We start from the raw sequence: 72,089 nt of genomic DNA on the forward strand, positions 1-72,089 counted from the left end.
GAAATTCCTCACAGGAGCTCAAGTCTGCACTGTGCACTAAGTGCTGGGCTGGCCTCTTCACCCAGATGATGCGCCCGGGGATGTGGGATAACACATGGCTCTGCTGCTTCCCGCAGCCTCCCCAGGGCTTGCCGTCGACTGCTGGAAATTGTTCTAAGTGGTGCTGCGGTTTGGGTTCTTAGACAAGCATCAACTTCATACAAACAAACCAAGGGTGATTTCCCCAGTGAATGTGAATGGTGTGGCAGCCTGTCCACAGGTCTTCTCTGCGACAGTGTGCCCAAACCACACAAAGTGGCTCATCAAATTCATGGGGACAGTGGCCGCTAGTTCCCGTGGTGAAGTCTCATAGCAAACTTCAGAGGAGCGGAGCAAGAGGCTTCCCACTGAGGACTTTCTCCCACAATGAAAATCACAGCACCTGGGAACAGGGGGGTGGCATCCAAGGATGGCAGTGTTTCTCGCTGTCATCACAGCAATTGCTTCTGTGGCTTGGAGAATAGTAATGATGCCCTGTGCTGCTCCCTGGTGACCTCTGACAAACAGTGGCCAAGAGCAAGCGCTCCATGTGACAGCATCCACCTTGACAAAGGAAAATCACTTTAAAAAGGCAAATACCATTCTCAGTTCCCCAAAGAATTAGGTGTTATGCCCAAGTACCCTGATGTCCACACCAAAGCATCTGCAAGAGAAATATGTTAGACTCAGCATGGTCATACAAAAAATATATTCTCCCCACAAGGAAATAGCTGGTAAGCCAATGGGGATATGTTTTCAACAACAAAAGTTGTGGCCACATTTCTACTTTCTCTTTCTCTCTATCTCAGTTCTGAAACCCTTTTCATCCCTGCCCACATTCTCTCCACCCCTTCTCTTTCTGTGCACGTGTGCCATTTGCTCCCTATGCTAAGGTTCTGCAGCCTTACCTCCGGAGTAACCTGGGCCTTTGAAATGAAGCTAAGAGGGCTTGGAAGCTGGTCAAAGCTCTGAGACCTGCAAACTTCTATGAGAGACAGGTATTATTTGAGGATGAGGGTGTCCTCGTACTTCCAAGTCTGGTTTTGTCTGCTTTGTCTCTGACTCCAGTGGCAGGCAATGGGAAAAAGAGAGAGTGAGAAGCAATAGATAAAAGATGGCAGCAAGCCCTGGCCGGTTGGCTCAGCGGTAGAGCGTCAGCCAAGCGTGAGGAGGACCCGGGTTCGATTCCCAGCCAGGGCACACAGAAGAAGCGCCCATTTGCTTCTCCACCCCTCTGCCACACTTTCCTCTCTGTCTCTCTCTTCCCCTCCCACAGCCAAGGCTCCATTGGAGCAAAGATGGCCCGGGAGCTGGGGATGGCTCTGTGGCCTCTGCCTCAGGCGCTAGAGTGGCTCTGGTCGCAATATGGCGACACCCAGGATGGGCAGAGCATCGCCCCCTGGTGGGCAGAGCGTCACCCCATGGTGGGCGTGCCGGGTGGATCCCGGTCGGGCGCATGCGGGAGTCTGTCTGACTGTCTCTCCCTGTTTCCAGCTTCAGAAAAATGCAAAAAAAAAAAAAAAAAAGATGGCAGCACACTGGAGGGCCAGAATGGTTTCATCTTGACTAAGGTAAGAGAGCAAAGAGAGAAGACCACTCCCTGCTCCCCCAGTATACCTCATCCCCAATCCCACACAAATACTAAAAAAGCTACCACAATGAGCACCAACATTAGGCAAAAAATTTGATCATAAAGAAATGTAACTATATTTTTCTTTAACTCAGTCTATATTCCGAGTCTTCACTCTACTGAGGGATGAAAACTAAATTTTAATCAGTTTAGTCCCCTCTCTATTCTGAGGTTACACAGATTCTGGAGGGTTTGCATAGCGCCTGGTTTAGATGTACAGTACAGGCTGGGAGAGCAGGCATCTGGCATGAAGTGAGAATTCATTCCCATCAGACGATGGCCAACAGTTCACCAGGTAGATGTCACCCATGCTTACTGACGGCAGGTGCCCATAGGTCCAGCTCATCCTCAGCTGTCTCTGAGTTCTCTGAATAATATTCCATTGTGAGATATATATCTCACATTTTCTTTATCCATTCACCTGTCAATGGACACTTGGGTTGCTTTCATATCTTGGCTGTCACGAATAATGCTACAATAAATATGAGAATGCAAACAATTCTTCAAACTCCTGATTTTGGTTCTTTCAAACATATACCCAGAAGTAGGATTGCTGGATCCTATGGTAGTTCTCTTTTTTAATTTTTCAAGGGACCTCCACACTGTTTTCCATAGCTGTCATACCATTTTTCTTGGATATGACACCAGAAGCACAGGTAACAACAGCACAGCTAAACAAGTGCGACTACATCAAAACACAGAGCTTCTACACTGAAAAGAGAGTGGTCAACAGAATGAAAAGAATCCACCTACTGAATGAGAGAAATATTTGTAGATCACATATCGAATAAGGGGATTAATTTCCAAAATATATCTTTAAAAACCCCAACAACTCAATAACCAAAAACATAACCAGATAAAAATATTCCATAATTTTTAAAAAGACTAAGACCTTTACTATTCTGTAAGGAAAGCCTTAGGGGCCTTTTTTATTTTTCTTACTAAACGTCCTGGGTAAAGTGAGAAACAAGGGAAGGAAGAGGTCACAGGAAAACAGTAAAGTTATGAGCAAAAGAAATTCAATTTGTTCTCATATTTTTACATTTGCATTCAATACTTTGAGGGGGAAAATGATGCCACACATTTTAGATTTTCTGTTCCAGAACCTAAATGTCCTCCACTCCAGAATGAAAGGAAAAAAGTGGCCCCTTTCCCAAAGGGCCTTCACCTGACCATGCTTCCAAAGAGAAAGAATACTGAGCCCAAGAGAGAAAGGTGTCCCCTCGCAAACACCAAATTTAGAGCCCATTCTTACTGCAAAGCTCTAATTAGGTTGTCATTGTCTTACCCTTGGTACTTTGGGGAGAACTTATCTAATTCTATGAACCTCCCTAAAGCTCACTACCACTGACTCACCTTTTAAAATTCCTCCTGAATGTGTCTCTTTCTTTTTATTGGCTATCCCTATATTTAGAAAACCCTGTTTTACCCATTTTAAAGACACTAGGGATCAAAATCCATTCTAGAATAATTGTTCCAAAAACAGGACATCTAGAAGTCACACGATATAATCTTGCCCTGTACCAGGAGATACACAGATAGAAGGGGACCAGAATAGCTCCTATAAATAGGCAATGAGTCACTTATGCAGCTTTTATTAAAAAGTAGGAATACTTTTCTTTAGAATAGCTGCTACTTTTGCAGTCATGCACGCACAGAGTTTACGTAGCAGAGTTACAGATGGGGAACACATGGAGAATCTTTCTGCTAACCCCACATCACGTCACTTCATTGTCTCCACATCTCCCTCTTACTCAAAACTTTTAATTCACATCTTCAACTATTAGGAAGCCTATTACATCTCAGTTTAAACTTTGTGAAATTGTCACCTTGAAATTTTGTAACTGGAAATGGTCTGAAGAGTCAAAGAGATGGTGAGAGAGTGAGATCAGGACCTATTAAACCATATATACTGATATATATATAACAGAGAGAGAGAGAGAGAGAGAGAGAGAGAGGAACAGACAGGGACAGACAGACAGAAATGGAGAGATATGAGAAGCATCAACTCAGAGTTGTGGCACTTTAGTTGTTCATTGATTGCTTTCTCGTACATGGCCTGACTTGGGGGGCTCCAGCTGAACCAGTGACCCCTTACTCAAGGCAGCGACCTTGGGCTTCAAGCCAGCTGCCTGACCCCATGCTCAAGCCGGCAATCCCATGCTTAAACTGGTGAGCCCATACTCAAGCCGGATGAGCCAGAGCTCAAGCTGGCAGCCTTGGGGTTTCGATTCTGGGTACTCAGCGTCCCAAGCCGATGCTCTACCTACTGTGCCACTGCCTACTGCACCACAGCCTGGTCAGGCCATAAATAAGTATTTTAATGCAAAAACAATTATAATAATCACTTCTGAAAATTAAATTAAATGTTTTCTTTCCATTTAATCCCAAACTCCCAGGAATTAAATGGACCCTTTGGGTCCCGTTTTTTGTTCACCTAGCAGCACCAGCTTGCTTTGTTTCTCAAGGAGTTTATTATTCATATCCATCCTTTTCTTCCTATCTACTCATTTATCTGTGAAGAAAACATGTTGACATAAAAATATTTTATTGCAAAAAAAAAAAAGAAAGAAAAATCTGCAGGATTCATTGTTCTCCGACAGCTGTAAGTGTTCCTTTGTTGTATTACCTTCCTTTATTTTCACTCATTGCCTAGGAAACCCACAAATGATATTTCTTAATTCTAAAGTATCAGAGTCTCTATCAACATGAAAAATTCATAAAGGCAGACTGAATTATAGCATTAATATAAAATAGACTTGAGGAAATTAATAAATTAGACCATGGAGTTATAAATTGCCAAAAAACCAAAACGCTGGAATTTGCGACTTCCTCTCCTTCCCACTGGTTTTGGAACCTACTGAAACCCTTCTCGTTCGTGTGGCCTTGTTTCAGCTGTGGCCACACTCTGGCCGGACCTCCGGAGCCTGAATTCCTTTCCCAATAGGAGAAACAGCTCTGGGCTCTCAAGGTCTGTCACTGTTTTCTACGTGACCCCAAATCACTTTCTTTATACCCTGTTCATTGCTCAATAAAATCTACGATCCCCCCCCCATAATCTTGGCCCCGGAATGCTATATTTCTAAAAATAATGTCAGGTATCAGGCATCCAGAGCCAGAAAATGGAACTGCTGCTGCAGCCTTCAAGGCACGTGCAGTGCACGCTTCTCTTCAAGGTGTTGGCTCTTCTAGAAGGGGAGAGGGTGGTATGGGATGAGAGCATGGCTCACTAGGAGGTGCTGGGTTCAAATCCAGCCTCCTCTTAGTGTGTGACCTTGAGCACGTCACCTACCTTTCTGCAACCTATCTGTGTACTGAAGATGATTAAATGAGATGGGAGAGGAAAACCACCCAGCATGTACCAGATACATAAGCCACATGCTAACATTTGGCTGCCTTCACAGTGTGTTTTATAAAAATGTTTATATAGCATGTATGTCCTTTTTTCTCATTACCTACAATGCTTGTTTGCTCAGTCACCTGTGTCCCTGAAGGCCCTATCCTCACTGTGCGAGCAAGATTTCAAAGCCTCTGGAAGACCTTCTCACCGAATTCTAAATTCACATCTGGTAACGACACGTGTCCAAAATAACTGAAGTATAAAGTACATGAGAGAGAAGCAGACATACATCTCTTTTGGACTCTTAAGATTTTAATTTATGGAGGTGACTGATGACAACATGCAGAGGCCAGCGCTATTGAAAGAACTGATGACTCACCTCTCTCCAGAGAAGAGGGCACTCTGCTCAGGGCAGCATGGGCGGCCCCAGGACAAGTGTACTATTGGTCAGAGGAAAACAGGCCAGAGCTTTTATCTGGGTTTCCACTGGAAGCAAGGCAGGCCAGGGGAAACAAGTTCAGACTGGCCGGTGCGAATAGAAGAGGCAGATACAGAGCTAGAGGAGCAGTCTCTGGCTTCCTGGGACCTGATGCTGGGATGACTTAGGCAGGCTAAATACTGGCTTGGTGTGTAAACTACCAAAGGGGATTGCTGGGAGTGTAACTTCAGGGTTGGCTGTCTGCACATGAAAGGCACACTCCCTGCTGAGCCCTTTGCCTAACCCTGGGAGGGTTAGCCTCTCCCAGCCAGCATGATTTTTAGGATGTCAAAACATCAACAACAAAAAAAAGTAAAAAAACATGAATAACACAATAGAAAGAAAAAGAAGGAAAATTAGTTGCATGATGTTAAAGGAAAGCATTTCAAAAAACAGAAAAGGATTAGCATGACTTTTTACAGAAACATTTCAGCCATGAGGCTCTTTGCTAATGTAATGGATATGCTGAGTATTTTTAATGAATCTCTCTTCAGTGGCCTCACACAACTTGGTCCACAGCAATTCCTTGTCTGTGAGCACCTGACATAAATATGGCGATGAAACGAACACCCCTTCCTCTGCTCAGTCAGTTGGTCGGAGGCAGTGGGGAAATGCAGGTTCCTAAGTCAGAACTGAGTTCTTCTGTGAGAAACCACTGCCTTGCGGAGCTGGAAAGCAGTAATACCCGGCCACCCTTCTGGGAGCTCAGCATCACTGAAACCAATTAACACCACACAATGAGATTAGTAAAGTCCAGCTAAGGATCTGGTAGATTTACAAAAGTAGATTAGCATTAAGTAGATAAGTAAAAATGTATTAAGTTGGTGGGGTCCAGGGGGATACATTTTTACTTATCTACTGCTAGTCCCTGGTGAGTGACAGCCTGGCTGTGCTGAGAACCAAGTCAGGAAAAAAAGGATGAAAACATCTGGTGAAGGATGAAGAAAGACAATACAAAGAATTGTTACAATGATTACATGGTGAAATCAATGTCTTTGATGTTTGAGTGTAAAAAGTTATCAAAATTAAATTTACATGTTTCTTTTTTTTTTTTTCCTTTTCCAGTGTGGTTATTAAAGTATTTTTATTCCATACATAGTTTGCATTTGTGACTTTAATTATATTTTTATTGAGTAGTGATGCTCTAACCTCCTGTAAGGGCCCTTTTAGATGCCAAGTATATATAAAAAAAAGAAGGAGAAGAACCACACCAGCTGAGGATGCTGGTCAGCCCCCACAACCCACAAAGCTGCCTCCCCTTCCTGCTGCCACAACTGCTGTCCTGAAGAAAGGTCCTGTTCCCTCCAACAAGAAGGAGACAGCACATCCCATAGAGCTCAACCTCTGCCCATACCTTTCATGTCCTTCCCAGCTTCCTGAGTGGGTTTCCTTAAACAACAAACTTAGGACCATGTCCCCTGTGTAAGAACACTCAGTTGGCCACACAATAATGTCTAAATTCCTTACATCTAACAGTAACTCTAATATAAATGCACAGTGTCCTTCTTCAGCCACTCCAATCCAGCTAGTTCAGACTACTACTCATCATCTTACAGAAACTTAGCTCCTACATCTGTGCTTTTATCTCTACTCTCTTTGCTTGGAAAACCCACCCCACAAAATGTACCTGTGACCCTGCTCCTCAGACTATATAACACAACACTGCACTTCTTCCACCTCTTCCAGAATCTCCAGGTCAAAATGAGCCTTCTCACCCCTAGGTCCCTCCAGGTCTTCGCTGTCAAATGCTCTCTGATGGCCTTTCCCACAGCATACCTTGTGACACAGCTGTGGCTGTGCTCTGTGCCTTCCCAAAACTATGAGGACCTTAAAGGCATGATTCATTATATACCCCCCAGGACAAAAATCAGTCAATGTTTGACAACAGAAGGTAATTTGGAGTTTGAAGAGAGAGAGGGTCAGTTCCGTGAAACCCACAGTTTGACCCAGAGCTCAGAACAATATGAAATGATTCATCAGCTCCAGGCAGGCTCTCAAAGACTAAGGCGCCTGGCCAGATCCTGCAAATCCAGCGCCCAAGGACCCAGAAAGGGATCTACCCCAGGGGTTCCCAACATCTGCCCAACCCTGGATCCAGCCTGATCACACAGATCATTTTGATTTCCAGTAAAAGTTCCACCTAACAATTTATTGCTATATTGATTTTCAAATATTTCTTTTATGAGGACCTTATGTGAAAGCATTGCTGTGACCTGGGACCAAATTCAAATATCTGGGGGCTTCCTTGGTCATCAAATGGCATTATAATCTTATTTCAATTCTAACACAATCATGTGTCTCGTTTAAAGAAACCTACGTTGAATTGTTCAAAAGGACAATTGTTAGGTGGAACTATTATTGCCCTATATTTGAGAAAAAGAAACTGTGGCAAATCGGGCTGGGTCCCAGGGAGCAGCCGGTGGTCTGAAACCACTTGGGTTTTATTCAGGGACTCCACTCCTCAGGGGAATTCAGTTTCCTGGACTATGACTATCAAATCAGTATTTCTACTCCTTGAAAGGAGCAAAGAAGAGACTAGAATGAGTAATTTGATAGATCTCTTCACTAAAGAATCTACAGAACTTTCTATTTCAGATTTTACTTTAAAAAGAAAAGCAAGTAATTGTTGACCGAGGACGCACCAACAGAATTTTAGACTCAGGGTAAAACAAAAAAAAAAATTTATTACACTCATGAGCGGGCCCAAGGCAAGGAAATGGCCAAGAGCCCCGAGCCACTTCAGCAGGCAAGTTTTATACCTATTTTACCCGGCGAGTGCAACAATTGATTGCCTCAGATGCTTGCAGCCTTGCCTTTCCGATAAGCCCCTAATCAAACACCGGATGCCTGCGGCTTCTTCAAGGAGCCTGGGCAAACATCTAGGGGCCGGGTGGGCCAGTTATTGTTTTACAAGCCAAGATGAGTTAAGCAAAAATCAGACGAAACAGACCAGACAGAATCCACTGTTACACAGACGGAATCCACTGTTACAGTAATGACTTGAGGAGAATTTAACCTGCAGACTGTCTTCGCTGACTCTCTGTTCATCAGCTGTAACCCGTATCCATCACCACTAAGTCTGAGCCTCGCTGTGGTCTCGTTCCTGCTCATCACTCTTGTTCTGAGTCATTGTTCTTATTTGCTTTCCAGTCTTGTGCTGATCTATATCCCAAGCTGACCCACGCTGGTCCATTTAATTGAATCAGACCTGTTGTGTTTATCGCAAATCATTTTTGTTTCTCCTTCTCTAATTGCTCAACATGCAATCCTTAAGCTAACACATCTTGGTCTTCATTGTTCTAGTTACGCTCGTTATGACCTACACAATGCTGAAGTACAGAGGCAAACAGATATATCGCTGTATGTCCTCCACCCGTAATATCTACTATGCGTTCTGCTGGAGGGGATATTGGGGCCTGCGCGTGAGTCCCTACAAGAGAAGAAAACTAACCAAGACAACTAATACCCGTTTCTTTTCTTTTTTTTTTTTTTTTTTTTTTTTTGTATTTTTCTGAAGCTGGAAACGGGAGAGACAGTCAGACAGACTCCCGCATGCGCCCGACCGGGATCCACCCGGCCCGCCCACCAGGGGCGACGCTCTGCCCCTCCGGGGCGTCGCTCTGTCGAGACCAGAGCCACTCTAGTGCCTGGGGCAGAGGCCAAGGAGCCATCCCCAGCGCCCCGGCCATCTTTGCTCCAATGGAGCCTCTCTGCGGGAGGGGAAGAGAGAGACAGAGAGGAAAGAGAGGGGGAGGGGTGGAGAAGCAGATGGGCGCTTCTCCTGTGTGCCCTGGCCGGGAATCAAACCCGGGACTTCTGCACGCCAAGCTGACGCTCTACCACTGAGCCAACTGGCCAGGGCTAATACCCATTTCTTAACTTGGGACTTTCTTATTTCTGTGCACTCCTTACATTTTTAAAAACTAACTTTATCTTTTCTTGTTCCCACTCCTGAAACTAAAGAGATATGTGCCACTCCTAGGACATCAGGTAACTGACCATGTCCTCTGTCTTCTCAGGCCCTGGCGGTTGGCTTATGGCTGATATTTACAAGTAAAGGAAAGATATTATTAGCGATAGTGAGAAAAAAGATGAGATTCTGAATCTAACAGGGATAGATAGAGGTCAAATGAAAGGTAAACCCACACTACATATATAAGCCAGGGGTGAACACCTCCTATGGTCTTAACCAGGGTTTCAGAAAAGGTGTTGCACAGCTCCTGACTCAGACAGTCAAGGGAAAGCAACTTACATTTCATAGCTGGGACAGAACAATCCATCCCCTAGAAATACGCGGGTCAGTAATATGAACTAAGGAGAAAGTCATGGTGAGAATGTGAGTGCTCGTAAATAAACTCGATAGCCAGAGAGATTCATGTGGCAGACACCTTTTCTCCTTTTTCCTTCAAAGTATATAAATGTCCTACTGGGACAAGATTTACAAATTCTATCTGGATGAGAAAATAATTGGTTCTCTGCATTTTAACATTATGATGGGTTTTACTTTCAAATGTTTAAAACTGTTAGCAGAAACCAAAAAAAAAAGTGGTCTTTTAAGAAATATTCAATAGTATGGAAAAAAAAGATGATGTGGGCATATACAAGCATGAAGAAAAAGAATAAATTAAAATATTTTACTTTTCAAACAAAATGAGTAAAGACGTGGGTCCCAAGCAATTTTTTATTTAAATTTATCTGTTTTAGTTGAATTCATGGAATTTATGGAGGCTCACAAAGCCATGTTTTCAAGTGTACAGCTCGACAAAACACCATCTGCAGACTGCATCGCATGCTCATCACCACAGCAAAGTGTCCTTCCAACCCCATTCCGCCCCCTCTGCCCCCCTCCACCTCCCCCCACCCGCTTTCTCTCTGGCTAGCGCCACACTTTTGTCTGTGTCTATGTATTATGTATATGTGTTTCTGGCTAATCCTTCACCCTCTCTCACCCAGTCCCCCCTCTCCTCTGACAGCTGTCAGTCTATTCCATGTGTCCATGCACCTGTTTCTATTTTGATCATCAGTTTATTGTGTTCTTTAGATTCCACATATAAGTGAGATCATACAGTATTTGTCTTTCTCTGACTGGTTTATTTCACTTAGCATTATAATCTCCAGGTCTGTCTACGCTGTCACAAAAGGTAAGATATCTTTCTTTTACAGGGCTGAGTAGTATTCCACTGTGTAAATGTATCACAGATTTCTTATCTACTGATCTACTTATGGGCCCTTGGGTTGTTTCCAGATCTTGGTTATTGAAAATAACATTGCAATGAACATAAGGATGCATAGATTCTTTGAATTAGTTCTTTGGACTCAAAAAGAATGGTTGTTACTGTATATAAAGATTTTGTCACAAAAAAAAATTCAAATCACATATGTGTAAACATTTAAGGCTAAAGCTGTTTGTGGCAGAGATATCTGTAGTTATCATAAATCTCAGACTCAAATTCTTCCAGACACATGTTCTAAAAAGGATGTCCCACTTTGGGTTATGGTATAATCAGGGGGAGGCTAACAGATTTTTGTGCGTTCTCACACCGTGACTGCACCATTCAGGTGATGCTGGTCTGTAGCCTACAGCGTCCCTGCTGCAGAAAAGACTGGCTGCCCTGGTCTGGCTTCTCTGGACACGGCTCAGCTGCCCTGCAGTCTCCTACCTGCTCTCTGCAGCCAGGGCGGTTGCTAAGTAGCAAGCAGTGCTTCTCTGCCTGGAGACAGGCAATGTTTCAAGTGCTTCTTGCTCTGGACTCTCTGCCTAATGATAAAGAGTTCTGATTAAGCAATATGGTCATGCTTTTATATTAAATCTAGCTAATGTCCTTGATATCGTCAGCATTTTAGTAACAACACATCATTGGTATCAGGACCATGACATATGCTAGGTTTGCCATATTATTCCCTGATCACCCTGTCCAACACCCCCAGTTTATAAATGAAGAAACAGGCTCAGAGAACTGAAAGAAAATGTCTAATTTCTGGAAAAATTAATTTCTTATACTCCTCCAAACTCAAACTCCAAAGACAAACCTTACTGCAAAAAAAAATCACCCCAGAGTGCGGGTCACTGAGAGCGAGTGGCCATTGGCTGAAGGGCCCTCTCGAGTTCACAACCCTTCAGAAGCCTGTCCTCTTTTTCTGGAATTATAGCAAGGAATGGATATATGTCAGGAATCCAGAAAAATGTGCATAACACAAATGCACGTAAATGCAGAGTACACAGGTTCTCTGAAGTTCATCTATAAATACTCTAGGTTAAGAATCCCTGTTCTAAATGGTTTGACATCAAAATGATTCCATTATATCCAGAACTAATCACTGTTTAGTTTTTATGGTTATTCACTGAGTACTTATTATGTTCTAGGTGTTTCTCTAAAGGACTTTGCATGTATTTGAATATTCAGTCCGCTCAAAAATCTTATATACCATTACTTTTATAATCCTTCTTATACAGATGAAGAAAATGAAACACAGAGACATTTAGTTAGTTGCCTAAGGTCACAGACCAGCAAGGGGAAGAGTCAGGACAGCAAGATTCTAATTTGAATGGTCTGGCCCCAGACCTGGGGCACATACTACATGGTACTGAGCATCTATAATATGGCAATCACTTTTGTTATCTGGACAGTTTCTTTCAGAATAGTGCTAAGTCTTTGCTTGGTGCCCTTCCAGGAGCCTGTTTACTTTGAGTCTAGACTCCTGCCTGGTATCCACAACAGCATTAGGCTTTAGCCCAGGATTAGACTCGTCTCATCATCTCTGACTTACAGAGTTTTGGTCAGACCAAAGTTCATCACCTTGACAGGCCCCCATGTTCTCTGCCTCCCATCCCAACTCTTCTACAACCAGCTTCGGACCCTTCAGCACAACCTGCCACACCCTGTCGCCTTTCTCTAAGCTCTGAGACTCTACTGATTTTAGATTGATTCACCTGGTCACACCACCATTACCCAGAGTCCTCACGGAATGATCTCACCGGTCACTACACACTCTCCCAAGAATAAGTCTTGTCAATTGGAAGGGCTGTTAAAAAGCAATGAAAAACCATCAACAAAATGAAAAAACAATCCACAGAATGGGAAGACATATTTGCCCATGAAACATCTGATAAGGGGTTAATTTCCAAAATTTATAAAGAACTCATACAATTCATCACCAAGAAAAGAAACAACCCAATTTAAAAATGAGCAAAGGACCTGAATAGACACCTCTCTAAAGAGGACATACAAATGGCCAATAGAAATATGAAAAGATGCTCAACATCACTAATCATCAAAGAAATGCAAATTAAAATCACAGTGAGGCATCACCCCACACCTGTCAGAATGGCCATCCTCAATAAATCAACGAACAACAAGTGATGGCAAGGATATGGGGAAAAAGGGAATGCTCGTGAAGACTGGTGCAGCCACAGTGGAAAACAGTACGGAGTGACCTCAAAAAAGTTAGAGATGGAACTGCCTTATGACCCAGTGATTCCACCTCTGGAAATATATCTAAAGAAAACCAAAACACTAATTTAAAAAAATCTATGTGTTCCTATGTTCACTGCAGCCTCATTCTCACTAGACATGATTTGGAAGCAGCCCAAGTGTCTATCAGTAGATTAGTGAATAAAAAAAAAATGTAATACATTTATACAATGGAGTACTACTCAGTTGTAAAAAAAAAAAAAAAGGAAATCTTACCTTTTGCAACAACGTGGATGGACCTGGAGGGCATTATGCTAAAGGAAGTAGCCAGTGAGAGAAAGACAAGGACCAGAAGAACTTCTATGTGGACTCTAGTGAACAAAATAAACTAACAGACAAAACAGAAACACACTCATAGGTTCAGAGAACAGACTGACAGCTGTCAGAGAGGAGGTCAGTTAGGGGGTTTGGTAAAAAACATAAAGAGATTAAGCAAAAAAAATACACAAACAATATGATTGTCAGGGGAAAGGAGAGTCAGGGGAGGTAGAAGAGAGCAAAGGGGGATAAATGGTGGCAGAGGGAGACTTGAATTTGGGAAAGTTAGCACACAATGCAGTATGTGGATGATGTGTTATAGAAGAGTTGTACACTTGAAACCTGTACAGTTTTATTAGCCAATGTTGCCACAATAGATTTAATTAAAAACATTTAAAATAAAGAAATCAATTTAAATAATAATTGGTAAATCAGAAAGTTGATTTAAAAAATGTTTTATCCTAGCTAGTGAAGTGGAGCATCTTTTCATGGATCTGTTGGACAACTGCATGTCTTCTTGGGAGAAGTATGATTTCACTCATATGTGGGGTATAAAACTGGAACTCATAGACACAAACAGTGTGGTGGTTACCAGAGGGAAGGAAGTGGGAAGGGGGATAATAAAAGATAAAGGGAGTCAAATATGTGGGGATGAAAGATTTGTCTTTGGCTGGTGGGCACACAATGTAGTATACAGATCATGTGTCATAAAAATCTATACTTGATCTATATAATCTTATTAACCAATGTCACCCCAATAAATTTATTTTGAAAAACAAATTACATAGTAAAAAATGTTTTTCGAAGGTAGAATGCCTAAATAAATGTGAGAACAAACAAGATTAAATTTTAAATGTATTCAGCTACTAAATGTTTGCTGAAGGCCCCTGCCTCCTCACCCTTGAGCTTCACGCCCACGGTGGTGATTGGTGATTCAGAGGTCACTAGGGAATATCCTTGTGATGTCAAAAAGATTCACAAGTGTCATTTTCAGATAAGGTACTTGGTGGGAAAGGTAGAAAGTTCCAGAATCATTGAATGCCCTTTTCCTCCAAGAAATTTGGTCTAAACTGTCTTAATTTCTGGGCTACTGTTGTCAGCACTTCTTGCTCCTTTAATCCTTTATTTTCACTATATTGGGTTTCTGAAAACTGATGTTTTCCTACACTGCAGCAAGCTCCCTACCTATTGCACATTTGAGCTTAATCCTTGAATTATAAATTGATTCTGAATGTAGGTCACTCTTCTAGTGCATGTGCTGCCAAAGCCGGAAGGAGCGGCAGCAGAGCCTTGGTCAGACGCTGAGTCATTCCAGGCTGGAGGGTCTTCCAACAAGACTGTCCAACACTCCTGGACCAAGAATTCAGAGGGCCTCCCTCTTCTAACCCCAGACTAAGGAGCCAGCAAGAAGCATCATGTATTCATTAATTCCAAAAAATGCTGAGCACCGCCTTAGCATCAGGCACTCACAGGCCAGGGCAGGAATCCTGCCCTAATGCTACCTAAAGCCCCTTCAAAGAGACAGGAAAGCCATGACTGATGCCAGAGGTCTGAACACAGCTGTGGATGTGGGCTGTGGGAACACCCAGGAGCCACCAATCACATAGCTAAGGATGGCTGGGGATAGCTCAGTAAGTGCTCTCAATAAAAGAACAAACCTAAGACTATACTTTCAGGGATCATTTCTATAGTTTCTTACTAGGGAAGTTTCTCTGATCGTGTAGAACAGTAGTCCCCAACCTTTTTTGGGCCACAGACCGGTTTAATGTTAGAAAATATTTTCACAGACCGGCCTTTAGGGTGGGATGGATAAATGTATCACGTGACCGAGACAAGCATCAAGAGTGAGTCTTAGACAGATGTAACAGAGGGAATCTGGTCATTTTAAAAAAATAAAATATTGTTCAGACTTAAATATAAATATAACAGAAATAATGTAAGTTATTTATTCTTTCTCTGCGGACCGGTACCAAATGGCCCACAGACCAGTACCGGTCCGCGGTCCAGGGGGTTGGGGACCACTGGTGTAGAGTACCCAAAACCACAAGGAGGAGTTGCAGTGTTCTCTCCTGAGCGTGAAGCTGGCTCTTGGTGTTGCTTGTGCAACTGCCTTTTGCCATTGATGATCGTTTTTCTCTTTCTTTGGGAGAGTAAGAGGGAGAGGACACAGTCTGAGTGGTAAAAAAAATAAATAAATAAATAAAATAAATAAAAATAAAAAAAGAACAAATCTGTCAAAGATGTCCAGGAGTTAGCCAGGCTGCAGGGCCAAGGATGGAGACCAGGACACCACAGGAGGACTGCCCCATCTAGGAAAAGGAATCAGTCTGGGGGTGTGGCAGGAAATGGAAGGCAAAGGATTAACGTAAAAGAAAGAGCAAAGAGGTACTGGTGCACTTTCTGTTGAGTTTGAATTTTATCATGAAGATTATTGGAAGCAGAGTGACATGAAGAAACGGGCTCTTCAGAGAAACAATTTAGCAATGATGTGCAGAGTGGTGGGAGAGGACGAGAAAGAAATGGAGAACCAGTCACATGGCACTGTCATTTACCAGGAGAGATGTCATTAAAGTCTGAACTAGGGAAGGCTGGAGGGAATGAAGAAGATAGAAGAGATTCAGAGCTTTCATTAAAGAGATGGAGAAAGATAGCAATTAAAGTGATAGACTCAGAGGTCAAACAACCTGGATTTGGACCAGCCATGTGTTTAGTGGGAACATCACTTCAGCACTCTTTATTCTTATAATTTTCTTTAATTTTGTAATTATTTTTATTCAAAGCATAATTTTAAAAAACCACCTGTCTATAATCCCACCACTCCAAAATAAGCCACTACCCCAGAGACCACTGCATATTTTTGTACTTTATATTCAGCTTTTTAAAAAATCAAGATCATACCCTACAGTTGCTCTGCAACCTACTGAATCGAAGCCAATTATAATTTTTTATTTTAATAAATTTTGAAACTGCAGCTAATTTAATAAAAGAAAAATGTTTTACAACTGACAGTTGTTTTGTTATATGGGTTCAAGCTTTCCTTTTATAGAAGAAAAGAAATGCACTGAAAGCCCCAGCCATTCCATGAGCCTAAGTATCACTCCCCCTTCCCAGACAAGCGCTATCATAAATTTGGTATAGATACTTCCATGTTCCACACAACCTGAAACATGCACATGAACTGGGAATAACATTTAACAATGCTGTGTGTGTGTGTGTGTGTCTGTGTGTGTGTTGTCTGTACATACTATAAATACAGTAAGTATGCGCCAGGAATGGGGCAGGATCTGGAGGTATGTCAGTAGATAAAATAAGCAACAAGCTAGCCTTCACAGAACTTCAGGCTGTCTTAGCAGCAGTAACGAGTACTTTAAGGGGTTACTTAGAGAGAGAAATGGCTCTTCAACTGCCAAGATGGTCAAAGTTGACACTTGGGCAAAAGAAGAAATTGCCTGAAAATGTTTAGTGGACAGTTCTTCTGTCAGCCAATGACTGAGTGCAGAGTGTCTTTCATTAGCCCCTCCAGATCCTCTCCCCCAACCTTCTCCACCCTGCTATCTTCTATGGCACTTCAACCAGTGTGAACCCCAGGATTGGGTACCTGTGCTCAGTAGTTCCCGGTAGCTTCAGAAAACAGGACATCAGGTTGGAGAGAAGGAAAGGAATGGGGTCAGGGTATTAATTTTCCTGGCCCCTTCTTTCCAAAGTTTCCTTGAGCTAATGGTGGTCCTTTAAAAAGGGGGCACTTCCTCTCAGGACACCCCCTATCCACAACTCCCTGCGTTCAGGTCCCAATAGCTACACCTACACTTGTCCCATCAGACCTTAAGAGTCTCTGCCACTGACCAGGCCTGCCTGCACTGCCCCAGGGGCTCTCTGAAAGGGCTTGCTTGCTTATCTTGTAAATAAACAACCCCCTTTGTGTAGGTGGCTGAATAAGGACCAGAGATGTCCCCAGAGCCTGTAAATGTTACCTTACAAAGAAACAATGTCAGCAGATGGGATGAAATTAAGGATCTCGAGATGAATGATTATACTGAATTATCCAGGTGGTCCTTAAATGCAGTCTCAGGTGTCCTTAGGACAGATGAAAGAAGACTCAATGTGACCATATGACCACAGAGGCAGAGACTAAGATGGAGTAGCCACCAAGGCGGGAAAAAGAGAGGAACAAATCCTTTCCTGGAGCCTCCAGAGGGAGTGCCACCCTGATGATGCCTCCATCTCAGTCCTGTGGGATTGAGTGGGACATCTGGCTTCTAGAGATAGGAGAGTAAGTTTCTTCTGTCTTGAGCCACCAAGTGTGTGGTAATCTGTTACATCAGCCACTAGAAGAAAATATATCTTGTGAATAAATCCTCCTACATTTTCTTGATTATCCTGATATCAGCCCGTTAATCTTTGATGCAGGGTTCTTAACACAATGGTTTGTGGAAGAGCAAAGTCCCTAGTAGTGCATATAAAATTGTGAGTGTTCCTACGTAAATCTTTGGCTAAGAAAGAGCTCCTTAGCATTTATTTGACTCTCAAAACAGTCTGTGTCCCCACAGGTTATGCATCAAATTAAAAGTACTCACTGGACCAGTGGCAAAGACCCAGAGCTCCTGATTCCACAGGGAATGTTGAGGAGGCAGAGCCCATGGGGCCAGGCCGCAAGAACAGCTGGATTTTATATGACATTTATCCCCTTGGACTTGATGCAAGGTTTCTCTAGTGTTTCAGAATTCTTTATTACTCTGACCTACTTAGTATTTTGCCCTGTATCAAGAATACAATCTCTTATGTTATAGAAAATCTTTGTTTAAATTCAATCCATGACTTTTCTGCAAAAATTTGAGCCAGCTAAGCAGCCCAGAAGGGGCAGCTCAATTACACACAGCCGCACACCCACCTACAGAATATTTGGGCGCTCTTTTCTACAAGTGTTCACACATCTATGTATTTATTCTTTTTTTTTTCATTTTATTTATTCATTTTTAGAGGGGGGAGAGAGAGAGAGAGAGAGAGAAGGGGGGAGGAGCTGGAAGCATCAACTCCCATATGTGCCTTGACCGGTAAGCCTAAGGTTTTGAACCGGCGACCTCAGCATTTCCAGGTCGATGCTTTATCCACTGCGCCACCACAGGTCAGGCCTATGTATTTATTCTTGTAGTTGGAAGAACGGAAGTAAAAATAAATAATATATAGTCTTTGTTACAAAATTATCAGTCACTCGGTTATGGACTTCATAATAATGGAATAATGGTCCAAAGTAGACAATAATCACCTCTGTTAAGGGATCAGGAATAGGGATGTTGCCAAAGGGAGATGCCAAAGCAGCACCACAGATGCAGAGTAAGCATTTGCCAGTCTGCAGCAGAAAGGTCCCAAACTGGAACTATCGCCTTTGGCTTTGGTTTGACCAAGTCATGTGATCTCTGCATCTTAGATGATAGGTCATAAAATCATGTTACTGGGATATGTTTGGATATACTGCGATATGTTGAACCATTCACATATGGATGGACATTAGGGTCCTTTCCATGTTTTAACTATTACAAATAAAGCTGCTATGAACAATCATGTGCAAGTCTTTGAATAGGCATATGGATTTCTCCTGGGAAAATGGCTGAGAGTATGCTTCACTTTTTAAGAAACTACAACCTGTATTCCAAAGTGGTCACATCATTTACACTGTCACTAACAGTGTGTGAGTTCAAGTTTTTCCACATCCTTCTCAACACATGGTATAGTCAATCTTTTCCATTTTAGCTATTTTAATCAATATGTACTGGTATCTCCTTCTGGTTTTAATTTACAGTTCCCTAATGAATAAAGGGAACTGTGTTTATATTATTTATCATAAAGTTTTATATTATTTATCATATTGCTTATATTATTTATATTTATATACACATATATATCACATAATTTATATATATAGCATATTAGGTATACTATATTATCATGTATATTATACATACATATATTCTCTAGTAAAGTGACTGTTTAAATGTTTTTCTTTTGTTTATAAAATTCTTTAGTTAATTGGGATGTGTGTCTTCTTATTAGTGAACAGTTACGTGTTCTTTGCTTATTCTAGGTACGTCTTTGTTGGATATGTTTTGCAAGTAGTTTTTTCCATTCTGTGGTTTGCCTATGTACTTTCTTAACAGCTTATTTTAAAAATAAAAGTTTTGGCCCTGGCCGGTTGGCTCAGTGGTAGAGCGTCGGCCTGGCATGCAGGAGTCCCAGGTTCAATTCCTGGCCAGGGCACACAGGAGAAGCACCTGTCTGCTTCTCCACCCCTCCCCTCTCTTTCCTCTCTGTCTCTCTCTTCCCCTCCTGCAGCCAAGGCTCTATTGGAGCAAAGTTGGCCTGGGTGCTGAGGATGGCTCCATGGCCTCTGCTTCAGGCGCTAAAATGGCTCTGGTTGCAACAGAGTGACACCCCAGATGGGCAGAGCATCGCCTCCTGGTGGGCATGCTGGGTGGATCCTGGTCGGGCACATGCGGGAGTCTGTCTGACTGCCTCCCCGTTTCCAGCTTCAGAAAAATTAAAAAAAAAAGTTTTGATTGTTGCTGAAATCTAATTTGTGTGTGTGTGTGTGAGCGTGTGTGTGTGTGTGCATGTGTTCTGTAGAGGTGAGTGGGAATGAAGCAGGAGAGACAATCTCTCCTCGACTCAGAAGAGAAGGTGGTGGAAAGAAAGGTAGTTCATATGACTGCATGTAAGTATAGGAAAAGGAACTTTAAAAACATAAATTATAGTTCAACATGTCTCTGAATAATAGGATATAAAATTATGCCATTATATGGAATGGGAGAGAAATGGGAGATAAAATTATAGACATCTCAAGAAGAATAATAACTGACTTTATGTATAAAACCTCCCTTGAAATTATACTTCTGAGGACATTGAACATCTATAACAAATTCTTTCTTCATAAGTGAGCAAGTAAAAATGTAATTAAAGTGCAAGTTGAAGATTCATATAAATATTGGCTAAAATCCAAGCCCTGACTGTGACCCAGAATTTTATTTACTATCTCACTGATAACAAAATGGGAAATTCAGCAGTTGAGATAGAGGCTATAAAAAAGGATTTTCTTAGAATTTCTTTTTAAAGTCTCTATGGATGCAGACTTCCTTAATCAAAATTCCAGAAGGAAGTTTTGGTAGAAATTGAAAAATTGATTCTAAAATTTACATAAAACTGCAAAGGACTAGAAAAGCCAGAACAACCTTAAAAATAATTTGATGAACTTATGCTACTAAATTTCAAGATCTACATATAAACTTACAGTAATTGAGATAATGCTGTATTTGAATATAAAGATAGACAAATAATTCAATGGAACGGAATAAAGGTCCAGGAAAAGACTAATATGTAGACAGTCCATTGTTTTTGATAATCTGATTTAATATATTATAACAATGGATAAACAAATGAAGAGAAAAATTAATTCCTACCAGTATCTTAAATAATAAAATTAACAATATAAAAATTTGAGATGGATTATATATATAAACATACAAGTTAAAACTATGAAGTTTTTAGAACTATGTTGTCCAATATAATAGCTACTAGCCACATGTGGTCATATATAATTAAATTTAAATTAATTAAAATTAAGTTTAATTTAAAATTTTATTTCTCAGTCATACTAGCCATATTTCAAATGCTTAATAACCAATATAGCTCAAAGCTATAATAGATAAGACAAATAGAAATTTCATTGGAAAGTGCTACTCTAGAAGACAAAAGAATGTCTTCACAAGCTTGGAGCAAGCAATGAATTATTAAGTAAGATACAGAAATTGCCAATAACCAAACTTAAAACTCAATAAGGTAGACAAAAACATCATCAAAAGATGCTGTCAAGAAAATGAACAGACAAAGCACGAACCAAAAGAAAATATTCACAACACATACATCTGCAAAAGAATTCTTTCTGCAGAATCTATAAAGAACTACAATTCTATTTGTAAAAGGGCAAACAAGCCAATAAAAATAGAGAAAACACTTAGACAACTCATCAAAGAAAATACACAAATGACCAAAATGTATACAAAAAAAAGTGCTCAACATCATTGTTCATCAGAAAAATAAAAATGAAAACCAAAAACATCACTAAACACCCATTATTGTGGCTAAATTGAAAAAAAAATAGACAAACCTGAAATTGAGGAGGATGTGACATGTTCAGCACTCTGCTGTTGCTGACAGTCTCAAATGGTGCAATCATTTTGGAAAACTGCTTAGCCGCGGTATCTTATAATGTTAACCATAAAGGTCTACATTCATCCCATAAAATCACTGTGTGATGGCATTCACTTTGGTGAATAAGACACAAATGCACTCTTCCACACAAGTGTCTCTGGCAACTTCATTAATGTGAGACCCAAACTGGAAACACCCAAATGTTCTTTAATAGAAGAATGAATAATCAAGTTTCAGCATATTCATACAACGAAATAGTATTCAGCAATAAAAGAGGGCAAAAAGCTCATGTACAGAACAACACGGATGAATCTCAGAACTTTTTGCTGAGACAAAGGAACCGTACATGAAGAATATACACTGTATGATTCCATTTATATGAAGTTTCAAAAGAGACAAAAACAACCTAGGCCTTTGAGTGGAGGACATTTATTGGAAAGGGGCATGAGTGAGTTTTCTGAAACTATGGAAATGGTCTATATATCTCTTGAGGTCATGTGTTCACAGGTAGAGGCATTTGTCAAAAATCACTGAACTACATTTATCATATGTGCCTTTCACTGTATGCATATTATATTTTGGTTAAAAAAAATGTTCTGGAGGGATAAAAAGGTGTGAAGGTATATTCTAAATGTGCCTTTCCTCTCAGCATTCTCAGGGACTGCAGCTCTACGTATGCGTGTGCCCAACCCACCCATATCCAAGTGCCCTTCTAAAGAAGTTCATAATGGAATACCACATTATCAAGTCCATGTTAGACATAGAAACCTTGCCTCCTATCATCTCCAAAGCCTCATCTAGCAGAGCCCAGCCTGTCCACGCGGCTGCCTTTGGTCTAATGAACATCACTCATTACAAAGAGTTTGACAAGCTCAACAAGTTTGTCATGAACAACAAGAGTTCCTCTTGCTCCAGAAACAGCCAACTCAACTATTAATCATCTGGGAGATCAAAAACTCTACTGTCTCCTGCCAGGCTGGTAAACCTGAGCCCAGACCTCAGCAGGCATCTCAAAGCCTGCTGTCCATTGATATTTTTTTCTTGTAATCTATAAACCTAACAATAAATAAATAAACATGCTCAAACATTCACTTTGCATTTGATTTATTAATTGCATTTTTAGGCACATTGTTTAGTTTTCAAGTGACCTGAATAAACCAAACATATATTGACATCAAGTAGGTTGCCATGGGAACTGAATGCAGCTGCACATTGAGATTTATGAGCAAGTGATTTAAGAAACCCGGGAGCAAAGGATGAGTTTGATGGTATTTTGGACCATCAGGACATATGCCCACCTCCAGGGCATATCAAAATGTAATAAAGCACTAAGTCTTGAAGTAAGGGGTGATTAGTATACAGTGAACAGTAGTTGAAGAAATAAAGTATTTTCTCCTTAATCTCTGATTACCAGAATATGAATTGTGATACTAGTTTGTTTGATGGAGATATCAGGTCTGGATTCTCTCTGTGTTTACTCATTAGGTCAAAAGACATAATAGTTTGAAAATCAAGTATATGTTTTATTGACAATATTAGTTGCTCTCAAAAATTGATTAATAGTGAATAGAGAGAGAGAGAACCATAAACTTAGAATTTAAAAATCCTTAAAAGCAACTCACCAATTAGGGTTCAGGGACCCCTTGATTCCTGGGAAGGAAGACCTCATCATGCATAGAAAAGCCTCAGTTTGGTAACTACTGATATTGTCACTGTTCCTAAATGGCACTAATGCATCCTTGTCAAATCATGAAAAAGTGGTTTTCTGAACTCTTTTTAAATCACATCCAAGGGCATGAAGTTCACAGACTCCCAAAAGCTAATAGCTATAAAGTGTGACTTTAGTAAGAGACTCAATTTGGGAGGTTTGCTCTTCATTTGGTATCTCTTCAGATCAGCAAAACTGAGGGAAAAGTGAATTTTATCTTCTTCACCATCCTACCTACTTACCCACATGGCCGTCTTCACAATATTGGCTTATAAGACTCTTAGTGTCAAAAATCAAAATTCTCTATAATGGTACAGCTCTTCATACTCTATAAAATATTCCCTAGGAGTTGTCTAATTTTTAGACAAAAATATTGCTCAATTTCAAATGTCTCTTTAGAATCCTGATTCTACAGTAAATTTAATACCATCTACAATTAAATCCACAATGACACAGTATTTCAGAAAGAAGAAGATTTAGAGTCAGAAGAATTCATCTTGAGTATGGAGCTCGCTATGTACCAACTATGCGATATTAGACAAGAAACTTCATTTCTCTAAATTGAAGTTTTTTTCTCTGTGGAGTGGAGATGCTACTCATGTGTAGCTCCCAGAATTGTTGGCTAAATTTTAAACAATAATGCATGTAAGAACATTTTTAAATCATAAAATGATAGATGACTATATTGCTCAATAATCCAAAGCTGAAAATTATCACTTGTTCCCACATCTCTTCTCACTAATAATAGACAGTAAGCTTAGATAACCACAGTAGTAATATGGGATTCTAGAAATAAGGACCTCAATTCAGTGCTGAATTAAGATTATGCCACTAACACAGCTCAAGTAATAAAGGCTATCACCTATTGAATGTCAATCAAATGCCAAGAAACCTATATTACGTCATCTAATCAGAGGCAGATTAAGGTCGGTTGAGGCCCCAGGCACATAAGAAAATATTAGGCCCCTTACATTAGAAAAAAAGTGTAAAGTTGGGATTTTGTGGGGCCCTCAGAAGTCAGGGCCCAGGGCGTGTGCCCTGTGTGTGTGCCTGCCATTAAATCCGCTTTTGCATCTAATCCTACCATCTACTCTCTGTGGTAGATCCTAGCTCCATTTTAGAGGTGCTGGGAGCATATTGTTCTTACTCTTCTTAGCATCACATCCTTGAGGGAACCGCCTGTCCCCATCCTACGACATCCTTGTGAAACTTTCAATCACAGCTTCCTGACTTCCCTTCGCCGTAAAATGGGGCAATGCAAAACTGGACCAATAGGTATCTCCTTGTGGACTTCTATAGGAACTTCAGGAGGACAGCTCCCTCTCTGTGTTGCTAAGAGAAGAGGATTAGAGTCTGACACTGCTGGTGGTCACTGTGCCTCTGTGTGCCATGGACCTCCATGCCGAATAAAGTCAGAGATGTGCAGTCCGGAGCGAGGTGAAGCCCAGCAGCCTCAGTTGAACCTGAGTTAATGGAACCCAAGTCCAGATGAACCAATCTCTCAGATCAGAGTTATAAGAGCAATAAATCTCTTCTCAGTGAAACATACTTGAATTACCGTGAGAGGGTCCTGGAAGAAAAGAGACTTCCCTGGGACATAGTAATAGAGTTTCTCATTCTTGAAGTTCTGCCTGATTCACGAAGTAGCTGCTGACCTCTGCTATCCAATGCTAGGCTGGCCTTCGTGATGTTCTCCCCCTTTGACTTTATCTCCAAGGTAATGCCATGCAGCTAATTGCCCTAATTTACTATCTTCTGAGGACATAAAAAAGAAGAAATCATGACCATCAGAAAGAATGAGAAATATAATCAGAGAAGGCCCAGACTAAAAACCTGTGGCTGTGGAAAGGCATTTGCCTTTAAGATTGCTGACATGAGCTTTTAAGTAGAGGATGCCTACTTTTGAGTTGAGGCATCACAAGGTAGACTGACAGGCAGTCCCAGGCTCTGTGTCTTCAGAGACAAAAAGGATGGTCATAGTTATTCATTTAATTCACACAACAAATGTTTGTTGACCACCTATTATGAGCCAGGCAATGTTCCAGGCCGACCTTGGCTTCATGAAGCTTCTATTCTAGGGGAAAGTCAAACATAAGTAAGATAAAGATATAACACAACACACTATATGCATGTTAGATGCTGATATGTGCTATGGAGACAGTTAATGCAGGGGGAGAGATGGGAAAAATTATTGCAATTTTAGAAACAATGACTGAGGAAGTCCTCACTATGATGGTGCCATTTTAGCAAAATGAAGGTGAGAGAGTGAATCCCTTAAATTTAGCAGAGAAGACACTTCAAGCAAAGGAACAGAAAATGCAAACATTCTGAGGTGAGGAAGACCCTTCAGACAATCTCTAGAAAAATCTCAGGACTAGAAATAAGTATATCCCCAAATAGCAAATTACCTCAAACAATCATTCACTCACACACATACAATTCTATGAGTAATTTAACTAAGGAATCTGTACAGTATTAATATCACCACGTGCACACAGGTACTCACACCCACAAATACTCATCAGGAAATTGCAGACACATATTTGATGTTCATCTGGTAGACAATAAAGAGGCCTGTACATACCAAATGATAAAATTCACAGATATAGGAAGGACAAAGAATGGGGTACTTTGTGATCAACGCGTTATTAATAAAGATAATCTTCTGAGGCTTTGTGAGTCTTCATTCAAACTTGCATAGTCATCCCTCTGGGAATTCCATGTCCAGCCATGTGTCCCACATGTGCACAGTGACAATAGTACAGAACACCAGAAAATGCTGAATAACATGTGTTGTTTTTTTTTAATCTGTAAATCCACAGTTGAACTAGCAGTTGAGAAAACAGTTTGAGTCCAAAATGCAAAAGCAATAAACTACTATGAGAGACAGCATTTGCCCTGGGGACATCTGATAATTCTTGCTAGCTTAGAGTTTGAATTTTAACAGTAACATGAGGACAGTAGAACAGAGTAACAGTTTGAGGGCAGATGTAAGACCCCACATAAAGATTGCTGAAGGGGGACCCTGGCCAGTTGGCTCAGTGGTAGAGCATCAACTCAGCATGCAGATATCCTGGGTTCGATTCCCAGTCAAGGCACACAGAAGATGCAACCGTCTGCTTCTCGTCCCCTCCCCTCCCCCTTTTCTCTCTCTTTCTCTCTCTCTTTCTTCTCCTCCCACAGCCATGACTTGGTTGGAGCAAGTTGGCCCCAGGTGCTGAGGATGACCTCCCCTCAAGCACTAAAATAGCTCAGTTGCTGAGCAACGGAGCAATGGCTCCAGATGGGCAGAGCATCACCCTGGAGGGGGCTTGCTGGGTGGATCCCTGTTGGGGCACATGTGGGAGTCTGTCACTATACCTCCAGACTTCTCACTTAAAAAAAAAGAAAAAAAGATTGCAGAAGAGTGACCTGACAGTGAAGGATTCAGAGACATCTGTCTTGGCCTTGATTGTTGGCCTAACAACAGAAGAAAAGAAACAAAGATTCTCCTCTAAAAAATTATAACTACAATCACACATCATGTGTGGCCCCAAAACAGTAGTTTTTAAAAAGTTCAAAAGGAGTTTCAAAGGAACTGGTAAAATTCTTTTATAAAAGATGATTAATGTCCAAATATTCATTCTTTTCTACTAATACACTGGGGAACAAAAGTTTGTTGCATCCACAAAAATGCTGGTTCTTACCTAATTTGAGTGTGCTAATCTCAAATCTGACATTAGTTTTTCTCTGTAAGTTACAGGGTTTTTTTTTCCAATTCAAGATTTTAGGTTTTCATCTTATTATAATATTTTCAACATTTAGTTTAACATAATGAAGAAAATGTCTTCTTGGGCATCATCTTTATGAAAATATAATAATTTATATAATGCAGTAAATACACTAATACACTAAAATATATGATTGCATCAGAATTTGTCTACAATTTCAAAATAGAACATATTAAAACACTTATTTTAATCATAAAATTTACACAAAACTTATTTAAATTCTATTCAGGCAAAAATTTGCATTTGTAGCCCTTGCGTTTGTGTACTTGTTGAGGACAATCTCATTTGATGCTCCAGCAGTAGTCTGCTCATAACTAACAGCTCCAAGATTTTTGGGAAACTTATCAAGGTGACTGTTCAGGAAGTGAATCTTAATGCTCATGTTACATCGCAGAAAGCCCACAGCATCCTTTGAACCAGAAGTTCATAATTTTCTGCTTTTTTTGTTGCCAAGGAAGTTTTTTGTAACTGCCACAAAAGACTGCTGTGCTGCTTTCTCCTCCTTATTTATCTTCCTGGCAAATTCTTCATCACATATGAGGTTTTGAATTTGAGGTCCATCGAATATACCTGCTTTTATCATCTCGAAAGACAAGGCAGGTGTTGGGCAGATAAAATATATTATGCTCACTTTGTTAAAGATGGCACTGCCCATGTGGAAGCCTGTTACCCAGGTGATTGCTTGGGATGGGTGTGATTATATTAATGTGTGTTGGGGCGAGCTATGTATAGGTAGGATCCTTGTATCCTGGGGCTTGGTTTTAGGACTAAGCCTTTCCCATCCTTTTTGATGTGGAGTGGTGCACTCTTATGAGGAATTCCATCATGCCTCAGATAAGTGACTTTGTATCAGAGACTTCCTTGTTTGTATATTGGATTAAAGGTTTGGATTTCTACACTATAAAGTGGGGCAGACTGGGAGCTTGCTCTCTCGGTTCCTGAGATTAGCATTAGAGCAGAGAGGAGGTTGGAGAGCAGAGTAAGGCCACGTGGAGGAGAGGAGAGGCAGCCAAGAAGGCGGAGTGCTGAAAGAGAAGCCAGTTAGTGCAGAGTTTGTGTAGAGAGAAGGAGATGGGGAACAAAGGAGAATGAGGCTAGTGAGCTAGAAACCTTTGATTCTAGGAAACTCGGATAAGTCAGTAGCTTTGTGAGCACTGAATGAGTGAGTTTTGGAGCCCAGTGTGTGTTTTTACTTGCCCGCTGGGTGCAAGCTGGAATTAAAGATAATGGCCTACCGGTTCATGGCTCTGTTGTTTCATTACCATCTGTCTAAATCCAATGCGAACTTACATGGGCCAGGCGGCTGTGATGGTGGCTGCGGCTATTGGCCATACAGCAGGAAAAGCAGAAATAATATGTTGAAAGCATTCACTTTCTCTATTCAAAGCCTGAACAAACTGCTTCATTAAGCCAAGTTTGATGTGAAGTGGGGAAAAAATGATCATGTCTCGATTAACTACAGGTTCATTCACAATATTTTGCATCCCTACTTCCAGAGCTTCACGTTTTGGCCACTCCTTCTGTATCCAGTGTTTCTCCCGAGCTTGGCTGTCCCACAAACACAGAAAGCAAGGATACTTCATGAAACCTCTCTGTTGTACTAGCAGGAAATTTACCATTTTAAGATCCACACAAATGATCCAGTTATGCTCTTCATAATTCAGTAAGTCAAGGACAATTTTTATGTCATTATAATCTCGCAGATGAGTTGAATAACCAATTGGAACTGCTGCATAAACATTACCGTTGTGTAGGAGAACACATTTCAGACTCCGTTTAGAGCTGTCAAGATATAGGCGCCATTCTATTGGACTATAAGTGGTAACACCTAGTTGGCTGAGAAGACTACTGATATCATGACAGTAAACAAAGTATTTGTCTTCGGGAAAAAAGTCCACAAAAATTTGTTCACGCTTCTTGAAATGGGATACTTTGACCAGTGAAGTACATTCTTTTCTTGAAGCCTGGAGGCTAATAATGCAGCTGCTTTCTTTGATAGGCCCAATCTCTTACTAAGTCATTCAATTCGAGTTGGCTAAACTGCTGAGGGGTTAACGACTGCTTGGCATCAGAAGAAGACCCTTCAGATTCTACAACCATTTCCTCATGCATCTTATCAAAATACACTTGATCACCAAGTTCACTTTCTTCGTCCTCAGAAGAAATAAAACCACTGAAAACTGGAACCGGGAGTGTCTCAGAGTGTGGGATAGGTCATATTGCTGAAGGAATATTAGGATATGCGATCATATGCCGTTTTTTTCTTGCCGATGCCCTTTGTATGAATCAGACAGAAATAACAGTCACTGCTGTGGTCCTTAGGTTCACACCAAACCATGGAAATACCAAAAGGCATTCCTTTGCATTTTCCTTTTGTCCAGTCATGAAGCATTTCCTCACAATTATGACACACAATATGAGGAGCCCAATTCTTGTCTTGATCACCAAGGGGAACTTGAAAATAAGCAATATATGCACATGTCACAAAAGATGAAATATTGCACCTTTGACGTTGAAGTGTGTAATAACAGCCACATATATAACAAAAGGTGTCAGGACTATTCTTACATTTACACCTACTCGAAGAAGCCATGATTCAATCTTAAAACAAAATAAGAGGGTGTTTTTATCAGATAATAATTTTTTACATTTAAAAACAACATATAAAAGTGATGTTTGTAAAACATTATTTGCCTTGTGGTTATGTTCAATCCAAGAGTCATTGCCCTTTAACTCCAATTTAAAAACGAATGCATGCCATTAACTGTAACAAAAATATATTAAAATTGCATAAAAACTAGAGCATGCACCAGAAAACGGATTTCAGATTTGGAATCAACAATGCAGAAATATATAGAAAAAGTTCTAAAACCTCATGCAACAGAAAATGGAAAAAGAATTGTTCCCCGGTGTTATTGTTGCTGTTAAAATTGCAGTTGCACATTATATATGCTTTTATGTCTAGTACATATCATGTTAGACATTTAAAAACACATGCCCACAGAACTAATGGAAATGCTTCACTCAAAAGCATTAAGTGACTTTCAGAAGCTACAAGTGTCTATAGATCAGTATCATCAAATCACCAATTTCCTGCCTGCGTACAAATCAGCCTCATCCTGCAGAGTATTGCTCTGATCATGTGAGACTTACACAAAAAAATTTTAACGAGTTTTGCTGATGAAATGTCAGGATCAACAACTGAATGATTTATTTTATTATTTGTATTAAATGTATTGGGGTGACATTGGTTCACAAAATCATACAGATTTCTAGTGTGCAACTCAACAAAACATCACCTGCAGATCACATCATGTGCCTATCACCCAAACAAAGTCTCTTTCTGTCCCCATTTATCCCCTTTGCCCACCTCCGCCTGCTCCCACCTCCCTTTGCCTCTGGCTAATCCTCACACTGTTGTCCATATCTATGTGTTATATATGTTTATGTTTTCTTTTTCCTTTCTTTTTATTATTTTATTTTTTGCTTAATCCTTTCACAAGTGAATGATTTTAAGTGACTCTAAATTATTTCTCAAATTTATGGCATAAGACAGCTCAGGAATTTTCCACATAATTCTGACAGCAGGCCAAGCTTTTTCCTTGCGTTACAGTGTGCACCTAGACAGAAAGAATAGAAACCCCACCGAACAGCCAGGTTAGGAGAATGTAGACATCTGCAAGAGTTCTAGAAAAGAACTCCTTAAAACAGACAAGCTGTGAGATATTGGAAGAACATTGGAACGAAGGTTGATCTGAGTGACAGGGCAAAGACCATGAACACACTTTAAGGGAGAAGTAGGAATTTGGTGGGGGGAAGGGCAAAAGGAAATCATTATTAGTATGTGTAAGGATGTTCCAGTTTAAAAAACATATTGACCCTCTAAGTCTCTGCAAATTCAGTGTCTGTTTAGCTTTATTTTACAAAAATAAGAAAATGTGTTATAATATATTGAAGTATTTTTAAGCAGTTCAATAAAATGTTTCTTCTTTAATGTTTAGCAGCAGTGATGCGGGGGAGAGAGAACCCCTGAATTGCACAAGGCTGAAACATTTAGGATCCTATTTTTATGCACACGTTTTCTCCCTAATTTCTATATACTGTTGAAAAATTTACTTTAATTATCTCTGTTCTCCTGTTATCCTCAGCCCCATGCTATTCTGGGCTGTGAAATTGATCATGGGAAGAAAACCAATAAAACTGTGGGACCAAAGGCTGAAATGAAACCCAAGGTGCTGAACTATTTTTTAAAATAAAGTAACAATATAAATTCTTAGGGAATTTGGGTTGTTTATATTTCTGAGATTAAAGAAATAAATTTCCATGCATGTTAACACCAAAACATAGACCCATATAATGATTACAGAGTCAGAGCTGAAGCATGAGTTGCAATACTGAGGGAGTCAGTAAATAAGATGTGTTATGTTTGTTATTACATTTATTGAGGTAATGCTGCTTAATGAAAATTAAATTAAATTAATAAATAAGAAAGACAATCTTGCTGCCCCTATGTGGTTGACTTATGATGGGTTGTGCCTAGAATGGTTTGGGAAGATGTGAGATTTTATACAAATTTGAAACCAAATCTTCTAGGCTACCTAACCTAAAAATAAGCATCATATTAAACCAAGCTGATCACTTTTCTTGGGCACAATTTTTTTTTTTCATTTTTGTTTAAGTTGAGACCTTAGAAATTGATAAAACTAAGGTTGGATTCTACACCAGAGGCACATAATGAAACACTCTCTTGGGAAAGCCGGCTAACATGACTTTATTCCGGGGCCCTCCAGGCTGTCACGGTAAGCAATGCCAAACATGTGTTGGGCAGGATCCTTGTTTAACATTAACAGCTTCTCAAGTGTGTTTGTTCCTCCATTTGTCCTGCAGACTTTCCCAAACTCTACACATTTTCAAGCAGTTAGGCTACTTCTGCATGATTGACAATCTAATTGGCTGAGAAGTCCAAAGTCAAGGCACCAGCAGATTTGGTGTCCAGGGAGGACATATTACCTGGTTCAAAGATAGCTGTGTTCTCACTATGTCCTCAAATGAGGGAAGGGGTGAGGAGTTCTCTGGGGTCTCTTTATAAAAAGAGCACTAATTTCATGCATAAAGACTCTCTTCATGAGCTAATCACCTCCCAACAGCCCCACCTCCCAATACCATCGAATGGGTTTCAACGTATGAATCTGGGGAGGACACAAACATTGAGTCCGTTGCAATGATTGTCTCAGAAGAAATGTATGTCAGGGCGCAAATAGTCTGAAGGAGTCTTGAGGTTTGTTGGCTTTTACTTCCAAAAGGAGATGGAAAGACATTGAGACTTGGGACAAAATTTTGGGAAAAAAAATAAAGATTGGAGAAAATAAACCTTACTTTTGAGTCTCCACAGTGTTTGTCCAGACTGGGAAGGAAATCAGGGAAAGCAACAAGGAGACGGTAATGGAAATGAGCGTGTTGCTGAGATTGGAGGATGCAGGAGGCAGCACCGGGCTGCCAAGCAGGCAGGAGCTGTGCAGGACAAGCTGATCATCCTACCTATGCCCACGTGAGTCCAAACATCACAAATAACTGACCTTCTCACTGGCCTCCTGATGGGACTTCCCTCTGGTGAAGGTAGTACTTCAGAAGATCGCCAGCTTCCATGTCCTAAGATGTACCCAGTTTCCATCAAACTTCTTCCATATGGGGGGGGGCAGTTGGCCCTCATTTTCTGAGGAGTCTGAAGATAAGTGGCACGCCTTAATCTTCCCAGTTTGGTCCTCATCTTTGCACAGTGATGCCGCTTCCCGACACCATGTTCTGCGTGCAGCAGATCCACATCCCCCCGGAACTGCCAGACATTCTGAAGCAGTTCACCAAGGCAGCGATCTGCACCCAGCCCACCGATGTGCTGTAGTGATCCGTGGGACAATCCCCCCCGGGGTCAGGTGCTGGCCAAACCAGAAGACTGAAGTCATGCTGGGGCCTCAGCCCAAGACTGCCTAAGGCACTGTCCAGCATAGTTCACAGCAAATGAGTCTTCACAGTTTATTGTGGCAAACATTCTATTTCCAGGACCAGAAATTCCCAATTGTAAATTTACAAGTCAGAACCATTAAAATAAACTGTTTTGATTTTACAAAAAAAAAAAAAAAAACAAACTTCTTCCATATGGACGAAGCATACCACAGCCACGTAAGTCAGAGGGAAACAAGGACAGAGTCCAAGACACATAGTGATCAGATGAGGGGACAGTTATGGAAAGCACCACTGGATACTCATCTGGTAGGAGCAGTGTCTAGATAGAAGAAGTAAGCTCCACTCTCCCCAGACTAGGGTCTCTACCACACTCCTCCCTTTGCTTGCCTGTGCTAAGAAAAAACATGTTATAACAACTAACACTTACTATGCTTTATAGTATACAAAAAGCTTTCTCATATATAACTTCCTCTTCACAACAACTCAGCAAGGCAGGCAAGTCACACCCCATTGTTGTTCCCAATTTACAGATGAATGAAACAGAGGCTCTGAGAGGTTAGGTAATTTACCCCAGAGCACAGAGGCAGAACCAGGTGGCTGAACCAGGACGCACCTGGTCTCTGTGTTGATCCTCCATGGTTCCACTGTTTCTTCACTACTGCTCTAGCCCTGTTCTGAGGCAGCCCCTACAGTTTAAGAGGCACAGACAGGTTTTTCTTCCCAAAATGTTCCTTCCCAGATAGAGGTGGATTAAGGTTGGTTGAGGCCCCGGGCGCAGAAGAAAATATTGGGCTCCTTAAAAAAAGAGAGACAGGGTGTAAAGCCAGTAGGCAGGGCCAGGGCTACCATCAGAGCAGCCAGGCCCATGCAGGTTCGCATTGGATTCGGACAGTCGGTAAAGAAACAACGGAGCCACAAACTGGTGGGCCATAGTCTTTAATTCTAGCTTGCACCCAGCGGGCAAGTAAAAAATACACACTGGGCTCCAAAAGCCACTCACATTCAGTGCTCACAAAGCTACTGACTTATCTGAGTTTCCTAGAATCAAAGGTTTCTAGCTCACCAGCCTTATTCTCCTTTGTTCCCCATCTCCTTCCTTATCCCAGATACAAACTCTACACAAACTGGCATCTCACTCAGCACTCTGCCATCTTGGCTGCTTCTCCTGGCCTCCTCCACGTGGCCTCCTTCTCTGCTCTCCTCTGCTCTCTCTTCTTATGATAATCTCAGGAACCAAGAGAGCAAGTTCCTGCTCCGTCCCTATTTTATAGTGTAGAAATCCAAACCCTTAATCCAATATACAAAATAGGGAAGTCTCTAATACAAAGTCACTTTCTGAAGCATGATTGGATTGTACCACCCCACATCAAAAAGGGTAGGAAAGGCTTAATCCCAAAACCAAACCCCAGGCTACAAGGATTCTGCCTGCCTTTAGCCCACCCCAACACACATTAATATCACCTGGGCGACGGCCTCCTCGTGTTATCTTTAACAAAGTGAGCATAATACATTTTATCTGCCCAACACAGGGGAAATAAAAATACATGTTAACTATATGGCCAGTAGCCGCGGCCACCATCACAGCCGCCTGGCCAATGCAGGTTCACATTTAATCCGGAAAGATTGTAAAGTAACAGTGAAGCCAAAAACTGGTGGACCATTTTCCTTTATTCTAGACTCATACAGGCCAATGAGTAAAAAACAAACACTGGGGCACCCAAACCCACTCTTTGTTCCTCTGGTTCCACAACCAGGAGAATCTTTCCGGTTTTCCTAGAATCAAAGGCCTAGTAGCCTCACTAGGTCTTATTCATCTCTGTTCCTCTTCTCCTCCTGCACAAATTGGCTTCTCCTTAAGCATTTCACCATTTCTGTGGCCTCCTCCACATGGCCTCCCTGTTCTGCTACAACATGGGCTCCTCTTCTCTCTACTACAGCGTAGTCTCCTCTGCAAAATGGCCTCCTAGCTCCACCTTTTAAAACCTATTGGCACGAAAGCCCCTCCTCCAGCGCACATTGGCATAACCTAGCCCCTTTCCAAGCAAGAAGGCAATCAGTCACCGCACATGGCAGGGGACATCTTTAATAATAAGAGTGAGCATAAAATAACTTATCTGCCCAACACCACATTTTTAAATAAATAAAAACTATTATGTGCTATTAATGTTAAAATTGCACATATAAAACCAAACTTGTTGTCATTAGAAAAAAGTGTCGAGATGACATCAGAGTAATGGCGGAGTAGGAAGCGATACCGATAAATCTCCCCCAAAACTCAACAAGATCTTCAACCAGAAACAGAAAAACCTATACTTGGAGCCTCCAGATGCTTCACAATACACCCGAAGGTACGGTCGAGTGAAAAATTGGCTAAATATATAACCAAATCCTGAAGGAAATAGGGAGTAAGAAATGCTCCGCCTTCCTCACTAACCTAAACAGGGCATCTTTCTCTGGTAACTGTGAATATAGAAACTGAGACGGGCAAAGGGGGTGAATACATCCAGGCCGCGCACAAAAGGCCGAACCAGGCTGTGGCACGGAGATCCTAGCGGAGGAAAAACTGTTCCTGTGGCAAGCCGGGCAATACAAGCTAACACTCGCGCCAAACCCAAACAAAGAAAGACAAGCGGGGCAGCCATTTTACCCGTTCTCCTGGTTGGTGCGCAGTTAGTGGGCGAGAGATCTCTTCCTAAGCCCCAGAAGTGGGTGTCCGTGTTGCCCCACAGAGAGGCAGGGTCAGAGGCCTTTCTGTGGGCCGAAAGCAGAATCTCTGGGCAGCCCCAGCGCCCTGGGAAAGCCGCGCACGGGAGGGAGCGAGAACTAATTCCAACGGTGGAAATTTTCCGTGCTGGTGAGGGTTTCACTCAGGGAAATGCGGCCGGCCTCATATCCTGGTGTGCGCGCGCAGATAGGTAGTGAGCGATTCCTCCGAGTGCCTCGGCAGGGCGCGCCCGTGTTATCGCACAGAGGGGCAGAGTCAGGGGCCTTTGTGTGGGCAAAAGCGGAATCTCGAGCCGCCCCAGCGCCTTGCAAAAGCCGCGCATGGGGACGGAGCGAGAGCGAATTCCAGCGCTGCAAATTTCCATGCGGTTGGGGGTTTCACTCAGAGTGTGAGACTACTGGCCGGATATCCTGGTCTGCGCGCAGATAGTGAATGAGAGTTTCCTCCAAGCACCCCGGAAGTGGGTGCCCGCCTGTGTTACCGGACAGAGTGGCAGAGCCAGAGGTCTTTGAGTGGGCGGAAAGCCCGCCTGATTATGCTAGCAGCTCTGACTGACTGAGCCTTACCCAGAGCCCTGTGCTGAGTGGAAATAGAGTGGGGAGTTGCCAGTTCTTTGAACCTCTTACTATCCAGGCAGAGGCAGCAACAACCCCATAGCTGGATTATCAGGCTACTAATTGAGGAAGGAAAGACTAGGAGAAAGGCTCCAGGAACACGGACTCTCTCACTGTCGGAGCCTATGAAAGCTAATGAGCCTTGACTCCCAACGAGACTAAAGCACAATACATGACATTGCCATAGAGACTTATCAACTGCAAACCTCTACCTGAGCGTGCCAAAGGGGCAGAACCTGGGGTACAGAGTCACCGACCAGGAAGAGGGAGAGAAAAGAAAAAACAAGAAGATAACCTCTCAAAATCAAGAATAATCTGCAGACTTTATAACCTATCCCATTTTATTATATTTGTTCGTTTGTTTCTCTTATCTTCATTCTTGATACTTTTTTTCCTCCTCCAATTTGGCCGATTAACTCTCTGCCGGTCTTACTCTCTCCTCTCCTTGAACTACACTACCCATAAGTGTTACATCTCCCATTATCTTTTTTCTCCTCTTCCTTTCTCTCTATGAGGGTTGCACTCCAAAACCCTTAACTCTCTCTCTCTCCTTTCTTTTTTCTTCTTTTACTGGTTCCCTCTTTTTTTTCTCTCTCTCTCTCTTTCTTTTCTCCCTCTATATTAGTTTCTTCCTTTCTCCTTTACATCTCCTCTCATTCAAACCTCAATAACAAACAAATTATCTTATCTGGGACTCAAACTTATGTTTGTGGCATTTTGGGGGTTTTTTACTTCACCTTTTTAACTCACTAGCAGTGCTCCCATCCCTGGCTCTCCATTTTATCTAGTTCTTGTTCAACTAAATACAATACTATTTTTTTAATTTGTCCCCCCATTTTTCTGTTCTCTTATTCCTCTCATCATAACTCTTAGACAACACCAACACCTAAAAGCAAATCATTTTATTCTTGACCCAAATTTTTTCTTTATTTGCTTTTTGTGGGTCCATACCGCCCCCCTTTTTTTTTTCCTTTTTTTTTCTTTTTTCTTTTTTTTTTTTTTTGCCCCTTTATTACTTTTCCCCAATTCAGGACCTCCATCACAGGCATTGTTTGTTATAATTCACAGTTCACAACAAGATTTTCTCAAGAAAAAGGGGAGAGGAGAGGAAAAAAGGAGGGGGGGAATAATTTCCTTTTTTAAAAATTTTTATTTTATTTTTCTTTATTTCATTATTAATTTTTTTAAAAAAAAACAACTCTTTTTGATTTTTTATTTTTTTTAACTTTTTATTCTTTATTAAATCTCATTAATACTATCAACAAAACCACCCTCAGATGCCATTAAGGAAGAGAAAATCGAATATCATGGATACAAAAGAAAGAGAGGTAACACAGCTAGATGAGGAAAAATCTATGGAGAAAAAATTTAATATATTGGAAACCTTGGAGCTAAATGACAGAGAATTCAAGATAGAAATACTAAAAATCCTCCGAGATATACAAGAAAACACAGAAAGGCAATTTAGGGAGCTCAGAAAACAACTCAATGAACACAAAGAATATATGTCCAAGGAAATTGAAACTATAAAAACAAATCAAACAGAGATGAAAAACTCAATTCACGAGCTGAAAAACGAAGTAACAAGCTTAGCTAATAGAACAGGTCAGATAGAAGAGAGGATTAGTGAAATAGAAGACAAGCAACTTGAGGCACAACAGAGAGAAGAAGAAAGAGACTCAAAAATTAAAAAAAATGAGATAGCCCTACAAGAATTATCTGACTCCATCAAAAAGAATAACATAAGAATAATAGGTATATCAGAGGGAGAAGAGAGAGAAAATGGAATGGAGAACATACTCAAACAAATAATAGATGAGAACTTCCCAAGCCTGTGGAAAGAACTAAAGCCTCAAGTTCAAGAAGCAAACAGAACTCCAAGTTTTCTTAACCCCAACAAACCTACTCCAAGGCATATCATAATGAAATTGACACAAACCAACAGCAAAGAAAAAATTCTCAAGGCAGCCAGGGAAAAGAAGAATACAACATATAAAGGAAGGCCCATTAGATTATCATCAGATTTCTCAGCAGAAACTCTACAAGCTAGAAGAGAGTGGACCCCAATATTTAAAGTCCTGAAAGAGAGGAACTTTCAGCCACGAATACTATACCCATCAAAGCTATCCTTCAAATACGAAGGAGAAATAAAAACATTCACAGATACAGAAAAGATGAGGGAATTTATCATCAGAAAACCCCCACTCCAGGAATTACTAAAGGGGGTTCTCAAATCAGATACAAAGAACAAAAAAAAACAGAGCCACAAGTAAAAGCTCCAAGAAGAACACAATAAAACCAAATTTAAACTGTGACAACAACAAAAAGAAAGAGGGGGAGAAGATGGAGATTAACAGTAGCAAAGGACGATGGAGTGCAAAAGTACTCACAAAATAGTTTGCTACAATGAACAGGGTAGGGACCCTTTTCATTACTCAAAGGTAACCACCATTGAAAAAACCACCACAGAAGCACATGAGATAAAAAAGATAGCAACAGAGGAAAGATGTATGGAATACAACCAAATAAAAACAAAAGATAGAAAAACGAAAGAGAAGGATCAAACAAGACACAAAACTAACAGAAAGCAAGATATAAAATGGCAATAGGGAACTCACAAGTATCAATAATTACACTAAATGTAAACGGATTGAACTCACCAATAAAAAGGCACAGAGTAGCAGAATGGATTAAAAAAGAAAATCCAACTGTATGCTGCCTACAGGAAACTCATCTAAGTAACAAGGATAAAAACAAATTCAAAGTGAAAGGCTGGAAAACAATACTCCAAGCAAATAACATCCAAAAAAAAGCAGGTGTAGCAATACTCATATCGGATAATGCTGACTACAAGACAGGAAAAGTACTCAGAGACAAAAATGGCCATTTCATAATGGCTAAGGGGACACTGAATCAAGAAGACATAACAATTCTTAATGTATATGCACCAAACCAAGGAGCACCAAAATATATAAGACAGCTACTTATTGACCTTAAAACAAAAACTGACAAAAATACAATCATACTTGGAGACCTCAATACACCGCTGACGGCTCTAGATCGGTCATCCAAACAGAGAATCAACAAAGACATAGTGGCCTTAAACAAAACACTAGAGCACCTGGATATGATAGACATCTACAGGACATTTCATCCCAAAGTGACTGAGTATACATTTTTCTCCAGTGTACATGGATCATTCTCAAGAATTGACCATATGTTGGGCCACAAAAACAACATCAGCAAATTCAGAAAAATTGAAGTTGTACCAAGCATATTTTCTGATCATAAAGCCTTGAAACTAGAATTCAACTGCAAAAAAGAGGAAAAAAATCCCACAAAAATGTGGAAACTAAACAACATACTTTTAAAAAATGAATGGGTCAAAGAAGAAATAAGTGCAGAGATCAAAAGATTTATACAGACTAATGAAAATGACAATACGACATATCAGAATCTATGGGATGCAGCAAAAGCAGTGATAAGAGGGAAGTTCATATCACTTCAGGCATATATGAACAAACAAGAGAGAGCCCAAGTGAACCACTTAACTTCCCACCTTAAGGAACTAGAAAAAGAAGAACAAAGACAACCCAAAACCAGCCGAAGACAGGAAATAATAAAAATCAGAGCAGAAATAAATGAATTAGAGAACAGAAAAACTATAGAAAAAATTAATAGAACAAGGAGCTGGTTCTTTGAAAAGATCAACAAAATTGACAAACCCTTGGCAAGACTTACCAAGGAAAAAAGAGAAAGAACTCATATAAACAAAATCCAAAATGAAAGAGGAGAAATCACCACGGACACCGTAGATATACAAAGAATTATTGTAGAATACTATGAAAAACTTTATGCCACTAAATTCAATAACCTAGAAGAAATGGATAAATTCCTAGAAAAATACAACCTTCCTAGACTGAGTCAAGAAGAAGCAGAAAGCCTAAACAGACCTATCAGTAGAGAAGAAATAGAAAAAACCATTAAAAACCTCCCCAAAAATAAAAGTCCAGGCCCTGACGGCTATACCAGCGAATTTTATCAAACATTCAAAGAAGACTTGGTTCCTATTCTACTCAAACTCTTCCAAAAAATTGAAGAAGAAGCAATACTTCCAAACACATTTTATGAGGCCAACATAACCCTCATACCAAAACCAGGCAAGGATGGCACAAAAAAAGAAAACTACAGACCAATATCTCTAATGAATACAGATGCTAAAATACTAAACAAAATACTGGCAAATCGAATACAACAACATATTAAAAAAATAATACATCATGATCAAGTGGGATTCATCCCAGAATCTCAAGGATGGTTCAACATACGTAAAACGGTTAACGTAATACACCATATCAACAAAACAAAGAACAAAAACCACATGATCTTATCAATAGATGCAGAAAAGGCTTTCGATAAAATACAACACAATTTTATGTTTAAGACTCTCAACAAAATGGGTATAGAAGGAAAATATCTCAACATGATAAAGGCCATATATGATAAACCATCAGCTAACATCATATTAAATGGCACTAAACTGAAGGCTTTCCCCCTTAAATCAGGAACAAGACAGGGTTGTCCACTCTCTCCACTCTTATTTAATGTGGTACTAGAGGTTCTCGCCACAGCAATCAGACAAGACAAAGAAATAAAAGGCATCCATATCGGAAAAGAAGAAGTAAAGGTATCACTTTTTGCAGATGATATGATCCTATACATCGAAAACCCCAAAGAATCCACAAAAAGACTACTAGAAACAATAAGCCAATACAGTAAGGTCGCAGGATACAAAATTAACATTCAGAAGTCAATAGCCTTTCTATATGCCAACAATGAAACAACTGAGAAGGAACTCAAAAGAATAATCCCCTTCACGATTGCAACAAAAAAAATAAAATACTTAGGAATAAACATAACAAAGAATGTAAAGGACTTATATAATGAAAACTATAAACCATTGTTAAGGGAAATTGAAAAGATATAATGAGATGGAAGAATATACCTTGTTCTTGGCTAGGAAGAATAAATATAATCAAGATGGCTATATTACCCAAAGCAATATACAAATTCAATGCAATTCCCATCAAACTTCCAATGACGTTTTTTAAAGAAATAGAGCAAAAAATCATCAGATTTATATGGAACTATAAAAAACCCCGAATAGCCAAAGCAATCCTAAAGAAAAAGAATGAAGCTGGGGGCATTACAATACCTGACTTCAAACTATATTATAGGGCCACGACAATCAAAACAGCATGGTATTGGCAGAAAAATAGACACTCAGACCAATGGAACAGAATAGAAAGTCCAGAAATAAAACCACATATATATAGTCAAATAATTTTTGATAAAGGGGCCAACAACACACAATGGAGAAAAGAAAGCCTCTTCAATAAATGGTGCTGGGAAAACTGGAAAGCCACATGCAAAAGAATGAAACTGGACTACAGTTTGTCCCCCTGTACTAAAATTAACTCAAAATGGATCAAAGATCTAAACATAAGACCTGAAACAATTAAGTACATAGAAGAAGACATAGGTACTAAACTTATGGACCTGGGTTTTAAAAAGCATTTTATGAATTTGACTCCAAAGGCAAGAGAAGTGAAGGCAAAAATTAATGAATGGGACTACATCAGACTAAGAAGTTTTTGCTCAGCAAGAGAAACTGATAACAAAATAAACAGAAAGCCAACTAAATGGGAAATGATATTTTCAAACAACAGCTCAGATAAGGGCCTAATATCCAAAATATACAAAGAACTCATAAAACTCAACAACAAACAAACAAACAATCCCATAAAAAAATGGGAAGAGGATATGAACAGACACTTCTCCCAGGAAGAAATACAAATGGCCAACAGATATATGAAAAGATGCTCATCTTCTTTAGCTATTAGAGAAATGCAAATCAAAACAGCAATGAGATACCACCTCACACCTGTTCGATTAGCTATTATTAGCAAGACAGGTAATAGCAAATGTTGGAGAGGCTGTGGAGAAAAAGGAACCCTCATCCACTGTTGGTGGGAATGTAAAGTAGTACAACCATTATGGAAGAAAGTATGGTGGTTCCTCAAAAAACTGAAAATAGAACTACCTTATGACCCAGCAATCCCTCTACTGGATATATACCCCAAAACCTCAGAAACATTGATACGTAAAGACACATGCAGCCCCATGTTTATTGCAGCATTGTTCACAGTGGCCAGGACATGGAAACAACCAAAAAGCCCATCAATAGATGACTGGATAAAGAAGATGTGGCACATATACACTATGGAATACTACTCAGCCATAAGAAATGATGACATTGGAATATTTACAGCAAAATGGTGGGATCTAGATAACATGATACGAAGCGAAATAAGTAAATCAGAAAAAACCAGGAACTGCATTATTCCATACGTAGGTGGGACATAAAAGTGAAACTAAGAGACATTGATAAGAGTGTGGTGGTTACGGGGGGGAGGGGGGAATGGGAGAGGGAAAGGGGGAGGGGGAGGGGCACAAAGAAAACAAGATAGAAGGTGACAGAGGACAATCTGACTTTGGGTGACGGGTATGCATCATAATTGAACGACAAGATACCCTGGTCTTGTTATCTTTGAATATATGTATCCTGATTTATTGATGTCACCCCATTAAAAAAATAAAATTATTTAAAAAAAAAAAAAAAAAGAAAAAAGTGTCAAGTTGGGGTTTCCAGGGCCCTTCAGAAATCGGGGACCAGGTCACACACCTGGTGTGCTCACCATTAAATCCACCTCTGTTCTCAGACCTTTTTCTATTCCAGAATACCCAGTCCCCAAAACATCCCTCTACATTTAGGCAAAGTTTCCAGGAGCCCCTTGGCAAAATGAAACCATATAAAATTCAGTGAATCAAGCCAGGCTCCCTCCACTGAGACTCCTTCGGGACTGGGCTCCCGCTTACGGAAGTTAAATGAAGAGCAGGCGGAGTGGCTAGTGTGGAGAAAGGCTCAATAAAACACTTGGGCTGTTTCTCTAGTTTAAAATATTTTTCAGAAACTTTTTGACCCCATGGCATAACCCTTTTACTTTCTAATAATAAAAATAAGTAGCCACGAATAATACAATTTCCTGTACCATCAATGGTAAAATAAAATCTTCAAAAAAATAAAATAAGTAAATAAATCTCAACAAGTCAGAGTCTCTCTGAAAATGATGAGCACCTGCTCTCAGCAACCTAAAGGAGAGCCGTTTGCTCACCTGGACTCTGCCGCCGTCAGAAAAACGCGAAAAAACGATTTTCACTGAAATTCCTAAATGCACCAGGTCCCCCGCCACCACCGTGTAAGAGCATAAGGAAGACCTGCCCCTGAGAATGAGGTGACCTGGATGAATACTGAAGGAACAGCGGAGGATGAGCCGGGCTTTCCACCGGCTCTCACTGAAAACACAACAATACTCCGAGAAAGGGACATGAATCACAACCGTGGTTACTCAGTACCCACAGAGCTTTTAGAAGGTCACTCAGAAAGTATTCTTTAACAAAAATACAGAAAGCTGTATTTTTACAGTTTACTGTAAAAAAAATAGTTTTACAGGATTTTTACAGGATTATTGGAGTGCCCTGTGTGCAAATAAAGCCCAGCCCCCGCCTAGAACAGTAGAGAGTAACTTCATGCATCACTCAACCAGCAGACCCCAACCCTGAAGCTCAACAGTTTTGCCCCCTGGAGTCATGGAGCAAGCCTGGTTTCCACTTCTAAGCCACTTAGGCATTTGAAGGCAGATATGTTTTTCCCCTTACACCTTCTTGTCTCCAACATTTCCTTATCAGAATACACATTTCTCATATCTCCAACTCCACTGTGAAACACATGTTTCTCACACACTGGTTTATTACATGGAAGAGGGTAGGAGTGTAAGAAAGTAAGGCTGGATTTTTTGTTTTTTGTTTTGGGGTTTCTTTGTTTTTTCTTTTTGACAGAGACAAGAGAGAGTCAGAGAGAGAGAAGATAGATACAGACAGACAGGAAGAGAGAGAGATGAGAAGCATCAGTTCTTCATTGTGGCACCTTAGTTGTTCATTGATTGCTTTCTTATATGTGCCTTGACCCAAGGGCTACAGCAGAGTGAGTGACTTCTTGCTCAAGCCAGCAACCTTGGGCTCAAGCCAGTGACCTTTGAGCTCAAGCCAACGACCATGGGGTCATGCTATGATCCCAAGCTCAAGCCAGTGACACCGCACTCAAGCTAGTGATCCTGCGCTCAAGCTGGTAAGCCCACGCTCAAGCCAGCAACCTTGAGGTTTCAAACCTGGGTCCTCCACATCCCAGCCCTATCCAATGCTCTATCCACTGCACCATTGCCTGGTCAGGCTGTTTTAAACAGACTCAGGCAAAATGCTCCTAAATCATTGGGTACTGTTACTACACTCTTGTCTTATATTCTTTGTTTTTATTTATTAGAGTCTTCCATCCCCTGAACGGTGAAAGAAGAAGGCTTCCTCAAGTCCTTCTCCATCCTGACCTGATCAGCACACAAGGTCGTCAGGAGTTGCCCAAGGTCAGGTGCGTCAGGAGGTAAGAACTGAAGTGGAAAAAGCTCAAGAGGGTTTAGGAAGGAGTCACCATGCTCTTTCTTTGTTCTCAAATTTTGGGAGATTTATTTTCCCATAGAATCCATCAATTTCCTCACTGCATATGATCTGTGAGTCATTGGGATCATCTGAACAAGAACAAGGAGGGAAAGAAGGTAAAATGGGCAGGAAGAAACAGCCAGCCATCTCACAAATAGCAGCTGGCGAGGTCAGCTTCAGTCATTTATTTCAACTGGAAGCCATTTTTGCATTTGGACAAAAGCCCTGGTTTAGTAATTTTCCACACAAAAGTATGAAAACCAATGTCTCAAAACTATACAAGTTACTATGTAAGTTGCTCTCAAAAAATACAGTAATTAGGCCCTGGTCGGTTGGCTCAGTGGTAGAGCATCGGCCTGGTGTGCAGGAGTCCTAGGTTTGATTCCCAGCCAGGGTACACAGGAGAAGTGCCCATCTGCTTCTCCACCCCTCATCCCCTCCTTCCTCTCTATTTCTCTCTCCCCCTCCCGCAGCCAAGGCTCCATTGGAGCAAAGTTGGCCCAGGCACTGAGGATGGCTCTGTGGCCTCAGGCACTAGAATGGCTCTGGTTGCAACAGAGTGATGCCACAGATGGGCAGAGCATCGCCCCCTGGGCGTGCCAGGTGGATCCCGGTCAGTTGCATGAGGGAGTCTGTCTGACTGCTTCCCTGTTTCCAACTTCAGAAAAATACAAAAAAAAGAAAAAGAAAAGAAAAGAAAGAAAGAAAAGAAGGAAAAAAAATATAGTAATTACCATGAACATACTAGACTATAATTATGTCCTCAAATATACATCTACTCAAAGAAGTCACTCATGTGTATGATGATGCATGACAGTAAACGAACTAAGAATCAGTGAGGCTGGTCAATAGGCAAATGCTATTTCTACCAGGTCATTCTGATAAAATTTATCAAGGGAGATTAAGTATCCCAGAGGGAATGCCTCCCTTATTCCTAACACATCGCAAACACCTCTAGTTGTGCACACATGATATAGTCTCAATATCTATTGCAACTCATTGCTTCAAAAAATTAGACTTGTTTTCTTTGGATTTGGCTTCTAAGGATGGAATATTTTTATAGTTACTTTATCTTATTACAAGCTAGGTAGAACTCATTGACTGTTGTATTTTTATTAACATTCTTAGTTCCACTGGAAACTGAGGCATATTCATTGTTATCATCTTCCTGAGATCCGTACAAATATTTGTACAAGTGATCAGATGGGTGAGTGGATAAATGGTCCTTGTCCAATAACCTGGGCCAATTATTATTATTCTGCTTCTCACTTCATTACCTCCCTAAAATTCTCAGCCAGGTCAAGTCCCCTCGCCATGTGTCCCCAAACTTCCTGTACATCACTGTGATTCCTCTGCATGTCTGCCTTCTCCCAGCAGATTTTAAGTTTACAGAGATGACCACCATCTGTCATGTTTACTATTATGGCTCCAATGCTTAGTTCATAGCAAACGATCATGAAATATTTTTAAAAGAGTGAATGACTAAATGGATTTTGTAGAGCAAATTTTTTTTTCAATGACCTAGTTTTCAGCCACCCAAAAATAAATTTTACTTCTGAAAAACCTTACTGACCTAGTATCGTTTTCTGTTTAAAACTCTCTGTGCACTTGTTTCAATATGTGCAAATATCCAAAGACTAGATGTATTGTCATTTTTTGATACATTTCACAAGAAAAGGACATACATATGCACATGCACAGGCAAGGCTGATGAAAAGACAGTTTATAAAAACTGTCTCCCAGTTGCATCTTAAACACGATCCACAGTTAGTCCAACGACTCTATCGAGTTTCTAAATATGCAGGTTGTAGATACCCTGAGAACTGCTAAAGGGATCTAAAGCATCCTAAAGAGTAAACAAAATTCAGCCTTTCTTACTGATGCAGAAGAAGAGAAAGAGACCTGTTAGAAACATTTTTTTACTATATTTTAGTGTTTTCTGGTTATTCATCAGGTAAGTAGAATGAATCTGAACCTATTTCAGTATTTCTCAAGCCCCATGTTGTCACTGGAGAAAACCAAACAGCATTACATGTTTGAATCATATATCCAACTTCCCTTTACCTTGTCCTCTGCCTGCTATATCATTCAAGGTCTAACCAGGAAAACAGAAGAGAGTACAAGGTATTTAAAACACAAGGATTTAGTGCGGGGAATGGGTAACGCAGGTGTTTGAATTGGAAGGGGGAGCATTATAGAGCCCAGTGGTCTTGGGCACCTGATGAAAAGTGGGATGAGTCACCACCAAAGAAGCTACCTAAGGCCAAGGCAGATGAAAAAACATCCCTACTCCCCATTTTTGGTCAGAGGAGTATGGATTGCAAGGTCAGCTCCTCTGTAACACAGAAAAAAGGGGACACCAATGACCCACCACCACACTCCCCTGCCAGCCTCCTGCTGATCTGCTTGTCCAGGTAGTTTCAAGGTCACAGAAGCAAATGCCTGACTATTCTTACAACTGATTTCTCATCTGACTTTCACAAATTCACATTTGGATATAAAATACTTCATTGTTGCTAAGAAAGCTCTTCGAAAGCTTTTGTTCTTAAGTTTGTTATTCTGTATTCATTTCACATTTGAAGCTTCTGTTTTAAAATGATAATAACATTGTTATTATGTAAAAGACATGCTATAAAAATATTTATTCAGCCCTGTCCAGATAGCGCCATTGGTTAGAGCATCAGCCCAAAGTGCAGAGGTTGCTGGTTTGATCCTGGGTCAGGGCACATACAGGAACAGATTGATGTTCTTCTCTCTCTCTCTCTCTCCCTTCCTCTCTGGGTAAAATTAATAAAAATTTTTTAAAAATCTATTCAGTATTAAAGGTTATTCATCGCAGATAAGAGCCAAAGAATTTAATATTGCTTGTGATTTTACGTCTTCAAAGTAGGAATCGTGGGCACAGCTGAGATCTAAGGGAAGAACAGAGAAAGGAGATGCATATTAAATTCAAAGGGACAGACTCTGAAAACTTTCCTGGCAAATTTCTGACACCAGCAATAATCTTTTTGGAAAACAAAAGTCTTTTTTAAAGTATGCTTAAATTCACCACTGTCAAAAAAAATCTCACAAGAATTTAAATCGCTTGACTATTTAGCAAAGACTATCTTGGACAATCTAACATGCACAAGACTCGCCTAATGCACATTAAATACTCATGTGGATTGACAAGCTCAGGCACTGCATGTAAAGCCCTGACCTACTCATGGCCACATTCAGATTGTACAAGCCAAAGAAGTTCCAGGCACAGCCATCGTGGTCTGGGCGTGGTCTGCTCCACCTGTGGGAAACCGTGGTCTGGGGGGCTGCAGTGACCAGATATCAGTTCAGTGCTCTGACCTTACTCCTACAGCTGATCCTTCCCATCCTGGAGCCATTTTCTTTTCAAAACACCAGAGAGACTGTGTTGTCATCCAAACCACTAGGCGACCCTTAGCTCAGGGGTCTGCAAACTTTTCACACAGGGGGCCAGTTTACTGTCTCTCAGACCGTCGGGGGGCCAGACTATAAAAACACTATGAACAAATCCCTATGCACACTGCACATATCTTATTTTAAAGTAAAAAAACAAAATGGGAACAAATACAATATTTAAAATAAAGAACAAGTAAATTTAAATCAACAAACTGACCAGTATTTCAATGGGAACTATGGGCCTGCTTTTGGCTAATGAGATGGTCAATGTCCAGTTCCATATTTGTCACTGCTAGCCGTAACAAGTGATATGACGTGCTTCTGGAGCTGTGACGCATGCGTCCTAGTCACTGGAAGTAGTACTTTACATGAGTGACACCGCGCTTTGCGGCGCTGCCACATACAGTACTCCTCTCACTGACCACCAATGAAAGAGGTGCCCCTTCCAGAAGTGTGGCGGGGGCCGGATAAATGGCCTTAGGGGGCCACATGCGGCCTGCGGGCCATAGTTTGGGGACCCCTGCCTTAGCTGCATCTACTCTTGACTTTGCTGGGTGAGCTCAGTCTTGTGAGGCATGTGAAATTCAGAGCTGTAAACCCCTCCTGCCCATTAAGGATCCTTTGTCAATTTTTGTGTGATTAGGAATGGCACACTGCCACTGGGGAAATTACATTATTACTCTCTCCAACCCCACCCCCCCAGTCCCATGGTTTTAAATGCATTAGATATTTTCTGCTTTTCCTGCTTTAAAAAGGTAAATCAAGTCATGCACTTATGCACCACTAACCAGCTACTCTACACCCTCCCCAGAGGGCAGAATTGAGGGCAAAGAGCCTCATTAATTCACCACAGTTCTCAGACATGCCTGTCTCCAAGTCAACAATCCCAACACGGTCCTGGGCTTTCAACTCAGTCAGATTTCTCTATCCTCAGCAGGGAAGATGTTCCAGGATCAACACTGAAAAAGCTAAGAGTTGGACTGGTACTTACAAAAGGATTCACTAAAAAGGAGCGGCCCCCTCTGCAGGGGCAGAAGAACAAAGGCAGCCTCTAGTGTAGCAGCGCGTCCTCACCTGGAAGAGCAGGTGCTCTCGGCGGCCCCAGGACCACCTGAAATGGCCCCTGCCTCCCCAAGCTTGGCATGGTTACACACACTACCTGTAGAAAGCCAACGAAGTCAAAACAGTCTACTAACTCCCTTTTGACACAAGATAACCTCCCACACGTTCAAACAGGCCATCCTGGAATCCCAGTATCCTGCCCTCAGTTCCCTGGGGAATGGTTTACATTAAACATGCACAACTCCATCAGCTGTCTTTTTTTTTTTTCAGTTGTCTTTTAAGAAACCTGTCCCCTAGTAAAATTAATTTAAAAAAAAATTAAAAAATTTTTTTTTTAAAAAAAGATGCTTTTGGAGAACCGACAGCTAGATAGTTTATTTCCTGCTGCAAAATAAACTGAATGTTTATATAGACATAAGAATGACAACTACATGATATTGCCTACAAAATATTAAAATAAGATAGAATACAATAAAAAGTCCCAAATTGCTTTTTTTAAAAAAAAAAAAAAAAGAAACCTGTCAATTCAAGTCAATTCCTAGTCGCTTTCCTGGGCCTCACAAATTTATCACACTTAATTGTCAAACAAACAAATTATTCTAGACAAAAGACCACAAAAGAAAATGCATTGCAGAGGCGTCTAAAAGTGCTCTCCTGCCCTACAAGCCAGATTAACTTTTTTTAAAAACTGCTTTTAAAAATGAACTGCTTTGCCTGACCAGGTGGTGGCACAGTGGATAGAGTGTTGGACTGTGATGCACAGGACCCAGATTCAAAACCCCGAGGTCACCAGCTTGAACGCGGGCTCATCTGGTTGAGCAAAAGCTCACCAGCTTGAACTCAAGGTTGCTGGCTCCAACAAGGGGCTACTCGGTCTGCTGAAGGCCCACGGTCAAGGCACATATAGAAGGCAATCAATGAACAACTAAGGTATTGCCAACACGCAATGAAAAACTAATGATTGATGCTTCTCATCTCTCTCCATTCCTGTCTGTCTGTCCCTGTCTATCCCTCTCTCTGATTCTCTCTCTGTCTCTGTAAAAAAAAAAAAAAATTAACTGCTTACCTTGGATGCAGAAATATAGTAAGGTTTAGTTTTTCCATCTTAATAGTTTTTATGAAACCAAAATATCCTATCAGGGAATGAACTAATTGCTTATTCAACCATTCAGGTACAGGCACAAAACTTCTGGGTTTTATCCAAATATCCAGAATTCTGTTATTCTAGATAAGAAAAAAAAATCATTTAAATGATTAATTTTAAATTCTTCAGTGAACTTCTCTCATTTCTTCAAGACATTCAGGATATTGTGACACAGTCCGTAGCAGCATCACTTCCTGGTAAAACGCTTCTGTTTTAGAGCATTTTCCTAATGAACGTACACCCCCTGGGGCTTGTCGCTCCGACTGCTCTGCCTGTCAGTTGACCCCTCTCTCCTCCACTGCTTCTTCGACGTGATCACCTGAATGGCTGTAATAACAACGTGTTTGAAGCGAGCTGTTGGATAGAGGAGCTCATTCTGCAAATTTAGCCGTTTATTCTAATTTCAGTTTAAAAAGAAATGACTTAAACACAGAGATGATTTTCTTCGTATTCTTTGAGGATCCAGCCATCCTAGATTACAGAATGATTAATGAACAAGACGCTAAAGGAAGCACACAGTTTCTATGAGAGAGAAAGGAGACTGAATTATGCACATCAATCGGCTCAAGGAAGGGTGACAGGGAGGATGGGTGATGAATTTGCATTTTTATTCCAGATTTGCAAACAAACTATTATAAAAGGGAAAGTTTTCAGTTAGAAATTCAAGTAATATCCATCTAAGGAGAAACATTAAACATACCATCTTTATCATACCAAAAAGAAAAAAAAAAACAGAAAAAAATGGATATAAAAGAATATTAAGTGAAAATGATCTGACAGAGTCAGAGAGATCAAGGAAAAGCACTTTTGCAATTCCAGATTATTTGAATTATTCATCTTCTCCTTGAAAATGTGTCAAATGTAATAAAGTTCACTAGAGCTTTTCACACTAAGATAATTAATGGAGCATCATACAGAGAATAAAAACTAAAATAATACCCTTTAAAAAGTCGTCTTACTTAAATTGTTTTTTTAAACAAAGAAATTATATTTTTAAATGAACAATTCTACCATTCAGGCATTGATCTATATAAGAATGATCACTCTAGGTCCTGTCTGGTTGGCTCAGTGGTAGAGTGTTGGTCTGGCTTGTGGATGTCCCAGGATTGACTCCTCGTCAAGGCTCACAGGAGAAGCAACCATCTGCTTCTCCACCACCCCACCCCACCCCACCCCCACACACAGCCATGGCTCAATTGGCTTCAGTGAGTTGGCCCTGGGCACTGAGGGTGCCTCTGTGACTTCTGCCTCAGGCTATAAAAATAGCTCAGTTGCTGAGCAACAGAGCAATGCCCCAGATGGGCAGAGCATCACCCCATAGGGGTCTTACCGGGTGGATACTGGTCAGGGTGCATGTTAAAGTCTATCTCTCTGCCTTCCTTGCTCTCACTTAATTAGAAAAAAAATGATCACTCTATCAGCTTTTTCATTCAAACACAAAAGTGAACATGGTTTCTAACAACAAAGTCAGAATTTAAGTGAAGAAGCAGAGACTACCCCACAAGCCAGTGTATAAGTCCCCAAATATCTACTCATGACATTAAAAAACTGAGGAGACAGCTGTGTGGCTAGTTGGCTGACAGTCCTCCTAATTGGTGGTCCATGCCTTTCACATCCTGGAAAAAGAATGCAGTAGTAAATTCACCTGTTTCTTCCAGCTCTTTCAAGAATTCAAAGTGCTCAACAACTCAGAAGTTTGTTATCAAAAACCTTTTAACCTGAGACTTTGGGTGGCTGGGCTGCTCCTGCCCAGAAGGAATGCAGAGGTGTGGGCATGTCACTGAGGATAGCTTTGTGAGCTATGGCTCCCAGTTAGATGCTCTTGTGGTCACAAAGCCACCCCAGGTTCTAGCAGAAGACCCTGCCTCCCAGGTTCCTCTCCAGCCTCTCCACCCCTCCTCTCCTGCAACGGGACTCTGAGGAAGCAGAGGCCTGAATGGAATTGAAAACAGCAAAGTCATCTTCTTTGGCTTACGTTATCCTGATTGATAAGACAAAACACCCCTACAGAGTTCTAGCTCATAAGTGAGAAAAAGGGAAAAAGAAAGAAGACTACTGTTTCATGGCACCCAATCAAGTCTGTGATGGATAAAGTGGGAAGGTCATTCTATCTATACTGTGCATTAATCTATGGTGAGGGGCCATCTCCATTAATGCACATCGTAAACAAGAATTAAGCCTGTTGTTAAGAGAAGGATCTACCATTTAATTATCAACATGTCTATTTTCAGTTATAGCTGTAGTGTTTCAATAGGCACAAATGCACTGAGGTTTCCCAATTAAAACCCTCCCAGGTAATCGACACTCAGCAAATTCAATTAAGTATTTTTATCATTCTTTTCCTCATTGAAAGTAAAACAACCTATCTTTAAAAATAGAAGCATGCTCTGCAGGTCTCCTCTGCCCAGACACCTGGTGCCACAGCTTTCCACAGTGGCGCCCTGCACAGCTCTGCTAGGGGATGGCCAAGGCTTAGCGCCGAACAGGACGCTGAGTCTCTCCGCACCAATGCCATTCAGGAACTAAGAGGCTTTGGAGTCAGATTAACCTGGTTTCAAACTTCAACTTCACTGCTAACTAGCTCCACCTCTGGCAAGTGACATGACTTCTGTGACTTTTGTAAAATGGGGACTGCTATTAGAAACGCATGACAAAATGTGTGACATGTTTAGCATAGCCACGGGCACATAGATAGCACTTGTAATTGTTGCCATTGTTACTTTTGTTATTGTTGCTACCCAGATGTGGTGGAAAAGAAAACACTCAGAGGTTTCAGTTAAGGTAGCCGCCCCAGCAGTGGAGCTACCTCAGGCTTCGGTCAGACTGATCGGCACTCCGTCCATTCACCGTTCAGGTTGAAGCAAGTTTCTTGTCCTGTTTGTTCTCTGGCTGCACTGCCCATTCTTTTCTCTGTTTCCCTGGCCCTGTTTTGTGGCCTGAGGGACTGACCCATACAGACTCTATCATACTCGCTCTGTATCCTCTGCAGCGCCCACTGCAGGCCCCACCACAGCTCCCACTTCCATCGGGCTCTGTGAACAACCCTGCTTCCTCCCCTTGTCCCATCAGGCCCAGAGGTCAAGTTAGCTTCTTGTCTGGCTGGTACCTGGGCCCTGAACATCCCTCATTAACTTGCTTATCCATTCTTTGTCAATAGTCCTTCCATTAAATTCTCACCAAAATGTCAGCTAAGTATGCCTCGGTTTCCCGTTGGGACCATGGGTGACATGACCCTTCCACTCGACATATTCTCCTGTACCCAACCGGCACTGGGTTAGGTGCAAAGTGTAGGGGAAAAAATAACAATCTTTAAGCATGTGTGTGTCTGCACATGCCATATTCTTTCTCTTCAAAAACTGGCTTCATAGGGAGCTAGCATTATAAAACACAAATTATAACACAGTAAAACAAATATTGTATTTCTATGTGCAAAGTATAATGTAGATATAAAGATGCATCTTCTAACTTGTTTGTAGGGGTAGAATGCAAGCAGGAAGGGAGGTAGAGAATAAACAGAAAGCTCTTTTAGCTAGACCTCAAATAAGAAGAAGAATTTAAGGGGCAGCATTCTGAAAAAGTGGCATTTCAAGCGTAAAAGAGAACGTTTAAAAGTCATGATAACATAACAACACACACGTTAGCAAACAGAAAAGTAACTTGGGATTTGTGGAACACAGTGGGCAGAGGTCAGTGTGAGGTACAGTTAAGCCATTAGAGATGGGCCAGGTCAGGAAGATCATTACTAGCGACTGTATAGAACAGTGGTCATCAACCTGGTCCCTACCACCCACTAGTGGGCATTCCAGCTTTCATGGTGGGTGGTAGCAGAGCAACCAAAGTATAAATAAAAGGATAGATTTAATTATAGTAAGTTGTTTTATAAAGATTTATTCTGCCAAACTTAGCGAAAATCCGGCATAAAGTACTTGGTAAGTAATTATTATTACATGCTTTAACTTGCTGTAACTCTGCTTTATAAATTTTATAAAGTTACTTTATTCCATACATTGGTGGAACATAAAAATGAGACTAAGAGACATGGACAAGAGTGTGGTGGTTACCAAGGGTGGGGGGGGAGGGAGGTCATGGGAGGGAGGGAGGGAGAGAGTTAGGGGGAGGGGGAGGGGCACAGAGAACTAGATAGAGGGTGACAGAGGACAATCTGACTTTGGGCGAGGGGTGTGCAACATAATTTGATGACAAAATAACCTAGACATGTTTTCTTTGAATATATGTACCCTGATTTATTAATGTCATCCCATTACCATTAATAAAAATTTATTTAAAAAAAAAAAAAAAAAAAGTTACTTCCCTACTTTATATATCACCATTACTGTGGAACCTGTGGACGGTTAGAAAATTTTACCATTAACAGAGATACAAAAGTGGGCGGTAGGTATAAAATGGTTGACTTCCCCTGGTATAGAAGGGTTTGAGCTGTGGAAGGATTTGATCCAAACTAAAATTTAGACCAATATTTCTGGCAGCAGTAAAAATAGGATGACCACTTCATGGATTACACAGTACAGATGAAAGACAAGAGTCTAAACCAGTGGTGGCCATTGGGATTGAAAAGCAGAGGACATACTGAACAAATATTTCAGAGAAATTAGCAAGACTTCAAGACCTTTGCATATTGGATGGGAGAGGAGTGGTCATGGGTTCAATCTGAGACGCCTTGTTCAGGCCACATCATAAGTAGGGACTCTTTTCACTAAGACAGGAAGCAGGGACAGGACAGACTGGGCAGGGTTGAGTTCCTTTTGGAAGAAAAAGCTCACTTGCTGGTGTTACAATAATTGTGGTATTTTTTTTTAAGAGATGACCATCACTTTGGGGGGCGGGGAAGTAATCTTATAATTTAAAAAAGTAAAAGTCACACTAGAATGGCATGTGATGACTAAGGTTAGCAATATCTTTTAAATGCAAGAAATTTCCAAAGTAAGCACTTCAGAAGATTCAAGTCAAACATTCTCTCTACACTGCAGTCCTCCATGAGTCACCAGTCACTGATGCGTCTGCCCATATGCACAGCGATGGTGGCGCATCCTCCTTTGTTCTCTGTCTCCCTAGCTCACTTTGACATGCATTCTTAGTGACTGATGCAGTGCTTGCCATCTGGTAAGGGCACATAGTAATCAGTTTTTAGTATTATAAAAGCTTTGGTGAAATGCCAAAATTATACACCCCTTCTATACTTCAACGTTTAATTCCAAAATAGTAGGAGCTGTAGGGTTACTTCTTTTCTCATTAAGTGTTTTAGCCACTGGTATTTTTTTAACCTGAAAAGATGCCTCCTTCCACTCATTACAAAAATAATTGCATCAGATACTGTATTGAAGTACAATCCAGCTTTTGGAAAGAGGATCACTTATGACAGTAAATCTCAATTCAAAAACCCAATATATTGCACAAATAATTATTTAGCAAAACATTCTTTGCAGCTAGAATTGCCCGGCTTTAGGAACTCCACACATTGTAATTATTGTTTTCTCCCTCAGATTACTATGTTAAAAAAGAGAATTGGATGTTTTGATACTGGCAACATGAGGAGTAAAACTCACTAGGTTGTAGAGAACAGTGGTAAAACACACACACACACACACACACACACTCTAGTACATTCCAGTACAGCAACCATGTCACCATGCTTTAAAGCTTACACAGAAATATTCAGAGCTTTCGCTGCCAGGTGTGAGAAGGGTGTTATCACTAATAAATCTCAGTGCTCAGAGTATGTTTGAACACAGTGTCTCTTTGTATTCTATCAGAGTTAATTAAGGGATGGAAATTTTGATTGGTAAGTCAGGATAACATCACTTCTCTAATGGGATCTAGAGGGGGAAAAAAGGCTTGGTTCTTCTTATTCTTTTTTAATTAAAATAAACACCTAGAGCAAAATTATTTTGACCCCATTTTGCCATTATTTTTTTTTTTTACAATTTTACTCTCTTGTTTTTCTTTTCAAAAGATTCTACCATTCTGTTTTGTGACATCCTATAAAAACAGGTGAGTCTAGTAGAATCACATACAAAGTGATGGAATTCAGGGTTCAGGGACCTGGATCCACTTGGAAAGGAAGAGCAGCAATGGTGGGGGGGGGGGTTGCTACCTCAGCCAGGTTGCTACCTGTGTCTCAGCCGGACACAGAGACACATCCCAGAGACTCCGTAACGCAAACAGCCTAGTGCTGGCATGTGGCCAGGCAGGCAGATCACAGGATAAAACAGAGAATCTGAGAACAACACAATTGCCTGTAGTGTTCAAGAAAAGTGGAGTCACAAATTGGGTGGGTAATATGGGCGTGCTCATAAGTGATACCAGGATAACTGGAGAGTAATATGGAAAATAACAAACATCAAACTCATCATTTCTGACACCAAAAGCTAATGATGATTGCCAAGGAATTATACATGTTAATGTAAAATAAAATTACACAGGTACAAAGACTTGTGAATTTCTTTATAACCTAGAAGTAAAGAAAACTCCCCTCCCACTCAAAATCTGGGAACAATAAGGAAAATAATGAATAAATTTGACTACACACCGGTTTAAAACTCATGGCAAATACCACCTCATCTGTAAGATTAATAGATCATCAATACCATTAAATAAAACAGGCCATGGTTGTAAACAGAAAATTTCTAGAATAGTTGTATCAATGGTCATCATATATATTGTACTTAAACATAGTAAGGCTCATAATTAAGAGAGTAGTTTATCATAAGAGAAATACAAATTCATATCATACAGAAATGATGATCTTATTCATCAAATGGACAAAAATGCAAGACTTTGACCAGACATTTTAGGGGACAGGATAAAGGGAAATAGACACACACTTTACTATAAAGAACACACTAGGCACTATTTAGCAAAGTTACGTATGTATTTCTGTCCCCTCCCCTTCTAGGAATCTGTTGCAAAGATAAAATTGTAAAATATGAAAGATACATGCATATGGCTATTTACTGCCTGTTTAAATGGCAGAAAGTGAAAACAACCTGTATATCTATCAATGTAGGATGAACTGAATTAACTCTGAGATACTTACAATGGAATATTATATATCTGTTTAAAAAATGAGTACTTCCTCATATGTGAGCTCCAAGATATATTATTAAATAAAAACAGCAAATTGAATTGTAGAAGCAGTCTGTATAACTGCTCTGTATTACTACTTACCTAAGAAAGGGAGTGTGTGTGTGTGTGTGTACATACACACAGTGGAAGATTAAGCTTAATTAAATAAAATAATCATTTTATGGGATGAGAAGGAACATATATATAGAGAAGACAAATATAAAAGTCAGGGGCAGGAAATTTACAAATTGAATCTGAACATTTTGCCACTGTCAGAGAAGTTACCAAAAATTACTGGAATACTGTCAGAAGGACTACTGAACCATCTTGATGTGGCTTCCATTGTACAAAGATGAGTCATTTGAAGAATTAATCAGAATAATCACATCAGTGGATTAAAAATGAAGCACAGATGTTAAAAATCCAGGAATTTGCAATAATCATTAAAAAAACTGATTGTCTCAGAGGATGCTTAGGAAACCAATTCATCATTCTAAACACTGGTAAATAAAGAGAAAGAATCATACAAATTTCCCTGGCCGGTTGGCTCAGTGGTAGAGCGTCGGCCTGGCGTGCGGGGGACCCGGGTTTGATTCCTGGCCAGGGCACATAGGAGAAGCGCCCATTTGCTTCTGCATCCCCCCCTTCCTCTCTGTCTCTCTCTTCCCCTCCCGCAGCCAAGGCTCTATTGGAGCAAAGATGGCCCGGGCGCTGGGGATGGCTCCTTGGCCTCTGCCCCAGGTGCTAGAGTGGCTCTGGTTGCAGAAGAGCGGCGCCCCGGAGGGGCAGAGCATCGCCCCTGGTGGGCGTGCCGGGTGGATCCCAGTCGGGCGCATGCGGGAGTCTGTCTGACTGTCTCTCCCCGTTTCCAGCCTCAGAAAAATGCAAAAAAAAAAAAAAAAAGAATCATACAGATAAGTTGTTTTCCAGGAAAAATTGCATCTTGGGGTATTCAAAAAAGTTGATCAGAAAAAAAAAATGTTGTTCTTTAGGAAATATTCCAGATAGCATATAAACATGCCATGAAATAATTAGAATATTACCATTTTAAAAACTCTTAAGTGAACTCTGTATCTGGACAATGATCTTCAACAGCAGCTAACATCATAGAGGTAGATAACTGAATGTTATACCTTTCCTGGTGGAAGTTTAGAACACCACTCATGAAGCAGTCTTACCAAAAATATAACCTAACATGATCAAGCCCCTTAATCTAACCACCAGTACAGGAAACACACAGGAAATGTAGGAAAAGATTTAAAAGGGAGAGAGAGAACGCAATCAGTAATATCAAGACAGTAGGAAAGTTCACAAAACAAATTACTCAGTTTCTTGAACAAATCAATTTCAAGTAAAAATTTTAAAATAAAAGAAATGTAACCTATAAAATGAAAAATCCATTAAGAGACTTACTAACAGAACTCAGTGTATGTGGCCTATTGGGATACAAATTCAAACAAACCAGCAACATACAATCTATCAGCAAACAAACAAAACCTGTGAGATAGTACCAACAGGATAGTTGATGGTATTAAGGCATTACTGGGATTTTTTTCATTTATGAACATGGCACTGTGACTATGTCTTTCAACAAGAGTTCTTTTCTATACTTGAGACACATACTCAAATATTCATAGATGAAATAATACGACATCTGGGATTTGCTTCAAAACACTCTTGGGGCCTGACCAGGCGGTGGCACAGTGGATAGAGCACTGGACTGGGATGCAGAGGACCCAAGTTCAAAACACTGAGGTCACTGGCTTGAAAGCAGGCTCATCTGGTTTGAACACAGCTAACCAGCTTGAACCCAAGGTCTCTGGCTTGAGCAAGGGGTCACTTGGTCTGCTGAAGGCCCACGGTCAAGGCACATATGAGAAAGCAATCAATGAGCAACTAACGTACTACAACAAAGAATTGATGCTTCTCGTATCTCTCCCCTCCTATCTATCTGTCCCTATCTGTACCTCTCTCTGTCACACACACACACACACACACACACACACACACACACACAAAACCACTCCTGGGGGCAGACAGTAAAGGAGGTGTAAATCAGTTCAAGTGTGGTGGTGAGCTGATGGTGTTGTGGTTTAATAACGGGTACATGCAGGTGTGTTGTACCTTTCTTCCTACAACATATGTTTAAAATAATCCATAATGCACTGTTGTCACTATGAGAAATAGAATGAAGTTTCCTCAAAAAATTAAAAATAGAATCACTATACGATCCAGCAATCCCACTTCTGGGTATTTATCTAAAAGAAGCGAAATCAGGATCTTGAAAAACTGCACCCCCATGTTCATTACAGCAGTATTCACAACCTCCATGATGTGGAAACAGCCTAAATGTCCATCATGGATAAATAGGTAAAGGAAATGTGGTACACACATACAGTATACATACTATACAACCTTAAAAAAGAAGGAAATGCTGCCAGGTGTGACAACATGGATGAACGTGGAAGGCATTATGCTGAGTGAAATTAGCCAGACACAGAAGGACAAATACCACATGATTCCACTCATATTGGGATAAGAAGGGAAAGCTCAGTTAAGTGTTCAAACCACAATTGAAAAACAAACAAGAACAAAAACAAATTATCCATAACAAAGAGGTTAAAAAAGACCTCATGCAAATCCTGGACCCACTGGTTTTTCTTTGTTTAATACTAAGCAAGTCACCTACACATTTTCAGCCCCTGCATTTGCATATGTAAAATGGATATAATAACAACAATATCATAGATTAGTTTTCCATCTTTACTTCTTGGATCTGGGGTAATGGTTCATTGAAAAAAGAAAGAGGTTTTGAAATGAGAGGAGACCTCCTTTTAAAATCCATCATTATTTTGTGACACCAGGTACGTCCTTCACTCTTCCAAGCCCATTTTCTTTTCTGTAAAGTGGGGGTCATATCTCTGTCGTGAGGCCTTCATAAAGCAATATAAATAGCGCTCTCTCTCCTACATGAAGCCATCTTGGTTCCCAGCTGGATATAATTACTCACTCTCTTGACAGATTTGCCTTGATTATTATTATGCTAATAATCTTCCTCAAGTTATTATTTGACACTTATTTAAAACAAGACCTTAGGCCTGACCTGTGGTGGTGCAGTGGATAAAGCGTCGACCTGGAAATGCTGAGGTCGCCAGTTCGAAACCCTGGGCTTGCCTGGTCAAGGCACATATGGGAGTTGATGCTTCCAGCTCCTCCCCCCCCCTTCTCTCTCTCTGTCTATCCTCTCTCTGTCTCTCCCTCTCCTCTCTATAATGAATAAATAAATAAAACAAGACCTTGGACCCCTTGAAAACAGAGATCATTCACATTGGCCACCTCCTGGAAGGCATATCACACAGGGTTGAAAATCAATACATCTTGATAAATCTTCTCCATAGATTAGACCAGTGGTAGTCAAGCTGGTCCCTACCGCCCACTAGTGGGCATTCCAGCTTTCATGATGGGCAGTAAGTGGGGCAACCAAAGTATAACTAAAAAGATAGATTTAACTATAGTAAGTTGTTTTATAAAGATTATTCAAACTTAGCAAAAACCCGGCATAAAGTACTTGGTAAGTAATTATTATTATATGCTTTAACTTGCTGTAATTCTGCTTTATAAATTTTATAAAGTAAAGTTACTTCCCTACTTTATAAATCACCATTACTGTAGAACCGGTGGGCGGTTAGAAAATTTTACTACTAACAGAGATACAAAAGTAGGCGGTAGGTATAAAAAGGTTGACTGCCCCTGGATTAAACAATACTCCTCAAACTGATTAATCCCTCGAAACTACGGACATGGAATGTTGTTGCTTAAATATTTTTTAAATGCATGCAGGTCCAGGTTTGTCAACACAGTGAAGTGGGTGATTTGTTGACATGGACAAGCTGTAAGATAACCATTAGCTCCAGGTTGGTCAGTTCCTACGTGCAATACAGCATGTCACAGAGTCTGCAGGAGAGAAATGTTTCTACACGAAGTTTCAGCTTCATTGCAAAAACCATCTAGCTGTAAAGAGGCACGCGTCATGTGTCTGTGCTCCAATGAAGAGCAGTGACACTGAAGTCGTGGATTTTTCTATAGGTGCCACTCACAGAGAATCAAGTCGATAATCAGCAGGACAAATAAATGGAGTCTCCAGAAGAGAATGACTCCAGAGGACCCCATCTTAGGTGACAAGAAACCTACCTTAAATATGGTTAAGGGCCGTTCCCACTTGAGAGTAAAACTCGGTGCCATCATTCTGACAACATGCTCACCACATAATTTTTCCTTCTGAGAAGTGTAAGGCCTTTTTCTCATAAAACCTGGAGAAAGCTAAAAGCAGTTCAATTAAAGTATCTAAATGTGGTCATCTGGAATTTATAGCTCAGTGGGACAGCTCAGAAGGACCGACAGAGTTTAATTGTGCACTCTTCCCAGAACATTCCCTAAAGCTTCTGGGAAGCTATACATCCTACAGGGCACACTGTAGCAAAGCTCCCTCCTCGGCCCTCTCCCTCAGTGTTAGCAACCAAACGCTAGAGTGCAGTGCAGAGTAGCAGAGGCTTTCCCTCTAATTAAAAAGATCGTGAGCTGTCATTTAAAGTCCATCAGCCATAGCCCTATAAAAGTATCTCAGCTGTTCATGAAATTATAGGGTGTATACCCAAAAAATAAAAAAGACAATTAAATCAAGCTCAGTTTGTACCTCCCAAAGTAAGGAATTGGAAAGATCATTTCAACGGCCTGAGTTCACCATAGAATGAGAGCTCATATTTTACAAGACTAGGACTGCACTAGGATCGTTGAAGGTCTCTGCCCATTTGCATATGTCAAAACTATTTGATGCCCAAACTAACAGTTTTATTGACATTGTAGGCTTACATCAAATATCTTACATATTGTGGTACAAGGATTTTATTTCACTTCCTAGAAAATGTTATGGTTTAAAAGGGGATATGGAGCAATTTTAAGATAGCTCATAGAGTTTTCTTCAATTTACATTATTACACTCGGAAAGAAGTTGAAATATGCTGAAGGTTTATGTCACTAAAATTTTCTATTATTTCCATGGCAAGAAATGGGGAAGGGAGTAGAGAATAAACTTGTCAGAGGACAAAACATAAATCCATGGTGGTGACAATGTTGCCAGATTCAGGATAACTCTGATTGAAAAGAGAGTCTGAACAGGACTCACATGTTTAGGAGAGACTGCATTCACAACAACAAACCAGAGTGAATTTCTCCTTTAAAAAAATCTGTTAAAAGTCAAGATGAGGTTCTTCACCCATGAAACAGAAATAATAATCTCTGCCATACATTCCACAGTAAGTTTTTGTGACATTAAAAAAATGAGCTAACATGCAGAGAAGGGGAGAAGCTTTATTTAAAAAAAAAAAAAAGCAAAGGGTTAAAAAAGTGTAAGAGATTAATTTAATAGTCCTTCCCCGTGGGCCAAAGGCCAATGTGGAGATCCTTCCAGTGCCAAGTATTTATAACTCAATTATACATCCAGAAACTAGTAAAATGACAAGTGGGCATATGAACTAACTGGGTGTACTGAGTCACATCTGAGTTATCTCTATTTACCTATCATCTGACCACAGCCACAGTGGTGTTTGCATCACCAGGAATTAGTTACAATGCAGAACCAGTGTTTAATAATTCCCAAAGGTCTGAGTGCTTTTCCCCAGTGCAGAATCACTGCAGTCAATGCGTTCAGTCTTGGAGATAGGTTGACAGTTTATACCAATGGCAAAGCTGTGGGGTTCTTCCGCAAAGAACCTATTCTCCCCTTCAATCAAAGAGCTCTGGGTCAACAATAAGGCTCAGATTGGAAACTAGTAAAATCACATGACCCTCCGCAAGCATTTAATTACCAGTCCTAGAGCGTTTTCTGTTATAATTCAAGCAATGTTCTTATATATAGACTTCCCATCTAGTTTCTCATGGTGTTCTTCACCCATGAAACAGAAATAATGAGAAATGAGTTCAATTTTTAATCATAAAAACTCTTTTAATCAGAAATTCACTTTGCCTCTTTTAGAAATTCATATAATTAGCATTATAGAATATAACTATAATGTGTAGAGAAAATATATTTGTGTTTCTGTACAGTTCGGGCTTCCTGCACACATTTTGCTGAAACCGGGTACGTGGGATAAGAATGGGTCATTTAGTAGGGCCAAATGTTGGTCATTATAAGGTAATTTATACTTGTGTAGTTGGAGAGATGGACCCAATTCTGCCTTTATTGTTATGAATGAAGGCTGAAATTCACATTTAGCCTTTTTACCCTTAGCTGGGTTGCTTGACATTCACCCTTATATAATATATGTATACATAGTTCAGAGGTGAGCCAGAGACTTGATGAGAGTTTAGATGCAAAATGTTGGTCATCAGCTCCCTGGCTGTCCTTGCTCTGGGACTGAAATTCCCTTTCCTTTCTGTCTGTTGTGATAATTCCAAAACCCATTCTCTGGCTTTTCAAGCCAGTAAGACTGCACATTTCTACCAGAGTTTTGGCCATCCTGCCTGGCACCAATGGGGGGTTGAATGCAGAGGGTCAACCAGCGCCATTCTCTTCTTCAAGTACTTGCTTTTATACTTTGGAGAGTTTATAAATATTATCTATATAAGAATTGGCCTAATAGGAATTGCTCTGCTATTTCTGGATAAAAAAAATCATCTCCAAACTGAGCTTTTACAAAGCTCAGAAAAAAAAATAGCATATGTCAAATCTATTTTTCATATTGCTTTGTGGCAGATTGTGTTTTTCTAAATGGCTCTAACAATACCTCCCACATCCATCTTGTTTTTCTTTTCTAAAGTAACTTCAGCACTCCTCCCACCAACAGCTGTTATCTATGTCCCCTGGCCCCTTGAATCTGAGTGGGGGCCTGTGTCCAATCTGACCAATAGAGTGCTGTGGAGGTGATGCTATCTAACTTCAAGGCCAGGCTTTTACAAGGACACGCATACACAGGGCTTCCCCTCCTTGGAATGTTGACACGGGGAGCCTGAGCAGCCAAGAACTAGCAGCCACCACCAATCAAGTGAGTGAATGAGTCTTTGGTTGATACCAGATTCCGTCTGACCCCAGACATCACACACCAGAGACAAGCTGGTCTTATGGCATCCTCTCCAAATTGCTGACTCACAGAACTCATGGTTGGCTTTGGCCACTAGGTTTGGGGGTCATTTGTTAAACAGCAATAAGTGAGTGCAATAACTGAGGTGTTGGGGTTCTCCACCTATGACACTGACAGTTCCCAGTTCTATTTGGGTTAATATGAATGCTTAAAGAGCTGTTCCCTTTTCTCTCTCACAATTCTCTCCTAAAATTTCAAGTTAAGACAATGAAGTTAAATCCCCCAAATAGAAGAGTACTGCTCTTGCATGCATCCTTTCATTAGGACCTCCCATCGCTTGGAAATTTTAAAATTTCCAAGTGACTTGAACCTGAATTCTGTGCCTCCAAGAATTTAATTATTTCATTTTATATGGAGTATTTAGGAGTTAATTATACAGCTTCCTGGAATCTCACACATGCAAGGTCAACCTCATACTCTATAGCCAGCATTACTTGAATTTTAAATAGCACACTTGGGCTCTTGGTAAAAATTCAATAAGCCACATTTGTCAAATAACAAAGATAAGGTGCATTAGATAAACAACTGTGAATAAACAATAATAAAGTGTAAGTGTACAACCCCTTACCCAGGGTATGAAATCTAAATTAAAGTGATAAACTTTTTCCTGGAGAAAGCAATAGGAGAATGGATTCAGTCTCGAGGGGATTATGCTGAACCTGGTGTATATAAATGCAGCTTCATGTTATGAAAGATAAAACTTCCACGCTACATCACTTTTTGATTTGTTTGTATTTTCTTCAAAAAAGAATCATTGATAAGCATGAGCTTTTCAGACAGATAGGGTCTAAACTCTATCACATACAATCATGGAAGAAAAACGAGAGGTAAAGATAATAAGATATTAATGTGACTGTGCTTAAGGTCAAACTCATTCATCACCGATAATGGTATGAATTGGTGCAATCCTTCTGGGGAGCCATTTGCCAATGCTTACCAAGGGGAATAAAAACGCTCCATCTGATGACTCAGTGATCCCACTGCTGGGAATTTCTCCTAAGAAACTGCACTAAAAGCTTTAAAAAAGCTCTCAGTCCTAAGGTTCTTATTTCTTCAACTTTTAAACTCTCAATAATATGGCAACCATTGAAATGATAAACAGGCAGTGGTGTTAAAAAAAAAAAAGCCTAGTGAACTCTTATACAGTTATTTTTTTAAAAAAAAAAACAGTTTTAAAGGCTATTTAGCACCATGGAAAATAGGCTAGTTTTATGATACAGCATTAAATAATTGGATGATGCAAATAGAAAATCCCTCCCTGGCCGGTTGGCTCAGTGGTAGAGCATTGGCTCAGCATGTGGAAGTTCCAGGTTTGATTCCCAGTCAGCTCACACAGGAGAAAAAACCATCTGCATCTCCACACTTCCCTTTTTTCTCTCTTTCTCTCTCTCTCTCCCTTCTCACAGCTATGTCTCATTCGAGCAAGTTGGTCCTGGGCACTGAGGATGGCTGACCTGGCCTCAGGTGCTGAAATAATTTGGATGCCGAGCAATAGAGCAACAGCCCCAGGTGGGCAGAGTATCACCTCCTAATGGGCTTGCTGAGTGGATCCCAGTTGGGGTGCATGCAGGAGTCTGTCTCCATGTTTAATGCAGTGTTATTCACAGTAGCCAAGATCTGGAGACAGGGCCCTGGCCGGTTGGTTCAGTGGTAGAGCATCGGCCCAGCACACAGGAGAAGTGCCCATCTGCTTCTCCACCCTTCCCCCTCTCCTTCCTCTCTGTCTCTCTCCTGCAGCCAAGGCTCCATTGGAGCAAAGCTGGCCCGGGTGCTGAGGATGGCTCCATGGCCTCCGCCTCAGGTGCTAGAATGGCTCCAATTGCAGCAGAGCAATGCCCCAGAGGAGCCAAGCATCGCACCCTGGTGGTCATGCCAGGTGGATCCCTGTCGGGCGCATGCAGGAATCTGTCTGTCTGCCTCTCCCCCGCTTCTCACTTCGGAAAAATACAAAAAATAAATAAATAAATCTGGAGACAACCAAGTGTTTGTCAACCAAAGAGCAAAGAGATCTATGTGCACCATAGAAAAACTTAAAATAGAAAAACTTTGAAAAATCAATAGCATATTGATTCACACATTTTGTATGACACTGAAAGTCAAAAGGGAGACATTGTCACATTCTTTGCAGATTCTTTTCGGCTTGGCCTTACAATGGAGTTAAACTAGTTCAGAACATTCTTTGCTCCATCTCAGTAAAAACTGTCTCCAAGTACAAATACGTGCTGCTGATATTTATGACAGTGGAGTGTGGCATACATTTGGGATAAAAACAAAACAAAACAGCATTCTGACATTTAAATTACAGTCTTCTGGGAACCACTCTGTAAAGTACACGATTATCTGACCATTACACTGTACATCAGAAACTAACACAGAATAATACCGAATGTAATCTGTTATTTAAAAATAAAAAAAGTTCAGTAAATAGAGGGGAAAGTGGAAATAAAAAACATTATAACCTGCATTCTTAAAGTGTCACTTTAAGAGTCAAAGAAATAGGTCAAGAATCAGGAGGTACTGGAGAATTCAAATGAAGTACCTTTAAAGAATAATTGCTTTTGCTCACTCCCGAAACAGATTTCAAGGGAATAATCTCAGTGTTTTGGGTTTTGTTTTTAAAATATTTGGAAAGGTAATAAACAGCATGAAAATGGAGCCACTGGCAAAGCTTGTTCTGTTCAGAATTCCTTGCAAATATTTACAGCATTGATGTGACTTTCTAACATGCCACTGGAGCTTATTATAAATGCCAGTCAAGAAAAAGACGTGGAAAGGTAAATGCATTTATAACATTGGGGTTTTATCAAATTGCTTCAATTTGTATTTATATAATTGCCAGTGGCTGAGTGCCATGCAGATGTCTATAATCTGCAAAATTCTAACAGATTCTAAAAGCCAACAGGAGGTTGAGTATGGGGATGGGAGCTCCCCATTCTTCCTGACTTATGTCCATATGCTGTCCCGAAAGCCTCACCTTTGGCTCTCGTGCGCTCAGGCATGTCTGAAGCTAAATGGTGAAAAACAGGTTCAAAATTGGAATAGGCTGACCAAATAAATATGCTATCAGGCTTGCCAAGCTAGGAAGAAAATGGTAGGTTGTCACCTTAAATATTAATATCTAGTCACTTTTAATTCATGTTAGAAAACATTAAATAAGACAAAATGCTTTTTTACATATATAGTTACATATAAGTTTTTATAGTTACTTATAGTTTTACATATAAGTTTGGAGGGAGTCATAAGTGATACGTGCATATTCAACTTCACGGGAGTCTGCTCCCCTAACCCCATGTTGTTCAAGGGTCCACAGTAATGTTAAAAGATATTCACAGTGCCTGACTACACAGTAGCACAGTGGGTAGAGCATCAGCCTGGAATGAAGAGGACCCAGGTTTGAAACTCCAAGATCACTGGCTTGAGCTTGGGCTCATCAGCTTGAACGTGGAGTTGCTGTCTTGAGTGTGGGATCATAGACATGACCCCATGGTCTCTGGCTTGAGCCCAAAGGTTGCTGACTTAAAGCCCAAAGTTGGTGGCTTGAGTTCAAGATTGCTGGCTTGAGTAATGGGTCACGGGTTCAGCTGGAGTCCCATGGTCAAGGCACATATGAGAAAGCAGTCAATGAACAACTAAGGTGCCACAATGAATAACTGATGCTCCTCATCTCTCTCCCTTCCTATCTGTCTGTCCCTATCTGTCCCTCTTTCTGTCTCTCTCTCTGACTCTTTCTCTCTCACTAAAAAAATAAATAAAATAAAAGATTTTCACTGTGAAGATTCTAAAGTCAAGACTATCAATGCTCCAAAAAATACAGCATCAATATTCAGAAAACAAAAATTATAGGATTTATGAAGAAAAACACAAAAGTAGAATTTTATTCACCTCTCTTAGTCCTTGACAGATTGAGAAGAAAAAGAAATAAGCAATAATATGAAAGACCTAAATGACATACTAAAGTAGCACTAAATAAATATAAAGCACATTCTGTCTCCTAAAATAAAAACTACTACTGTATTTACACAAAGCATCATAAAAATGATCATTATATGTTCATTATATTAGGCCACAATAAAAATCATAATTCCAAAATGTTAAAATAATGCAGGTGACATTCTCTGATCAGAATTCCTTGAAATTGAAATGATTAATAATAAAACCAAACATAAAAAATATAGTTATCAATTGAGTGACTGTGTAATTACCTACCATTTAGAGTAGGGGTCCCCAAACTTTTTACACAGGGGGCCAGTTCACTGTCCCTCAGACCGTTGGAGGGCCATACTATAAAAAAAACTATGAACAAATCCCTATGCACACTGCACATATCTTATTTGAAAGTAAAAAAACAAAACGGGAACAAATACAATATTTAAAATAAAGAACAAGTAAATTTAAATCAACAAACTGACCAGTATTTCAATGCGAACTATGCTCCTCTCACTGACCACCAATGAAAGAGGTGCCTCTTCTGGAAGTGCGGTAGGGGCCAGATAAATGGCCTCAGGGGGCCGCATGCGGCCCGCGGGCCCTAGTTTGGGGACCCTTGATTTAGAGCCTCCATTACGTCAAATGCAAAATGAAAATAATAACGGAAATCACAGGGTCACTTTGAAAATATTATAAATTTCAAAGTATTATACCAGTGTAAAATATTATCCCAGCAGGATCATTTTTCTTCTCATACTTGAAAAGTGACCTAATTTGGCAGCTCCAAAGATTTGAACAACTTGGTCTATATGGTCCACATGTGGCTATTTAAATTCATTAAATTTTTAGTTCTTTAATGCTAGCCTCACATCATTAGCTACACTTGGCTCATGGCTACCACCTTGGACATGAAGACTATGTCCATCCAGCAAACAATTCTTTTGGATAGAGATGGCTTGGATGACACTGGGAAAATCAACCAAATATCTAGAAGTTCATGAAAACTACCCAAGTTTCACTTCAGCAAATTAACAGGGTCCTTCCAGGGAAAGTCGGAGAGAAATCTTTTTTGCACTTCACTTCCTAATTATATCAAAAGATCATCCTCTCACTTAATATAGTCCAAATGCATTAAGGTGCTAATTGAACATGATGAGTAAGCTGTGCATACTAATTGTCTCTAATTTAGTTTAATGCTGATTGCTTAAGTCCATAACAGCTATGCACTTACACAGTGTTACAAGTCAACTTGATGCCCCTCATTCTTCATTAGGAAAATGTGTTTAAATTGACGTCATTTTGTGTGAGCTCTGAGGATTGGCACCATGAGTAGTTCTTTTAATATTCAAAAGTATGCCCACTGATGGTTGCCTGAGGAAAGGGATGGGGGAAGAGAAAGGGGAATAAAAGATACAAACTTCCAGTTATAAAATAAACAAGATATGGGGATGTGGCCTACAGCACAGGGAACATAGCCCATAATAATTGTAATAACTTTGCATGGGGACTAGACTTATTATAGTGATCACCTTGTAAAATAGATCTGTGTTGAATCATTATGTTGTACACCTGAAACCAATATAATACTGTGTGCCAGATATACTTAAATTAAAAAAATGTTTTAAATATACCAAATATGTAGCCCTGGCCGATTTGGCTCAGTAGTCGAGTGTTGCCCGGCATGTGAAAGTCCCAGGTTCAATTCCCTGTCAGGGCACACAGGAGAAGCACCCATTTGCTTAACCACCCTTACCCTCTCGCCTTTCTCTCTATCTCTCTCCCTCCCGCAGCCAAGGCTCCATTGGAGCAAATTTGGCCCTGGCGCTGAGAATGGCTCCATGGCCTCTGCCTCAGGCACTAGAATGGCTCTGGTTGCAACGGAGCAACACCCCTAGTGGGCTTGCTGGGTGGATCCCTTGGGCATATATGGGAGTCTGTCTCTCTGCCTCCTTTCTACTCACTTCAGAAAAATACAATGTATATAATAAAAATACAATTTATATAATAAAACCAAACATAATATATATACCAAATGTGAACCCTAAACCAATTTCAGCTGAAAGTGACTTATATCCTCCCCACCTCAGTTTTCCAGTGACACTTAGAGCATCCTGCTGTGGTAAGCTTTAAGTAGTAATAAGTACTTCTATGTCTATTACATTTTCTCATCTATTCAGTGTATTTTAAAAGTTCTAATGCCTCCAACTAGTCTTGGGACCCTGGGCACATCACCTTTCTCTGGGCTTCAGAGTCCTCTAAAGTGGGGAGAGGAGACCACGCAGTCTAATCACGAATTTATGTTCCCTCGTCCCTCCCAGTTGAGGAAACCCTACTTAAAATAATACTAGGGACTAGATCTTAATTGTACTCTCAACAAAAAAAGAAATGATCATGTGGTTTGATAAGGGTGCTAGCTAACACTACAATGGGAGTCGTACTGCAATATATATGAATGTATCTAAGGCGCATGCATCTTAAACCTACACAATGTCATACGGGCATCCCTGGCACAAAGGCTGAGTGGTCTGTAATTGGGCCCCCCAACCCTGTCTCTAGTTGCTCTGACTTCCCCCCCCCCTTCTGGGGGGGCCCAGAGGCAAAAGGAGGACCTGCAGACTGGTGCTTACCTACCCACCAGCCCGCGAGCTCAGGTCAGCCTAGACGCTCTACAGGGTGTCCTAAAAGGGTGAGGAGGAGCCTCGAGGAGCCGTCATGATGGGAGCCATGAACAGTGCACCAGACACCTCATATGTATCCCAAAGCAGCCGTGCAGGGGGTACGCTTAATACGCCCAGGGGAAGGCAGCAAGAGCTGTGCATGGAGAGCATGCACTTCATTCATGTGCACCTTCACCCAGACCAACAAAAGTGATCAGTGTGCACAACTGTGCGTGACCAGTGACTGTGGGCACTGCATGCACTTGTGCATCTTCACCCGGACCAACAAAAGTGATCAGTGTGCACAACTGTGCGTGACCAGTGACTGTGGGCACTGCATGCACTTGCCTCCCACCCCAATCCCTGAGGTCACACTCCTGACCCTACCAGCTGCAAATTGGGGTGCCAAAGTAGCAGGACCCTCCCAGGACAAAGGCTCCAAGACAACAAAGATCTCAGAGCTAACCAGGCTCCTGCTCAGAAGTTTGGAAGTGTCAATTTATTACCGTGAAAACCATCCCCATTTGGAGCTTGCCACGGCCTCTCTTCTACCTTCAGCTGTGTGTCTCTGAGACAAAGAGAATTTTTCCTTTACTGGAAAAAACTGTGTAGCTCCTGAAACCAGCAGTGGAGGGTTACACCAGTACTCAAGCCATCCCATTTGGGGACACCTGTGTTTGAGGCAGAGAGGCGCTCAGCAGCGATCTCAATCGTCTATGACTAGTGCAGCATCTTCCAAGAGCCCCAGCAGAACTTCCCTTTGTTGAAGAACCACAAAACCTCACTGTGCACTGTGGCTCCAGGTTTTGGAAAGAAAGACCCAGAGGAGTGGCTCTTCAGTAAAGAACCTCAGAGTTCGCCATGCTACACACAGATCAGAGGC

At 40.7% G+C, this 72,089-nt stretch overlaps 1 non-coding gene and 1 pseudogene across 1 annotated transcript; both read left to right on the forward strand.

The window, feature by feature from the left end:
• Nucleotides 1-14,856: 14,856 nt before the first annotated feature.
• On the forward strand, nt 14,857-14,946 carry LOC136332566 (small nucleolar RNA U3; annotated as a pseudogene).
• A 210-nt stretch (nt 14,947-15,156) lies between these two features.
• On the forward strand, nt 15,157-15,376 carry LOC136332559 (small nucleolar RNA U3). Its single transcript, XR_010730774.1, has one exon. It is a non-coding gene; the product is annotated as a small nucleolar RNA U3 (small nucleolar RNA).
• Nucleotides 15,377-72,089: the final 56,713 nt, after the last annotated feature.

The sequence above is a fragment of the Saccopteryx bilineata genome, chromosome 3, assembly GCF_036850765.1.
Source record: "Saccopteryx bilineata isolate mSacBil1 chromosome 3, mSacBil1_pri_phased_curated, whole genome shotgun sequence".
Lineage (NCBI taxonomy): Eukaryota > Metazoa > Chordata > Mammalia > Chiroptera > Emballonuridae > Saccopteryx > Saccopteryx bilineata.